General features: G+C 40.9%; 1 protein-coding gene and 1 long non-coding RNA gene across 3 annotated transcripts; both read left to right on the plus strand.

Moving 5' to 3' along the window:
* The first annotated feature begins 12,812 nt into the window (after positions 1-12,812).
* On the plus strand, positions 12,813-53,345 carry QSER1 (glutamine and serine rich 1). Of its 2 annotated transcripts, none has more exons than XM_040980059.1 (12): positions 12,813-13,744; positions 14,111-14,269; positions 16,480-20,148; positions 29,731-30,053; positions 30,784-30,900; positions 31,436-31,569; positions 32,568-32,785; positions 39,988-40,125; positions 41,881-41,978; positions 47,259-47,411; positions 48,831-48,926; positions 49,805-53,345. In XM_040980059.1, exons 1-12 carry the CDS (start codon positions 13,624-13,626, stop codon positions 49,943-49,945), a joined length of 5,367 nt encoding a protein of 1,788 aa, XP_040835993.1. In that variant the 5' UTR covers positions 12,813-13,623; the 3' UTR covers positions 49,946-53,345. The 2 variants fall into 2 exon arrangements, with proteins under 2 accessions (XP_040835993.1, XP_040835994.1); XM_040980060.1 differs by having other exon boundaries at positions 13,630-13,744; positions 16,480-20,167; positions 29,756-30,053.
* Positions 43,594-47,143, plus strand: LOC121156404. Its single transcript, XR_005883861.1, has 3 exons — positions 43,594-43,605; positions 45,334-45,339; positions 46,819-47,143. It is a non-coding gene; the product is annotated as an uncharacterized LOC121156404 (long non-coding RNA).
* Positions 53,346-64,973: the final 11,628 nt, after the last annotated feature.

The raw sequence follows: 64,973 nt of genomic DNA on the forward strand, positions 1-64,973 counted from the left end.
TTTAGAACACAGAATTACAGAAAGAAGGAGAGAGAGGGAATGAAGGAGAAGGAGAGACAGTGAGAGAATTTCCGTCTGCTGACTCATTCCCCAAATGGCTGCAACAGTTAGAGCTGGGACATTCTGGCATCAGAAGCTTGCTTTGTATTTCCCATGTGGGTACAGGGTCCCAAGCACTTGGACCATCTTCCACTGTTTTTCCAGATACATTATCAGGGATTTGAATTCAAAATAAAGCAGTCAAGACTCCAGTTGGCATCCATATGGGCCGCTGGAACTGCAGGCAGTGGTTTTGTTCACTGTACCACAGTACTCCACCACATTAAATTTATTTTAACTTATAGTTTGAGTTTGACCAGAGCCTCAGAGGGATTGGTGGAATCATGCTAAAATAAAAATATGAAGCAGGGCATGTGTTACGTAGCCTATTTTACAGGGCCTCGGGTCAAGTCCCCCTTTCACCTCTGCTTCCAATCCTCTTTTCTCCTAGTGTACCAGGTATGCAACAGATCATGACCTATGGAACGTTGTCATTACAGCAGTTCTGTTGATTCCTGGGCCGTATAATGCTCCCAGCATGAAGACCTTGGCTGCCTGCTATCTCACATCTCTCAGTTCTTGTTGCTTGAACCACGGGCCTAATCCTGCAACTCCAAGTGCTGCCATCTCATTAAGCAGTAGAGGCAGGCCTTGGGACCCTGCACCCATGTGGGAGACCCAGAAGAAACTCCTGGCTTTGGATCTGCTCTACTTTTGGGGAGTGAACCAGCAGATGGAAGATCTTTGTCTTTTCTTCTCTGAATAAATCTGCCTTTTCAGTAAAAATAAGTAAACCTTAAATTTCTTTGAAAAACACTGCATGAATTGCATACTCTATGTACTGTGAAGATGTAGAATTCAAAAAAGTAGTGGCACCCAAATTATCTTTAATTGCATTTCCTGGAGACATTTGTAATGTTCTTCAAACATAGAGGAAGCAAAAATAAAACATTTGATTGCATTAGTATGTTGTGTTATGAGGAGTAATCAGCTGTGTAGTTTTAGAAAGTTTGGTTGTCTTCATATTTTGGAAAGGTAGAGCAGCACAGTGATCCACTGGTTTATTCCCCAAATGCCCACAACATTCAGGGTTAGGCCCAACTGAAGCCTGGGGTTGGGAAACTCCCGTTTTTGTCTTCAGGTGTGGGGGTAGAGGCCTACACTTGGGCCATCTTCTGCCGCCTTTGCAGATGCGCTGGGAGGGAGTTTGATTGGATTGGGCCAGCTGGAATTCAAATGAGCAATCCAGAAGGGGATGCCGATGTTGTAAGTGGTGGCTTAATTTAAATAACAATTTAAAATCTTTTTAAAAAGCATGTCTGGATATTACAGGTGATTAATAATATGCAGCAGTTTGAACCACCAAACAGTTTGCTTTGCCAGATGTGTTTTCTTTTAAAAGAAAAGCATTGCAGAAGATTAAGTTGGGAAAAGTAGGACCTGGAAATTTTCTTTGTTTGGAGGGAAGATTAATAATTCAAGTGGTGACAGAAAAGGAAGACAATGAGATGGAATTTTGGAATGGTGTTGAATCCAGGCTTGGTGACTCTTGTCCTCAAGAACAGAGCCAAGCATGTGCCACATCACTGTCGCATCTCATTATTTGCTTGAGAAACAATAGACAAACCCTTAGTTGCTTTAGTGTTGGCACTTTTTCTTGGACATCTGTTACAAATGCCAAAATCTGTCTCTGTTGTGAATCCTGTTTAGAGCTGATAGATTGGTTTTTGTATATTATCTACCACTCTCCTAGACAGAAAATTTCATTTCTTTGTAACCAACATAATAAGTAATATCATTTGTATAATATAAAATAGACTTTTGGTAAAGACCAATAACTTATGATATATATAGCAGATAAGTTATTACAAAATCATACTTGATTTAATAGTAACGTTTCAGTTGTACCTCTTTTATACCAGTTACCAACTGGGGGCTCTGTAGGAAACAATTTCACTCAGATGATTGATCTGAGGCCACTTCTTTCAATGTCTGTTTTTGTAGTTGGGCAGGGGTACAAGCACATGGGTATCACACTGAAGTGGCAGCAATTAGGAAGTCACTTCTAGGCCCTTAAGGAGACAATGTGGGAACTCAGCTGCTGTGGTTATTTAGGGATGGAGCATGGGCCAGCACCTTGGGGAAGGGACAGGTGATTCTCATACCACTCTCATGATTGTGTGTAGACCCTGTCTCTAACAGACCAAGAGATGCTTACTAATAGTCAGTAGAAGTTAGCCAAGCTTTGTGAGGCAATCTTAAAAATGAGCATATTGGGGACAAGCTTTGTGGCACAGTGGGATACTTGAGATGGCCACATTCCATATTGGAAAGCCTGGGATGGGAGCAGGTCTTGCCTCCACTTTCCATCCATCTTTCTGCCAGTGAGCCTGTCCAAGTGCTTGCCACTCACCTGGGAGTCCAAGATGGAGTTTTTGGCTCCTGGCTTTGGCCTTTCCCGAGTCCCTGGCTGTTGTAGACATTTGAGAAATAAACCAAAGGAGGGAATCTTCCTTTCTGTGTCCCTCTGCCTTTATGATAAATAAGTAAGTAAATACTTCTTAAAAAAAAACCAGCATATTAAGGCCCTTAGAAACTAAAAAATGCAGTGGATTCAGTGGTATTCAATTCTAGACCTAATTGACTCCTCTGTTACTTTTTAAAAATGAGTATTATTTTTGATTTTCACCTTCATATGATTTTCCCATTTTAAGTGTATGGTGAGAGATTTTTAGTTTATTTACAAATGCATCAGCACAATCTAAGAGTATTTTCATGACCCCTAGAAGATACCTCATGCCCATTTAGTCACTGCATTCGCATTCAGCCTTGTGTAATGATTAATCCATTTTCTGTCTCTAAAATTAGTCTTTCCTGGACACTTCCTGTCAATGGGGGAATGAAATTTTTTTTTAAGATTTATTTGTATTGGAAAGTCAGATTTACAAACAGAAGGAGAATCTTATGTCTGCTGGTTCATTCCCCAAGTGGCCACAAAGGTTGGAGCTGAGCCGATCTGAGGCCAGGAGCCAGGGGCCAAGAACCTCTTCCAGGTCTCTCACACAGGCCCTGGAGCAGCATATGAGAGGCTGCGTGGCAGGAAGCAGCTGTAAGGCACTGCACCACAGAGCCAGCTCCTGTTTGGTTCTTGAGTTCTGGTTAATTAGGGTTTGCCTTAATATACCCTCTTCAAGGAGGATTTTGCTGATCACTGTGTCCTCTTTATTCTGTCTCTGAACCCTTTTTTCCTCTACGTTTATTTGGTAGAATTTAATTATTAGTTTATTTCCTTGTATTTGTTACCCACTGAACAACTTACCTGTAACTTTCTCAGCACACTCACCTTGTCTTTCTTACTGTTGTAACCCTAGGTCTTGCTTGTTGCCTGATACTTGCTGAATGTAGGAATGGATTTTATCTAATCTGCCATGTATTTGCTTTATTCTCTTTCACAGGCTAGACACTTGTATATTGTTTAATCTTCAATAGTAAATGGGTCACGATGGCAGAGACTTTGCCATGTGTGTGCTTTACATTAAGCCCGTTACATTTATATACTTAATTACATATGGACTTGAATTAAAGTTCTTCCTTGAAAAAAATATAGTTTTTAAATTGTGAGAGAAGAGATAACATGCACTTCCATATGTGATAATTTACTGTCCAAATGCCTACCATTGCAGGAGCTTGGCCAGGGTTGATCCGTATCATGTGGGTGGTAGAAAAGTAACCATTGAGCTATCATTGCTGCCTCTCAAGGTCTGCATTAGCAGGAAGTGAGAGCCAGGAATCGGACCCTGGCTCTCTAACATGGGACGTGGGCATCTTTTTTTTTTTTTAAGATTTATTTTATTTTTATTGGAAAGGCGGATATACAGAGAGGAGAAACAGAGATCTTCCGTCCGATGATTCACTCCCCAGGTGGCTGCAATGGCTGGAGCTGAGCCAATCCAAAGCCAGGAGCCTCCTCCGGGTCTCCAACGCGGAGTGCAGGGTCCCAAGGCTTTGGGCCATGCTCGACTGCTTTCCCAGGCCACAGGCAGGGAGCTGGATGGGAAGCAGGGCTGCCGGGATTAGAATCAGCACCCATATGGGATCCCGGGCGTGCAAGGCGAGGACCTTAACCACTGTGCCATCGCACCGGGCCCAGACGTGAGCATCTTAATCACTAGGCCAAACACCTGCTTTTTGATAGGAATTTTAAACAGCGTTTGGTGCAATGGTCATGATGCCGCTTGGAGTGTCTGCATGCTATGTTGGAGCATTTGGGTTTAGATTGATTCCAGTTTCCCTGTAAAGCACACCCCCGGGGGCTCTAGGTGGTGCCACAAGAAGTTAAGTGCCTGCCACCCTGTTTTCTGTCAGTCTGGCCCAGCCCTGAGTGCTGCGGGCATTTCAGGAGTGCACTAGTCGATGAAGACTTTTTCTGTCTGTCTTTCAGATAAGTAAATAAAATTTACAATTAAAAAAATTTTAAACAAAAATGGTAGAATCAAAGCCACATAGAGTAAAAATCACTTTGGATATAGACCCTAAGTTATGGTTTACACATAATTTTTTTGTTTCTTATATTTCCCCTACCTCCTTTGTGCCATTTATAATTGCTTTTCTTTGCAGTTACTTTTCTGTTTTGCTTCTGGTTTCTGGTCCACAGACTTCCAGATCTAGAGGGTGAAAGAGGAGATGATGTTAAAATATAATTAATTATGTACAAATTTTGTTATGTCCGTTTAGTCAGTTTCCTTTTGTCCTATCTTACCTCAGTATTTAATGCCTCCCCCCATGGATTTATAGATATTTTATTTTAAAAGGTAGATTTAGAGAGGAAATCTCCATCCACTGGTTTACTCCCAAAATAGCCTCAGTGGCCAGAGCTGGACTCATCTGAAGCTAGGAGCCTCAGGTCTCCCATGTGGATGCAGGGTCCCATGGACTGGGGCCATCCTCTGCTGCTCTTCCAGGACATAAGCAGAGAGCTGGATGGGAAGTAGAGCAGCCAGGACATGAACTGGCACCCACGTGGGATGGTCAGCACTAGTAGGAGGAGGATTAGCTTGCTATGCCATCACCCCAGACCTTATAAAGATTTTGTGGTAAAGAATATGTGATGAATGAAGTAAAAATATTTGTTTTAATTCAGAATATTAGAACTGTAGGGCCCCACGTGGTAGCCTAGCGGCTACAAGTCCTCACCTTACATGCGCTGGGATCCCATATGGGCTCTGGTTCTAATCCTGGCAGCTCCACTTCTCATCCTGCTTGTGGCCTGGGAAAGCAGTGGAGAACGGACCAAAGCCTTGGGACCTTGAACCCGCATGAGAGACCTGGAAGAAGCTCCTGGCTCCTGGCTTAGGATTGGCGTAGCACCGGCCATTGTGGCCACTTGGGGAGTGCATCATGGGATGGAAGGTTTACCTCTCTGTCTCTCCTCTTTATATCTGACTTTCCAGTTTTAGAAAAAAATAAATCTTTTTTAAAAAAAAAAAGAAGTAAAAAGTGCTAAACTTTATAAAGCACTTACTTTGCTCAAAGTCTTGTGCAAAGAAGAATCTGGACTGGAATTTTAGGCTCCCGGTTACAATCCAGGGTTCTTATTCTTACCTCTGAAAAGTTGATGTATGAGAAAGTATTATAAAACCTTAAATAGAATTCTGTTTTTATTCTAGTTTTCAGTGGCTAAAATCTTTAACTCAAAGAAGAGTTACTAAAGGTAAAATTAATTCATTCTATGCTTAACCTGTTTAATACTTATGTACAAGTTCTGGCTTGTTTAACTGGGATTTAACATATTTCATGGAATTTGGCTAATTTAGTTTTAACTTGGAATGTGTTATGTTTTAAGCATTAAAGATACAAATGTAGACTATCCAGTATGCTTATAGATTATTAATATCTGTACATAAGCCATAAGATATTGTATTCTCAGGAATAGATTTAAAAACTTTCAGGATCATATACTATCTTCACTGCTATTTTAGATGATATTTTTTGTCTCATTTGCCTTTATAACTTAATTTTCTTTGCGAGATAAAAGTTTTGGAGAAAGTGTTGACAGTGGTACATGCATAACTAAATTGGCTTTTTTGGTTTGTTTTGCTTTTGAGAAAATAACTTTTTTTTTCTTATTGTGGAATGTAAGTGGCAGTAACTGAAGGAAATGATACTTTTCCCTGAAAAATTTCACTCTGCTTATTTTCAAGACTAAATTCAGTTTTATGCTAGCCTGGGCATATGAAGACTATGGCAAACCCCATTTCTTATTCCTCCTGTGTAGCCAGCGCCTAAGTCATGTTTAGAATATACATGTGGTGAGAGTCCTCTGTGTGCCCGCCTTCCCAGGGCTTGTGATTTGGGAAGGCCTACGTTGACTTACAGTAGGTACGATCTTAAATAAATGCATATTTAATCAAAGGCGATTGAAAGACCACATTTTGAGGCATATTTCTTCTTTATGGGTGATTCAAATGAAATCTAGCTTTTGTTTTTAAAAAATGAACAGCTTTGGGGCTACACACCAGCACCCGCAACACTATGATCCCAAATGAGTGCTTGTTTCTGTCCCCACTGCTCCAGTTCCAATCCTGGTATGTATGTGTGTAAAACAGCATAAATAGGATTCAGCGATATTAGTTGGTTTCATGGTACCTATTGAGGGTTTTGGGACACATAGCCCACGTGTGACTGCACCTGGAGTGAACAATTATATAGAGTAACCTAACGTCTTACGTACATCATTGATGGGAATACAAAATGATGTAGCCACATTGGGAATCGGGTAGTCTATATAATGTTAAACGTATACTACCATATGTAACTCGGGCATCTTACGTATTTACCACAGTAAAATGAAATGGTGACTTTCACTGTATGCAAGCTATAGCAATTTCTTAAAAAATATTTGTATTGGAAAGTCAGATTTATAGGGAGTAGGAGAGACAAAGATCTTTCATTGCTGGTTCATTCTCCAAGTGGCCACAGTGGCCAAAGCTGTGCCAATCCAAGGCCAGAAGCCAGGTCCTTCTTCTGGATCTCTTACACAGGTGCAGGTCCTAAGGCTTTGGGCCATCCTTTCCTGCTTTTCTAGGTCACAGGCAGGAAGCTGTAAGGGAAGTGGAGCAGTCAGGATATAAACCTATGTTTTTGTGGGATCCCAGTGCTTGCATGATGCATGGCAAGGACTTTAGCCATCAGGCAATCGTGCCAGTCCTTATACCTCCTTTTTTTTTTTTAAAGAATGTATAATGTATATGTTTGAAAAGCAGATTTACATAGAGAAGGAAAGATGGGAAAAGAGGTCTTCCATCTGCTCATTTACTCCCCATGTGGCCACCATGGCCAAAACCAAGGTGTTCTGAAGCCAGGAGCTTCTTACGGGTCTTATATGAGGTGCAGAGTCGCAAAGACTTGGATCATCCTCCACATCATATACAGGGAATTGGATCAAAATGGAGCACTCAGGACACAAACTAGCACCCATATGGGATGTTGACACTTGCAGGAGAATGCTTAGCCTGTTGAGCCATGGTGCCAGCCCCAAAAGTAAAACCTTGACCCTTACTTTATATTATACTATACTTTAAAAAAATTTATTTCAGAATAATTAGAGCCAAATTTAAAAGCAAAGCAATGTGTAGTGGCTTTGAGATCGATAAAATTTTTTTTTTAAGATTTTTTTTCTTTCATTTTTAAAATTTTGTTTTTTAAAGGTAAAGTGGCAGAGACGCTAAGAAAAAGAAATTTTAATTTCCTGGTTTGTTCACTAAATGATCCCATGGCTGCAGCCGGACCCTGCCCAAGCCAAGACCCTGACATTCCCAGCAGATCTCTCACAGAGGTGCTGGGAGTCAAGAACCTGCAGCATCTTCCACTACGTTCCCAGGAGCATTAGTAAGACGGGTTGGAACTGGAACTACCACGACCTGAATTGGCATTCCAACATGGGATCTAAGTGTTGCAGGCAGTGGTTTAACCTGCTATAGTGCTAAATGTAGTTTAAACCACAACTAAGTACTGTTGTTTTTTTCCTAGAATGACTAGAATTAAGAACCCTTAAAGATTAAGTTGATACAAAAGGTTATGGTTTAGGTCTGAATGACAAATGAGGGAAGATGAAGAAAGGTCTGTTAGGTTGTATTGGGATTATCAACACAAAAGAGACAAGTTATCTATCTTGGTTTGCCAAAAGGGTATGGAAGCAATGAGAGTAAAGTAATTAAATACTCGGTTTTACCAGAAGGGTTCCTTATATAAATGGTTGATTTCATGTCTGGAACAGGGAAAATACCAAAGTTTGAAAGCCTTATGCTAGAATAATGATTGAAGTACCAGTAAGGACGTGTCGTAAAGTCCCACTTCCCAAGGTATAAACTGAATATCAAGAGTCTACAATGCAAGTATTGCATATGGCTGCTGGTTTTATGCTCAACTGTTCTACTTCTGTTCAAGCTTTCTGCTAATGTGCCTGGAAAGCTGCATAGGATGGCCAAATGCTTGGGTCCCTGCACCCACTTGGGATGCCATGAAGAAGCTCCTGACTCAGTTTCAGTCTGATCCAGCACTGGCCATTTTGGCCATCTTGGTAGTGGACCAACAGATGGATGATCTCTTTGTTTCTCCCTGTCTGTAACTCTGTTTTTCAAATAAATGAAAGTCTACAATGATAAATTATTGAAATATACATATGCTTTTTGGAAAATACACTGGTATGGATTTATTATTAGCATGAGTCAAAGGAAAAATAAGTTCGTTTTTATTTGGCAGAAGAATGTTAACTTATAAATACTGAAATGATGACAAAGTAGAAAAAGTAACTACACGGTTCTGGAAGAGATTACCGTGACTCTGAAGTTTGGTATCACTACTAATGAGGCAAACTGACACTATGTGCTTCTTTCTGTGGTGTAATAAGTAAACAACATCATTTACACATTTCTCTTGAGGTTTGGGATATCCTACAATTTAACTGACCTCAACTTTTAAAACAAACTTCAAAAAAAAGTTGAGATCAGTTCTTTAGCCTAGCTGTTAAGCTGTCCACGTCCTACATTGTAGTGTCCGAGTTTAAGTCCTTGTTCTGACTGTTGAATCCAGCTTCCTGTAGTTAAGATGTTGGGAAGCATTGGTGATGACTGAAGTGATTGGGCTTTAGCAACTGTGCAAGACACCTAGATTGAATCCCTGGTTTCTGGCTGTGGATCTGGCCCTGACTCAGTCCTACCCTTGTGCCCATGGTTCAGTCCTACCTATTGTAGGCATTTGAGGAGTGAACCAGCAGATCGAACCAGTTCCATGTGTCCGTCTCTTCCTCTCAAACTAAAACACATATTTAAATCAGTGTCATAAAACCAAGATGATGGGAATATGGGATTAGAACCGGAGTAGAGTTATGATCCTTTTAATTTAAAAAAATTTTTTTTTCATTTTATTTGAAAGGTATAGCAACTAACCCAGAGAGATCTTCTACTGGTTCACTCCTTAAGTGCCTGTAGCAGCTGGAGCTGAGCAAAGCTGAAGTCAGAAAGAACTTGACCTTGGTCTCCTAGTGGGTTTGTGAGAAGGACCCAAACACTTAAGCCTTTATTTGCCTGGCTGTCAGACTTGAGCAGGACAGCAGGAAACTGGATTGGAAGCAAAGTAGCAGAATGTAAACCAGGCACCTTGATTTGAGTTGCAGGGGCTAAAAGATTCCTGCCTCAGGCACAATTCTTTTTTTTTTTCTTAATGATTTATTTATATTATTGGACAGTCAGATTTACATAGAGAAGGAGAGACAGAAAGATGCTCTGTGTTCTGGTTCACTCCCAAAGTGGCTGCAGTGAGGAGAACTGAGCCTAGCCAAAGTTAGGAGCCAGGAGCTTCTTCTGGGTCACCCATGCTGGTGCAGGGTCCCGAGGCTTTTGGCCATCCTCTACTGCTTTCCCAGGCCCCAAGCAGGGAGCTGGATGGAAGTTCATGAACCTGTGCCCATATGGGGTCCCAGTGCATGGAAGGATTTAGCCACTAGAATATCCTGCTTGGCCCTCAAGCACAATTCTTTTTTGTTTGTTTGTTTTGTTTTGTTTTCACATTCTCTTTCCTTCCTCTGTCTGGGGAAGGGGAGAGATAAGAGGAGAAGCCACATCCAGCTTCCCAACCATCCGAGGGTCTCCAATGTGGGGCATGCACCTAGGGTCCTGCTTAATGGTTTCGATAGTTCAACAGTTCTGTATTGTTGCTGATCTTGCCATTCCAATCATGTCTAAATCTCTCCAGAATCCAGTGACTGACATAGTCCACCTTAGAGACTGCTTGCCCAGGTATTCACTGCCAACACTTGGCTGGGGTAGTTGATTGATTTGCTCTATCCTCCATCCTCCGTTATGATACCAGGTGTCCTGCAAGCTGCAGTGTACTACCATATCCTCCATGTGCTTGTGGATATGCTATCCACTGTTCTGTTTAAGCCACTGAGGAGGCCCAGCTCTGGCACATGCATTCCATGGTCAGACTATGAAACCTGCAATTCTCTCCATGGTTGGAGTTCTGAGTCCCATGGTTCAGTTGGGTGGATTCCAAAGAAACTTCATCTGACATGATCTGTGATCTGATTCTTGTGTGTGCATGCCAATGCAGGGTCTGGCACAGTCCATCACCCAAATAGGCCTTCGTGCACAGTGTTAGTTGCAATTGCTGGGTCAGTTGTCTCCAGCCCTGTCTCCTACACAAACCAATGGGTGTTGCAGCCCAGTCTGATCCTGCCCACCGCACACTTAGCCCCCACACAAACCAGTGGGCGTAGTAGCCTAGTCTGAGCAACCCACAATAACCCCTACCAGACCCACACCCTGCCCTGGTTCGCATGCTTGCCAGTATGTGCAACCGACTGCTCCAGTCTGTTTCACATCCCATTAAGCTCTCATATATGTGTCAGTGGGTATTAAAGTCTAGTTCAATCCAACCAGCCCCACTATCCAGCCCACACATGTGCTGACAGGTGCTACTCTCTGTCTAGCCATGCCTCTCCCAGTCCTGGGTCTCATGCTCTCCCGTGGGAGTGGCAACCCAAGAAGCAGGTGCCCACTGTTTCCCTACTGGGCCCACTCCCATTCCCGGATCTTGTAGTCTCCAGGTTGTACTGCAGTTTAGCTCAACAGTTTGCCACCCGTGCATCTGCCAGCTGATGCAGTAGCAAAGCCCAACCATCCTACACCTACTCTGGCTTATGCATGTACCAGTAGGTACAATATACCTAGCCTGGTTTGTCCCCAATACAGCTTACATGCAGGCCAACGGGTGTTGTAGCTCTGCCCACTCTGGTCTCATGCTCACCAGTGGGAATAGTCACCCAGCAGGGGAACTCCCCGCAGCCCCTCTACCGGGTTCGCCCACTCTCCCCCTGGTTTCATGTGTGCTGGTTGGGCACTGTGACCCAGTCTGGCACAGCCCACCATACCTCAGCAATTCAACAGTGGGTGCTGTAGCCTGGCCCAGCCCAGCTCAGCCCACCCCCAGTTCCAGTTCACGCTGGTCAGGACTACAGTGTAGGTCCCCCCAGCCATCCCTGGGTTCTAGCCCTAATGTGAAATGGCTGGTATTGCAACCTGACCTGGCATGACCCACACACCATTCTGGCTCTCAGATTTGCCAGTGGATGCTATGAACTCGGCCCAGCCTGTCTTGTTCCCGACCTGAGCCAAAGGTAAGCCTGTGGGTCCTGTAACCTGGCCTTGTCTGGGTTGTTTCCTTTTTTGGTTCTTGCACTCACCTGCAGGGACTATGTCCTGACAGAGGAGTTTCCCAAGCTCCTCTATTAGAACCCCTCCCAGTGCCAGATCTTGCACACACTGGTGGGTCCATGGGCCAGCCCTACTTAATCCACCTCCTGTCCTAGCAGGAATAGTAGCCTTTCCTGACTGGCCCACACACATTTCTGTTCTTACTCTTAGGTGCTACAGCCCAGCCAAACCTAGTCCACATCCAGACATAGCTCACGCATGGCTCAGCAGGAGCAGAGCCCTATCCCAGCCCATCCTACACCCATCCTGGTTCTTAGGATCACCAGTTGGTGCTGGAGTCTGGTACACCCCAGACCCAATCCATACTTGCAAGCACAGTTCTTAAGTTAAAGGGAATAACCAAATTAATTCTTGAGTTTTTATTAGATTCTAGTTAGAAAAGCTTATGACTCCAGATATTTTAGCGACAATTGAAGAAGTTGGGATATGTTTTCTATGTTACATAATTATTAAGTGTTAAATTTCACTAAATTCAGTAATGATACTTAGTTAAATAAGAGAAGGTGAGGTTTTTGGAGAATCTCCTTATTTTTGGGAAATATAGCTTAAGTATTTAGAATTACAGTGTCATGTTTACAGTTTATTCAAGTGGGTTAGGAAAAACAAAAATCATATGTTGGTGTATAGAAAAAGAAATTAACACAATATTAAGATTGAGACTGAGTGTATGAGTATTCTTTGTACTGTTTATGGCTTTGAAAGAGTGAAAATAAAAAGAAAAATTGTTCTGAGTTATTGTTATGTCACAATGCTTGGGCTCAATTTTCTAAGCATGTTGTTATGAAATAGTATTAATAATTTATTCGCATTAATTTTCCTAAAATGTTAGAATCAAAGTATCCCTGGAGATTTTTGTCTTGGCTTTTTTTCATGCTGATATGTAGAAATTAATTAAGTCATTTTAAAAAATGCTTTTCAGTTGATTGAGAGGCAAAAAAAAAAAAAAACCTACACACACATTAAGTTCCCATCTACTGGTTCACTCTGCAAGTGTGTGTCATAGCCAAGGCTGGGCCTGGACCAGAACCACGAGAAGTGGCCAGGAATGCAATCCAGGTCTCTTGTGTGGGTAGTAGGAACTCATTGCAGAGGTCTGTATTGGCAGGAAGTTGGAGTCAAGAACTGGAGCCAGGGATTGATTGAACCTGGGTATTGCAGTGTGGAACAGTGGTATTTATCTACTAGGCTAACACAGTCACTTAATTAAATCACATTGTTGGGTGGATTTTGGCTCAGTTTTTCAGAAGTTGCTTGGAAAACCAGCATTCCTTACTGCCAAGCATTCCTTACTGCAGTGCCTGGGTTCAAGTCTCAGCCATGCTTCTGATTTCAGCTTCCTGGTAATGTGCATCCTGAGAGGTAGTAAATACAGTTCTAGCCATCAGATTCTTGATGGACAGCCCGTGCCCAACTGTAGGCTGGCCCAGCCCTTGCTCTTACAGACATTTGGTGGGTGAACCAGTGTGGATGGATGGTCTTTCTCTGCTTTTCAAAAAATATATATAAGCAAATCATATTATAAACCAGTAATAGAGCTTGGCCAATGAATTCAGCTCTCGTATTTCCTAGGATATTGCTCTGTCCATTACTGCATGCTACATCTTTCAGTAAGATGACTATTTGAGGTAAAGAATTCAGGAAAATACTACTTATCATTTTTCTTCCTAGCACAGAAGCATCGTTATATTTTCCCTGTTGTGACAGCACTTTCAGACTGTGTATGACCTATTAATCTGTAGATATTTGGCTAAGCACTTTTGATATGTCTTGATCATGTGGTTCTGACTATACTGTTCATGACTGATTTTTAATGTCCTCCAGTGTAAGCTATGAAGAAGGACCTCCCTCGCGCTCTGAGACAGATCTTCCGAGACAGACATTCACAGCATCTCAGCAACTCCCTGGATACAGCCCCACGCCTCAGGCAGCCGGTAACAGCTCTCCTGTGAGATGTGCAGTGCATCAGGGTATGGTCAACCAATTGCAAGGAAAAGTCAGTTCTCAAAACTGGGCATCACCGTACCATGGGAAACATTGAAGTGAAAAAGTTTAAGAGCTTTGGCTTCTACTGATAAAAAATGTAATCAATAAATTGAGAAAGCTTTTCATGCATCTTTGGAGATTTTAAATTGTAAATATGGTTGGCCAAATTAAAATTTGCATGCTATTTCAAAATAAAAGTTTAGGGTTATAGAACTTTTTGCCCTATGTTTTCGGACATTAAAAAAATAGTATCAGGTCTATAATTTTATATAAGTATGTAGCTTTACTTTGTGATATTTTATCATCCAATGTAGGTCTTTCTGGAGTATTTGACACTAGTGTGAACAGTGCCAGCGCTAACACTAAGGAATCTTCAGTGATGAATTTTCTCTCTGCTGTGGAATCCCGAACTGCTCAGGCTGCTACATCAGGAACCATTTTACCCCAGTTCAGGGCTCCATCCTGGCAGACAGGTGAATCTTTCTTTTCAGAGTTGTGAAGTCTTGTAAAAATACTGTTCAAAAAACACACTTGATGTCCTTGTCATTGTGGTAGTGTGGTTAATTATTGATGCTTCACTGAACTTTAAAACCTGGAATTTTCCACAATTTTAAGGTGGATAAAAAATAAGAGTTTGTTACTGGCAGAAAAGTTGTTACTGATGAAAACAAGTGAAGGTTAGGTAATTATTAAAAATAAGCACTGATTTAAAGTTTATATTTGGCAGTTTAAGTATTTGTCTACTTGAGAGACGTAAAGTTGTAAATTTCATTTATCTTAGTGAATTTAAACTAAGATGCTATAGTAATATGTAGCTAGAATATTTTGCTGATTTATTAACTATCTTTTTTATGCTGCTTTATTAATTTCTGATTAATCTTTCTTGATAAATGTGTGCTGTTGTTATTTGGGATGTTATTTGAGATACTAGGTTTTGATGGGTCAGTATTGTGGCATAGTGTGTAAAGCTACTGCCTGAAATGATGCCTGCATCCCCTATGGGTGCATGCTTGAATTCTAGCTGCTCTTCTTTCAGTTGAGCTCCCTGGTAATGACCTGGGAAAGCAGTGAAAATGGCCAAGTGCTTAGGCTCACTTACCCATGTGGGAGACTTGGAAGAAGCTCCTGGCTCTGGGCTCCTGACTTTGTTCTGGGTGGAGCACTAGCTGTTGTGTCCATTTGAGAAGTGAAACTGGGGATAAAAGATTTTCTTTCGCACTCTGTAACTCTGTCTTTCAAATAAGTAAGTCTTCTTAAAAAAAATCAGAAAATGGAAACAAGTGCAATGACATACTGGCATCCCATATGGGTGCTGGTTCATGGCCAGGCTACTCCACTTCCCATCCAGTTCCCTGTTTATGGCTTGGGAAGGCAAAAGAATGGGTCCAGAAACATTGGGACTCTGTACCCATGTGGAAAACCCAGTAGAGGCTCCTGTCTCATAGCTTTGGATCAGCTCAGCTCTGGCCATTGTGACCCTTTGGGGAGTGACCAGCAGATGGAAGATCTCTCTGTGTTTCCTACTCTGTAAATCTGCTTTTCCAATAAAAAAGAAATGTTAAAAAGATTTTTGAAGTGAATATATTTGATAAAAGAAACTTTGCAGTATTCATTGTTTAGATGTATTTATCTTGCTAGAGACGGGCAATTCATTGTTGATATTTCATTGTCATTTTATGTAATCACTGATACTTTTGTCAGTTTCTGTTTTGTTTTGTTATGCTAGAGGGCTAGCAGTTGTGTTGTATTAATTTGCAAAAGATACCTACAGAATTACTTGGACTGGCTTTTTTTTTTTAATGTATGTATATATAATGCTTAGTTGACCATGATGGGAAGCATCAAGAATCAGGGAAAAGTGGATGAGACCATTTTTCTCAAATTTTCTTTTTCTTTTATTTGGAGTAACAGAGGAGCTAATGGGAGAAGCCCCACTGCCTGGGAATGGGCAGCATCTACCTGATATCAACCCAGGGTCCCCTGTGGGGGCAGGGAGCATGTTCCAAGGGTTTTACTAAAGTAGGTTCAATAGTCCTGAAGTGCCGTCAGTCTCACCAACTCAAGGATGGGGAAATCCTTCCAAGGTCCATTGACTGACATAGTTGATCTTAGAGTCTCCTTTTTCCAATGTATTTTCTTGTTATCATTTGGTTGGGGTAGTTTTCCAATTTGTTCTGTCCTCCTTCCTCTGCTGTTGTACCAGGCATCCTCTGGGCTGTCACATCCTCTGTGTGCATCTGGGCCTGCCCTCCACTGCTCTGTCTTCCTGTGAGGAAACCCAGTTTTGACACTTGTATTCTATGTTCAGACCGCCAGGTCTGGATGTGAGCCCTCATATCCCTGTATGCCCCCACCTGTGCCATTCCCCAGATCCTGTGCAGCCCCTACAATTATGCCGCCAGATGGACAGTGAGGTTTGACTAGTCTGGCCCACTGGTATGGTTTACACAGATTTGACATTAACCAGGCTCTTGATTCCCGCCAGCTGTTGGCTGCTTTTCTCGCAGCAGTATAATTCTTGCCTGGGTATAATGCAACCTAGCCTATTGCCCACAGTTAGGGGCTGGCTTACCATCTTATAGACATTTTGTGTAGGAATAACTAGTGCAGGTCACTACTATGAAAACATCTGTCTATGTATTTGTGCTGTAATTGTGTAACGATCTCTTTGCCTTCTCTTCAGGCATGCATTCCTCAGCTGCATCTGAGCTATTTGTTACTGGAACCTTGCCAACTACTGGAACGCTTCCATCACCTGCCCTCTCTGTTTATCAGCATCCCACCACCTTCAGCAATAGAAACTTTGCTACCACCTCGCCTTTGGTGCTTCAGGATTCGACCTTTAACACTACATCAAATGGAATTTTAAATCCTCATGACCCTTTGCTGCAAATCAAGACTTCCCAGGGGACTGTTCCAACTGCCTTGGCATTTGAGCGCCTGGGTAGTACTGCATTAAGTAACAGCGTACCACCTCAGTCTTCAACATATCGCTCAGCTCAAGAGTCGGCACCCCATCTTTTACAACCTCAGTTTAGTTTGTTGCCTTCAGCACTTGCAGGAGCCCAGCAAACTCCTCAAGTCTACAGTTCAGCCCTCTTTACTAGTTCTACTGCTTCCATTGAAAGAGCTCTTCTTCGAGAATGTAGTGTTATTAAACACCATCAGCGGCCTTCAGGAACCCAGTCTCTTCAGGCACAACTGACTGGTGCCCAGCATTCCTTACCTAGTTACCTGTCCAATGCAGGTGTAGGTAATTTTCAGGAAACAGCCAGGCAGTCATCCTTGTCCTGTAGTCCAATAGGAAATTCTCCTCAGGTGAGCAATGGAGGACCACAACAGAAGGCCCCCCAGGTCTCAGTGGAACTTGTTCAGTCATACTCATCTGCAGTTCCATCATCAGGGTATCCTTCTACTACAAAAGTAAACAACTGTTCCACAAAACCACTAGCATCAACCAAGACCCCAAAACCTCAAAATATAATTCCTCCTTTACAAACACTAAGCTATTCCAAACATTTACATAACCAGAGTTCTGTTATATCGGGCCAAGCACAAATTTATTCCACAGCGCAGCTACCAAGCCTCTTATCGGTTAGTCAGTCCCAAAATTATGGCTTAGTACAGCCACATAATGTGCCATCTATTGTTCATTCACAGGTTTACAGGTCCAACAAGGTTGAGAAATTGCCATCCTTGTATAAAAGTTTTTCTGGGTCATCTCAGACTGTACCCACTGAAAATCAAACACTCAATTATTCATCTAACCAGCAGGAGGTATTATCTTCAGTTACAAATGAGAATTACCCTGCTCAAACAAGAGATCTATCTTTAGTCAGTCAGTCTCAAAGTTACACATCTGGTCATTCTCAGGGTTTATCACCAGTTAGCCAGGCACAGGTTAGTTACTCATCTCAATCACAAGTCTTGTCAGCGGTTAGTCCTTCAGAAAGCTATGCCTCTGGGCAATCTTTGACATTAACAGCCCCTTCTCTTTCTTACTCTTCTGCTTCTCGGCCTCAAAATTTACCAGATACTAGCCCAACGCAGAATTACATTTCTATGCATTCTTCCCAAAATGCTCAGAGTCAAGAGTCATCTTCGCCGCAGTCCCAAAAATTTTTGCCTGCTGTCCAGTCACCATCCTTTGCATCCTCTACTCATTGTCAGGCATTACAGAATAACATACCTTCCCCTGATACAAAGTCTTACGCTGAAAGAAAACTTGACTCAAATGTGTACACATCCTCAAAGCAAGAAGATGATTTTCCAGTGCAAGAGTTACAGGTGTTGCAGTCACAGACAACTCTTGAGTCATCTACACAAAGACTATCTGAAAGGAAAATCAGCGCTCAAGAAACAGCTTACAAGGTCACCAAGGCGGATGACAGGTACTCTCAGAGTGTAATTAGAAGTAATTCATGTCTTGAAGATCAAGTTGTTGGGCTCACTCTACAAGGTTCAAAAAAGGAAGAAAGCATGGTTGGTTCAGTGCCACAGCTTAACCAGCAAGTGGGCCAAGTCAATAATGCTGCAACCCTTGATCTTAAGAAGGCAACTGACTTAATGCAGACTTCACAAATAAGGCTACATACTAAAAACGTAAGCCAGCAGTCTTCTCTTATACAAAAAGCACATGAAGTTAAGGCCCCGGAGCAGCATGATCAAATAGTTAATGTCTCATCTCAGATTCGAGTTCCAGATCATGCTTTAGGGCATGGGCATCAGGCACCTCTTCCCACTACCCAGGTCCTTTTAGATCCTGCCTGTGATTTACAGATTCTTCAGCAGTCAATCCTCCAAGGGGGCTTAGGACAAGTGAAGGCATCTTTACAAGCCCAGCGTGTTCAAAGTCCTCAACAAATAGTACAATCCTTCCTTCAAATGGATGGTCATATTATTCCAAGTAATGGTGAGCATTCTCAGCAGCAACTCCATCCTCAGAATTCTGATATTATGAAGCTGGACCTCCCTGAATCTTCAAAACCGTTACAGCAGCATCTGACCACAAAGGCCCATTTCAGTGAAACAAATCAGCATGAGTCAAAAAATCAGTTTGTTTCTCTTGGATCAATATGTTTCCCTGAGGCGATGCTTCTCAGCGATGAAAGAAACATTTTATCAAATGTAGATGACATCTTAGCAGCTACAGCAGCAGCTTGTGGGGTTACACCTGATTTTTCTAAATCTGCTTCAAATGAAAGTATGCAGGCTGTTGAGGGTGGTGATTCTAAGTCGCAGTTTCAACAACCCTTAGATGTTAGGCATGTGACTTCAGACTTCAACCCTGTAGCAGCTACAGTAGGAAAGCCACAGAACATTAGTGATATTTCCTTAAATGGGAATCAGGTTAGTGTAAACCTTTCACCAGTACCTACCCTTCAGTCAAAAATGACTCTTGAACAACAGTGCATTGAGACACCTGGTCAAAATATATCAACCACAGCAAATTCAACAGTGGTTGGAACAAGTCATGAAATTCAAGAGCAGAGTTCTGGCACATTTAAGAAACAGTCTGCTACGAATCCTGAATCTGAAGAAGATGGTGAGGTTGCTGTTGAAGGCATGTTAAACACTAATAGAAACCCAGAGTTTGTTTCTAGTGGCAGAAGTTTAAGTGGAGAGAGTGCTACATCAGAGAGTGAGTTTGCCCTAGCAGGTGATGACAGTGGTGTATCTGTGAACTCAACTAGGAGTGCACCTGCACTCTTGGCCATGGCCCAACCTGCGGATGCAATTGGTGTCAAGACTGAAGAAGAAAACCAAGATTTACTACATTTTTCTCTCCAAAAGAAAAAGACTAAAGGGAAAGGACAAAATAAAGAGGAAGAGACTAGTAATCAGAAACAACTAAAAAGGCCTTCCCATAGCAAACGCCAGAATCCAAGAGGAACAGACCCATATTCCCCATATATTCCTCCCTCAGAGAGCTGCCATGATGGTTATCAGCATCAAGAGAAAATGAGACAAAAGATCAAAGAGGTAGAGGAAAAACAGCCAGAGGTCAAAACAGGATTCATTGCTTCTTTCTTAGATTTTCTGAAATCTGGCCCAAAGCAGCAGTTTTCCACTCTCACTGTACGCATGCCTAATAGGACTAAACGACCAGGCACCCAGACTGTTCGTGCATTCTGCCCACCACCACTTGCAAAGATGACGTCATTTGCAGCACCCTTGCCTTTAGTATCTGAAACTGGAGGTAACAGCCCTTCAGAAAAAGTTGATAACGAACTTAAAAACTTGGAACACTTATCTTCATTTTCTTCTGATGAAGAAGATCCTGGAGTGTGCAGTAATGATATTTATAAAAATATCTCTGCTCCCTTAACTGCTTCTGATAAAAAGAAGAAAGGTAAAGTTTTACAATTTAAATTCACAACTAAGGTTTTCTGTTTTACTAGCTGTAGTCTGTATTTTAGAATTTTTATCTCAAAACATTTGCAAATTTCAGGATAAAATGCAAAAGTAGACTATCTTTTAATATTTTTCTTCATAGGAAAGTTCTCGACTTTACGTTCAATGATTCTGGCTTTTCTTGGCTTTTTGTCACAGGCAATGTAATTTACACAATAGGCTATCCGGGCACCTCTGTCTGACACATTTTGATGTACCTAGGGATAACGAAGCATCCTATTCTGGGCCTAGTTATAAACTGACATGTTTTTTGTGATGCCAATTTTATCTACCTATTTACATTAAATTTATAAATGTAGTTACAGTATGTGCAAAATTTGCATTAATAGAATCAAGATAAAGTTTTTAGGTTTTGTACTGGGTTCAATCTTCCAACCAAATATTTTTATGTATATGTTTCACTTTATTCCTAGATTTACAGAGGAAATGTTTAATAAACATTCTTTTATGTAAATAATAAATAGGTTAGTATAAGTTACTATTTTAAGGAACATGGCCAGGAAAATCTTATTTACAGCAATAATACAGCTACCACCTGTGTTACTGGAAATAGCAGTATTATGAGATATGCATTGACTCCAATACTCAGTTAATGTAACTAAGAAGAAATGAATCGTGCTAGCCCTTGAGAGAAGCAGAGCTGGAACCCAGAATCTCTGGTTCAAGAGCCTATATTCCTGCTGGACTCCTTTCTATAAATAGGTGGTGCTTTGTAAGTTAAACTTTGTTTTGTAGTATACTTCTCAGTCACTTTCTGGGCCCACTGCCTTTAACTACTAACGTGATACAAAGCAACTGATATCCCAAATAGTCTGCAGGCATAAGTATGCAATAATGCATTTCTACAGAATTTGTTACTGTAAAAATTGACCTAATAGAAAATAATAGATTGTAAAACCTCTAAGGTGCAGATTCATAGTGCTTGCCAGTTATTGTGTTCCCGCAAGTGTACCCAGAACAAACATTTTTAAAGCTCTCTTCTAAAGCATGAATCTAAAACTAGTTTCTTCTTGATAATTATTAACTTTTTCATGAAAATCCTCTGCGTTACCCCAGTTCTTACCATTAAGTCTCTGCAGTTCTGCCTTGAGTCTGTTTCCTCACCTGCAATAAGTCATTACTAAGTCTGTCATAATAAACTTCTCAGTAGATTCTTTATCTTCAGTGCCCTCCACCTTGTCAGCAGAAAATGCTGATTGTTAGTTCTGCTTTAGGACACTTGCTTGTATGCCATGGGGAATAGACCATGTGAAAACATTTTATTCTTTCTATTTTTATTCTCGTTTATTTTTTCCACTTCCTTTTGTGACAACTGGGTTTACTGAACACCAGTTTCTTTTATAATTGTCTTTGAACTTTCTTTGCTCTGTTCGTATTTTCCTTAGAGCTTTATTAATTTAAATATAAGGCAGAATTACAGAAAAAGGAAGCTATCTTCTCTGCTGGTTCATTCCCCAAATGGTCACAACAGCTAGGGCTGAGCCAGGCAGAAGGCTGCATTCAAGAGCTTTATCCAGTTCCCACAGATGAGTGCAGGGTCTCGGGTACTTGTGCCAACTTCCACTGCTTTCCCAGGCAAATTGTGAAAAGTGGGTTGGAAGTGTAGCAGCCATCAGTGGTACTAGAGCCCAAGGGTGTTAGCCTGGTAGGCGGTAGTTTAACCACATATACCACAGCATCCGCCTGTCTTTTTTTTTAATCCAGTAAATCAAAGACTACTTTCAACATCATTTTGGAGATTGAATGTCTACAAAAGCATTCAGTTTTGTGTTATAATTGTACTGTTTTGTATATGTGTGTGAGTGTGTGTGTGAGTGTGTGTGAGTGAGTGAGTTCCTTTAGGCCAGTAGTGAAGGGTCATGGTTAAAACTTTGGGTTGTGTAAGCAAGTGTTGGCACAGCACTTGAAATGCTATGTAGGGATGAGTTAAGTCACCACTAGCAACACCTGCCTCACATGTGAGTACTGGTTCAAATTTCAGCTACTTCCTTTGATCAAATCCCTGCTCATGTGGCTAGGAAGGCAGAAGATTCTTCCTATGTAAAAGACTCAGATGAAACTCCTGGTTTCTGGCTTTATTCTGACTCAACCCCAACCACTGTAACCATTTGGGGAGTGAACAGGCAGAAGGAAGATCTAGTCTCCGTTTCTCTCTCCCTTCCCTCCCTCCCTCTCTCCATTTATATCTTACTTGTAATTTTACCTTTAAAATAAATAATTGTTTTTTAGAAGATGCTATGTGAGATGCTTGTAGCCCATATTGGAGTACTTAAGGTTCAAGTCCAGGTCTTCATTTCTCTTTGCTGCTTCCAATCCCAGTTTCCTGCTAAATGGTCTAAGTAGTTGAATCTCTGCCACCTGTGGAGAGCTGGATTGAGTTTCAGGCTCCTGGGCTCACTGTGGCCCAGCCCTTGGTACAGAAACAGGCATGTTCATTTTTGTCATTACACTTTATTTGAAAGGCTGGAAACACAGTAAATATTTAGTAAATATTAAGTCAGTTGTGGCTATGTAAAAGAAACTTGGAATATTGAGGTCACCATGAGCTAAAGTTAAGTTGCTGGATTTTATTTTCTGAATTTTGTGACTAGAATTCTGACATGTTACACAATGTCAGAGCCTGGGAGCGGGTGCTGACCTAGCCATTACAATGCTATTTAGACACCTGTATCCCATATTGAAGTGCTTGATTTTGGGTTCAGTGTCCAGTTCTGACTTGTAAGTCCAGCTTCGTGCTAATGCCGTCCCTAGGAGGCAGTAATGAGGCCTCAGCTGGTTGTGTTCCTGCCATCTAAATAGGAGACTTGGATTGAATGCCTCCTGGCTGTGGCCTTGGCACAGACCAGACCTGGCTGTGGTGGCATTTGGGAAAGTGTACTGGTGAATGAAGAAGAAAGCTTACTTGTTCCCTTGCTCATGCTCTTTCTCCCTCGCCCTTCTCAAACAAAACAACAAAATACACACAGGGTCATCTTCCACTAGTAACGGGCCTTTAAATACTTATTAACTAATGACTGCTAGATATTCTTAGCAGATGAAAACATCTTTATTGTCAGCCGCTTCCTCTGTTCATTACCTTTAAAGCATTTAAATGACTAAAGAACATATTTCTTGCTTTAAAATAATAATACTTTTTAGTAAAAACTGTGTGTGAAATAAAAATTACTTTCCATTATAGGAATTGGATTAATGAAAATGCACTGGGACTTTATTTAAGATCAGCAGCAACTAAGCACTAGGATGATTTTTTGACATGGTGGTACAGTTGTTTAACAGCCTGATTTCTGTATTAAAATGACTAGTGGCTTAGAGAGAGGGAAAAACCTGCTGATTCTCCAAATTAGAAATGGTTACTATTATCATTTCAGATGTCTTTCTGTTGAATTCCAAGTGTAGTATAAAATTGTTCTCACAACTACAAAAATGTTTTTGAATCACTGTGAATAGCAATTAACATTGGAGTTATGCTAGCAAACTAGTTACGGAGCCAGTGTAATGGAGTGGCAGACTAACCAACTAGCATGTCCTATTGTTGTGTTGGTATGAGTCCTCACTGCCTGCTTTTTGAGCTTACTTTCTGCTGATGCATCATGGCAATGCAACATGACAGCTTAAGTACTTGAACCCCTGTTCCTGGCTTGGCCTGGCCCAGCCTTTGCCTTTCAGATAAATAAATAACCAAATAAATAAGTCTTAGAAACAGTTGAGTTAGTGGTCAGTTTCTCCAAAATGGAAGTTATGCTTAAAGTAGAGCACTCAGCTTCTGCTTAAGGCAGCCATAAGTATGCAGGGAAAATTCTTGAGGATGCATAGCTAAAATTCAGATCTCAAGAATATAATGAGACAGTGACAACAGAACTTCCTTCCTTTCCATTTGTTTGATCTTTGTGGATGAAATACACCTGAAGTTAAATGTATTGAAAACTTAAAGAATGTGGACCTCAAATGTAGGAGTCCTATAGTCTGTAGTTTCTGAAGATTTCTTTAGAAATTTAAGATCTTGCTTTTGGTTTAATCTTGTAGCTTCTTGGAGTGGTCCTATTGCTGCAGTTAATCTGCTGCTTCAGATGCCCACATCCCTTTTCAGAATGCCAAGGTTCAAGTCCTGTTTCCTGTCCACTTTCCTGCTAACACTTCCTGGAGGTAGCAGATTTATGTGCTCAAGTGTTGGACCTCTGCTACCCGCGTGCTATCATGAAGTTCTCATCATGGAACCTCTGAGCGCCTAACCCATGCCTGGCCACTCCAGGCATCTGGGGAATAGACCAGCAGGCAGAGAAATTCTCTCTCTCTTCCTCTCCCTCTCTCCCCCTTTCCGTCTCTCTGTCACTTTGCCTTTCAAGTAGACAAAAATAAGAAATATGAGCATGTTTTGAAAGTTGTAGCTCCTTGCCTCTGAAATGTATTTGGTGTTATGAAATGTTGAAGGGATTTAGCATCTTCTCCTAATGGGAATGTTTGCTTATTTAAATACATTTTATTGTTCAGTTCATTTTTCCATATTTATATGAAATATTACTTTTGGTAACTGAATTCTCGTGTTCATTGGTGTGTTTGTTTATGGGTGCTCCCCCCGCCTTATTTGTCTAGTAATCTATATGGCAGTTGGCTTCTGTAAATGTTACTTTTTAAATGGCTCTTTTCGTTATTGTTCTTGGAGTTCTCTCCAGATGAAATCAGCATGTCAAATTTTATTAAATCTCTTTGGACGATTATTACAACATTAAGGATTTAATAAATGGATACTAATGATATGTGAACAGGTGTAGTGAAACTACAAGCATTAATCTAAACCTGGTTAACAGCTGAGAGAAGAGAGCATTTTCTCCCATCCACTGGTTCAATGGCAAGTGTTCTGTAGCAACCAGTGTTGGGCTAAGCTGAAGCCAGGATCCCAGAATTCAGTCTGCCAGGTACGTAGCAGGGAGCCAAGCCATCTCATGCTTTCTCCCATGGGAAGCAGTAGCAATAAGGTAGAATCGAAAACAGAGCCAGGTGTTGAGCCCTAGTACACTGATACAGAATGGAACCTTCACAAGCTGAGACGTGAAATACCCACCCCTTATTTCTCTTTTACTCTTAGTTCTTTCCTCCATCTTTTTTTGGTATAATTTAATATTTCCTTTCTGGCCTCTTAAGTTTTTTTTTTTTTCTCTAACATATCATTTAAACATTTTCTAAACCACACTGTGGCATATCTCACTGCTTTCAGTCCTCTTGACTTGATGTTTTAAATTAGTTTTTTTTTTTAAAAAAAAAAAGATTATTTATATTGGAAAGTCAGATTTACACAGAGAAGGGAGTCAGAGAGATAGATTTTTCATCCACTGGCTCACTCCCCAAGTGGTCACAATGGCTGAAAATAAGTCGATCTGAAGCCAATAACCAGGATCCCCTTCTGGGTCTCCCATGTGGGTGCAGAGGCCTAAGGCCCTGGACTGTCCTTGACTGTTCTCCCAACCACAAGCAGGGAGCAGAAGGGAAGTGGAGCAGCTGAGACTTGAACTGACACCCAAATCGTATCCCAGGGCAAGCAAGGCAAGAAGTTAGCCACTAGACTACTGTGCTGGGCCCTTAAATTGGTTTCCATTTATTTTTGTCTCCTTTTAAACTTAAGAGGACAGCTAGATGAGATCATCTGCTATTGGTTTACTAACCAAAGTGCCTCAGTGGCCAGGGGAGGGCCTGGTTGGAGTCAGGAGCCAGGAACATTGTCCCCCAGCTCTCCCACAGAGGTGGAGGATCCAGACATCTGGGCCATCTTCCACAGCATTTCCAGGTAGCATTAGCAGAGAGCTGGAGCAGAAACAGAGCTGTTAACTCTTCATTGGCACACCTATACTGGGTGTTATTATTGCAAGCCACGGTTTAATAAACTGCTCCACAATGCTGACCCCAGTGTCAGGTTTTATAAGTATTCCATGGTGGCATAATTCCTAATAAATTTTACCTGTTAATATACAGACCTTTGTATCCAGTTTGTAGCATAAGATTTCACACTGAATTATATTAAAAATATTTATGTGCACTGTGGAGGTACATACTATCTGATTTACTTTACAGTTCTTCAGCAAATATAAAAGCATAGACGAAACAAGTATACCATAATGTATGAGGTTATCAGTGCTGGTAATGGAATGTGAAGATTTGCTATTCTTTACTTTTGTGTATGCTTAAATTTTTTAGACTAATTAAAAGTTTTTAAAATCCTCATTATGGGCCTGCCATGGTAGCCTAGTAAGTCCTTGCTTTACATGCGCCAGGACACATAATCCCGGCAGCCCTTTTCCCTTCTAGCTCCCTGCTTGTGGCCTGAGAAAGCAGCTGAGGATGGTGCCAAAGCCTTGGGACCCTCCACCTGTGTGGGAGACCCAAAAGAGGCTCCTGGCTTCAGATTGGTGTAGCTCTGACCGTTGCAGCTGCTTGGGGAGTGAATCAATGCATGAAAGATCTTCCTCTGGGCCCGGCGCAGTGGCGCAAGTGGTTGGGGTCCTCGCCTTGCACGCCCGGGATCCCATATGGGCGCCGGTTCTAATCCCGGCAGCCCCGCTTCCCTTCCAGCTCCCTGCTTGTGGCCCGGGAAGGCAGTCGAGGACGCCCCAAAGCTTTGGGACCCTGCGCCCGCGTGGGAGACCCCTGGAAGAGGCTCCTAGCTTCGGATCGGCATAGCATCGGGCCATTGCGCTCACTTGGGGAGTGAATCATCGGACGGAAGATCTTCCTCTCTGTCTCTCATCTCTGTATATCTGCCTTTCCAATAGAAAAATAATAAAAATAAATCTTTAAAAAAAAAAAGATCTTCCTCTTTGTATATCTGACTTTCCAATAAAGATAAAATAAGTCTTTAAAAAATCCTCTCTATTCCCTATTTACTTTTTTTTTTAAAAGAATTGTTTATTTTTATTGCAACGTCAGATATACAGAGGAGGAGAGACAGAGAGGAAGATCTTCCGTCCGATGGTTCACTCCCCAAGTGACCACAATGACTAGTGCTATGCCAATCTTAAGCCAGGAGCCCAGGGCCTTTTCTGGCTCTCCCATCAGGGTGCAGGGTCCCAAGGCTTTGGGCCGTTCTTGACTGCTTTCCCAGGCCACAAGCAGGGAGCTTGCTGGGAAGCAGTGTAGTAGGGGCACGAACCATTGCCCATATGGGATCCCTGTGGTTGAAAGGCAAGGATTTGGGCCCTGCACGGTGGCCTAGTGGCTAAAGCCTTCTCCTTGAACACGCTGGGATCCCACATTGGCACCGGTTTTAATCCCAGCAGCTCCACTTCCCATCCAGCTCCTTGCTTGTGACCTGAGAAAGCACTGAAGGATGGCTCAAAGCTTTGGGACCCTGCCCCCACGTGGGAGACCTGGAGGATGTTTCTGGCTCCCTTCTTCTGATCAGGGCAATACAGGCCATTGCGCTCACTTGGGGAGTGAATCATCAGATGCAAGATCTTCCTCTCTCCAATAAAAATAAATAAATCTTTTTTAGAAAGAAATAAGGAAAACATTAAAAAAAAAAAAAGGCAAAGATTTAGCTACTAGGTTATCACACTGGGACCTGAAAGGCAGATTTACAGAGAGAAACAGACAGGAAGAGGGCCTCTTTCCTCCTGAGCCTCTGATAATACTCATTCATATATATTGGGAATATATATATATAGAGAGAGAGAGACAGTGAGTTTGGTTTTCATTTGAAAGGCAGATAATATAGAGAGGAGGAACGGAGAGATAGGACTTCATCCTCTGGTTTATCCCCAGATGGCCACAAAGCCTGGAGCTGAGTCAGTCTGATGCCAGGAGCCCATTTTGGGTTTCCCACAAAGTTGCAGGAGCCCAAGGACTTCAGGCAGCCTCCGATGCTTTCCCAGACTGTAAGCAGGTAACTGGATGGGAAGTTGAGAGCCTGGTTGTAGAGCCAGTGCACTTATGCAATCTTGGGCTACAGGTTGCAGAATTACACTGTTGAGACTATGCACCCTGTTGAAAGTATTTGTGTTTATATCAAATAATTTTTGATGTGTCATTTTCTCTCGGGTTCTGGTTTTGATGCTGGATTAATACTGGCCTTATGATATGTGTTGGGAAGCATTTTGGGAGTTTATGAAGTTTTAGGCTTTCTTTGAATGTGATAGAATGTACTACTAGTTTTCTTTTATAAAATCTATTTTAATGAGTTTATTCTCTTCACTAAATAAAGGTCTTTTCAGATTGTTCATTGTCCTTGCTTGTACTCTTTCTAGCTAGTTTTTCATTCGGCTTACTTAACCTGTTGGTCTACAGTTTTCACAGTATTACTTTTTATTCCTCCCTATTTTGAAAGCTTCTGTTACCGTTTCAAACTCTGGAGAGTGCTCTCTTCTCCCATTCTTCATACCACCAATATGCTAACCCTTCTAATATCTTTTATGTTTCTGGTTTTAAAAAATACATTAAAGACAGGGACAGAGAGGAGAGAGGAAGAAAGATCTTCCATCTACTGATTCACTCCCTAAAACGCAACGAAAGCTAGCAGTGGGTTACTGAAGTCAGGAGGCAGAAGGCTTCTTTGAGGTCTCCCATGTGGGTGCAGGGGCCCAGGTACTTGGGCCACCTTCTGCTGCTTTGCCAGGTGCATTACATGGAGCCGGGTTGGAAGTTGAGCTGCCAGGAGTCCAGTCCATGTGATTAAGGGGTGCTAGTATTGGAGGTGGCCACTTACTATGGTATATACCACAATTCCAGCCGCTTGTCTTCCTTTTTCAAAACGTATTTTTGGGGCTCAGCGTGGTAGCCTAGCAGCTAAAGTCCTTGCCTTGAACACTGCAGGATCCCATACGGGTGCAGGTTCTAATCCCGGCAGTCCCACTTCCCATCCAGCTCCCTGCTTGTGGCCTGGGAAAGCAGTCGAGGACGGCCCAAAGCCTTGGGACCCTGCACCCACTTGGGAGACCCTGAAGAGGTTCCAGGCTCCTAGCTGTTATGGCTGTCTGGGGAGTGATTCAGGTGACAGAAGATCTTCCTCTTTGTTTCTCCTCCTCCCTGTATATCTGTTTTTTCAATAAAATTAAATAAATCTTTTTTTTTTTTTTTTTTTTTTAAGTATCTGTGTTCTATTTAGGTGGAGCCGTTTGGAAGGTTAGGTAGCAGATGCAGCAGTCTCCTTGTCCTCCATGTTCAATTATAATATTTTTCGGTGTTTGAAATTAGCAGTCATGTTTTAAATTTCTTTTTATTTATTTATTTTTATTATTATTATTTTAAGATTTATTATTTATTGGAAAGTCATATATACAGAGAGGAGGAGAGACAGAGAGGAAGATCTTCTGTCCAATGATTCACTCCCCAAGTGAGCACGAAGGCCGGGATCCCGGCACGTTCAAGGCGAGGACTTTAGCTGCTAGGCCACGCTGCTGGGCCCTAAATTCCTTTGAGTTTTTTCTTTTCAACCAGCTTGATTGTAAAAATAACCAAATATTTTTAAGTAGTTGAAGTTTTACTTGAAACAAGTAATTACTCATTTGTATTAATGGTTTGTATTTGCTTCATTTAGTTGCAGAAGCTGGACAGGTAGGAACTACTACTAGCCCAACTGCCAATACTACTGGTCAGACTCCTAGTTCCTCTGCCACTGTTAAACAAGATTGTCTCCATTCTACTTCATCTGCAATAAATACCCTGGAGAACGCAAACCCTGCAGAACCCTCAAAGTCCATTGAACGTGATGGTCTTCCTTCAGACCAGTTTGCAAAGGGACAAGACGCTGTTGCCATACAAGGTTTTACTGACGACGAAAATGCAGAAAGTGGAGGAGAAGGCCAATACAGAGAGCGTGACGAATTTGTGGTCAAGATAGAAGACATAGATGCATTTAAGGTGATGTGAATATTTACAGGGGTGAAGATGTAGTTCTTACGATAGCCTTCATGTTGACTTCAGTAGCGCATAGCCAGCTGTGTATCAGAAAAGTTAGACTTTACAGTTATCTTACATTATGAGTTTTTCATAAAATCAGACTAATAGATGTCATGTTGAATATTTTGAAAATGAAGTAATGAAAAATAATCTTACCTGTTTTAATTTTATGTATTTCTAACTAATAAGTTGCACTTACATGGTGGTACATGGTAGAAGTTTTAAAATGTGAATTCTATGCAAGGCTGGTAATTCATGTGATTATGAGCAGGTTGCAGAAAATGATTATTTATATAATTTAAAAATACAAAGAACAATAATTAGACTATGGTTATGTAAGGTAGAATTAGACTTACTTTCATAATTTCAGTAGAACCAGAAGACTGCTATAATTTCATACCAAGTTTCAGCTGTTTTTAACTTAATCTAATCTATTTTCAGCATTTTTTTGTTTGTTATTGTCCTTTTCCCCTCAAAAAGGACATTATAACATGCAAATTATCTGGAAGTATTTAATCAGGGACTGTGCCAATTTAACCAGCTGCTAGGGATTGTAAGAAGAATTCAGTTTGAGGTTAAGAGATTAAATTGTGCTGGGTGGATCTTAAAAGATTTCTGTCAGTGCTAAGAGCCAATTAAAATAAAATGTAATGCTAATTTTTATAAGTGTAATTAATTCTCCTTATTACAGGAGGCTTTAAAAACAGGAAAAGAACCTCCAGCTATTTGGAAAGTACAAAAAGCTTTATTGCAGAAATTTGTTCCTGAAATTCGCGATGGCCAGAGAGAGTTTGCTGCCACTAATAGTGTAAGTAAAACGCTTTTTTACATCAGTCTTTGTATATTTTGACAATGATTCTGAGGGAAATACAGAGTGCATTAAGCAAATTACAGAGTAGATAGTTCACTCACAGTCTGATTTTAAAATAATAGCTAAAATACCAGCTATTTGATATTAAACCAATTTATCCTGTTACTCTATGTTACATTTATTTACATGACAAAAAATAGTATTAGACTGTGAAGTGTTGAACTGACTCAGAGACTTGCACACTGATTTTCTGCTGGTGAGGTATAGTGATTTTCCAGGAGAAGTACTTTTTGGTGCTTGCATAGATAGCAGTTCTGGGGTTTTGAGTATCTACTAGCAATGGGTTGCTTCTATTGTTCTGTGAGCTTACAATCAGAAATGCATCTGGAATTGTTTTAATTCAGTGTAAAAGTAAGCTGACCAGAACTTTGTTTTGGGACACTTAAAAGACGGCTGCGCAATAGTGGAGCAACAGAAGAGTATTTATGTACACATTATATAATTATGTAATTCAAAATATCTTTTTACTTAGTATCTTGGATATTTTGGTGATGCAAAGACTAAATACAAAAGGATATATGTGAAGTTCATTGAAAATGCAAACAAGAAGGAATATGTCAGAGTGTGTTCCAAAAAGCCAAGAAATAAGCCTTCACAAATTGTCAGGTATTTGTTTCCATTATGTAATGTTTTTGTGCATATAAATGCTTATCATTTGCAGTGTCATTGTACAAAGGGTGACAGCAGTTGACATGACTGGGTTTGCTTTGTTTAACTTGATGAGAATTTAGTTCCTAATACAGTGATTCCTCTGGAAGGAATGTGCTGGGCACTCTGAAGGACAAATGTCCTTTCCTTCCCAGAGCTGTTTTGTGTCATCCTAATAAATAGTGGAGGGGAAAAAAAAGCTTTTAGAGCTAAAAGTTTGAGTGCAGTTCTTTGTGACATAATTTTTCAAAAGTCCCCTTTTCCCTTTATGAAAAAAATCATGGAATATGGTGTTTAAAATGAGATATTTCTAACAAAAGCAATGTGTGATACGTACATCACTGGGCAAGTATACAAAAGAATAATCATTTATTAATATGATTGGTTTTCTAATGTATGAATCTGCATAATAATTGACCTGATCTTATGATCTGTTTAGGAAAGTGAATATGACCCCTAGGTATTTTTAGTCTAATACCAGACCCATCTGGCTTATTTAAGACCCCCACTTATGGGAAACAGCTCACCTTATTTTTGTGATGAGATTCTACCCACTCCAGTGCCCAGACCCAGTGTAGAGCAAAGAGGTGGCTCAAGGAGAGATGCCTCGTGGCACTACTGAGGGTCAACACTGGTGTGACTGTCTAGGGTTTATCACAGTATTTCCTTAAACCCACAGGTCATGTACAGAGAGTATAGCCTGGGTACTCTTTGGAAAATCAGTTCAGAAAAGAAGAGGAAGATTGAGAGGGGAAATAGTTGAATATTGAATGCCAGTCATTAAAGAATATATTTCCAGAAGATCTCATAAAAATCAGGATTGAGACTTCAACTTTATTTTGCTGGTGCCTGGGAATAGTAGTTAACACTTTCTTCCCCAGTGATTCTAATTTTTCTGAGTTATTTAGTTTGACAAAATTTCAGTGTGTTAATGAAGTTTGTTTATAACATTGCAGAACTGTTCAGGCTAAGCCAAGTAGTAGCAATAAAACTTCTGATCCTCCAACAACAAAAACTACATCTACAAAAGCCCCTTCCACGAAACCCAAAGTTAAACAGGCCAAAGTAAAGGCTGAGCCGCCACCAAAGAAACGGAAGAAATGGAAAGAAGAATTTTCGTCATCCCAGTCTGACTCATCTCCTGAGATTCATTCTAGTAGTAGTGATGATGAGGGTGAGTTCTGCATGAGACGTTTGCCTTGGGAACTTTAGATAACTTCCCGTGAATGCAGAGCAGCAGTGATGCTGACATTGCAAGGGATCTGTCTGCCCAGTGAGTTCTGCTGAGGCTTTTATGAATAGAAATGCCCATGTGGCAGAATCAGCTTAACACAGTTGACCCACACATACAGCCTTCTAAAGTAGAAATGACAGGACACAGCTCTGAGTCTTAGATTTCGTAGTGCTGATTATCTCACCTTTTTGAATCAGAACATGGTAGGTGAGGTTTATACTTCTGTGTTTATGCTAGAGCAAAATGGTAAACAAGCCTCAGCAGCAGCTACTCAAACTGTAATTAATGTAACATAGTAGCATAATAATGTATACTATGTATACATTTCATATGTAATACTGCGGTTATAAAATGAAAAGGTTGGGGCCGACATGGTGGCATATCAGGCTAAGCGTCCATCTGTGGCACCAATACCCCAAAGGGGCACTGGTTCAAGTTCCTGCTGCTTCGCTTCCTATCCAGCTCCCGCCTGTGGCCTGGGAAAGCAGCGGAAGCTGGCCCAAGTCCTTGGGCCCCTGCATTCACGTAGGAGACCTGGAAGAAACTCCTAGCTGCCTGCTTCGCATCAGCTCAACTCTGACCATTGCAGCTTTTTGGGGAGTGAACCAGCGGATGGAAGATGTCTCTCATGTCTCTCCTTCTCCCTCTCTCTAATCTGCCTTTCCAATAAAAATAAATAAATCTTTCCCCCCTCAAAAATGAGAAGGTTGCAATACTTGTCACATTTTTCTGACCTTAAGCTGATCAGTAGTCTAAAAAGCGCTTATATATCTATTGATATTTAGTGTATTAAAAGTTAGAAGGGATATTATTAAATACAAGACTACACCATACTCTATTAGCCATCAAAGCAAAATGTGTGGTACATGCAGTAAGTTTCTGTCAATTCAATAATCAGCTACTTCAGAATTTGACTAACCTGGGGACAAAGTCTGACCCACACTTTGTTTTTGTAAATAAAGTTTTTGAGACATAACCTCATAAATCCAGTTACATCTTTCCATATAGTTTTCCCACTACAGTGAAACATCTGATAATTACTACAGAAATTATGTGACAAGCACATTCTGAAATAATTACCATATTATTTTTTTAGAAGCTTGTTAGCTGAGCTTTATTATTATGGAGCATTAAGTTGAAGATCAAAAAAACAAAAAAGATGGGATCAGAGGGTCTCATGTCTGCCAAGCCTAGGCAAAACAGCTTGTGACCCATGAGCAATAGAGAACCTTTGCAAGAATTTAAATAAAAGGACAACTCTTGACATTTGATCTTGGATTACAAGATACAATACAGGCTTGAGTCATAACAAGGATGGAAGAAGGGAACAAATAGGGTGGCACCTTGGCAGAACATAAATGGTTAAATATTTGGGAAATGAGTGAAGTGAATGTCCAGGATGGTTTTACAGGTTACTTGATTAAAAACATAACAGAAGTAATTCAGTGATAAGACTACTGTGAATGCATGACTTTCAAAAACTGCTTGGGATGGTTGTCTTGAAATGTACATATCAGCGCAGGTGTTTGACACATCAGGCCCACATCCTACATTGTAGTGCCTGGGTTTGAATCCTGCCTCCACTTCCACTTTAACCTGCCATTGCATAGCCAGGAGGCAATAAGTAATGACTCCACTGCTAGGGTGCTTTCCCCTTTCATGGCCAATCCTGATTGAGTTCCTAGCTCCCAGCTTTGTTCACCCTCACTGCTGGTTGTTACTGGCGTTTGGAGAGTAAACCAGTAGTTAGAGGATCTCTCTCAGCCTTTCAAATACATTTTCAAAAGTGTACACGTTTGTCAAATGGTTAAGATTCCAGCAGCTCCTATTGGAGGGCCTGGGTTCAAGTCCTGGCTCTGCTCATGATTCCGGCTTCCTGCTGTGGTGTGCCCTGATGGGCAAGAGGTAATGTTACAGGTAGTTGGGTCTCTGGCATACATGTGAGAAACCTTGATTGAATTGTAAGTTCCCAGCTTGGGTCTGGTCCCACATCAGCCTTTGTGGAATAGACCAGCAGATGGGGGAGTCTCTGTCTCTATCTCGTTTCTTTCAAATAAATAAAAATTTTAAGGTGTACACACCAGATTTTATGTGGCAATTTGTTTCTTTAAGGCATAGATTAAAGGCTGTATATATAATGTTTGCAGTTAATAGTCCTGCATACTGCTTACAGAATAGAGGCATTTTGGTTCTATATATACACTGCTTTCCTCAAAAAAAAATTTTTCCTCCCCTTGGTGACTTGAGTTGCTACTAAGTGTCATTAGTACTTAAAGACATATATTTCATGCTTTTTATAAAGCATTATTGCTGATGAATAAAGATTTATAGGCTCCTAGTGTTCATATTTTGTGTTTCTATTCCTACAACTTCATTCAGATTCCAAATCTTTATATGGGCTAAATTTGATTATTTACTAAACTAACAAGGCAAATTAAAAAAAATACATTTAAAATGAAACTATTAGTTTTTAGATAATTAAATCTTCTAAAACTACAGTATTTGTGAGATAAGTGGCATCTCCTTCTAAATTTGTTTTTGAATGTTATTTTGGCTAAAACATTAAAAACAAGTTTTGTATAGGTATATAGTTGGGGAAGGGAAGAATAAAGAGTATTGCTTCTCAAGTGATTAAAGAATGTTTTGTAAAGATTTATTAATTTTTTTTTTTTAATTTGAGGATCAAAGTTACAGAGAAGATGAGATAGATCTTCCATCCACTGGTTTGCTCTCCAAATGGCCACATTGGCCGGAGCTGAGCCGATCCACAGCCAGGAGCTTCTTGTGGATCCTATGTGGATTCAGGGGTTCAAGGCCTTGGGCTACCTTCTGCTGCCTTCCCAGGCCATCAGCAACTGGACTGAAAGAGCAGTAGGGACAAGCACCCTGTGCACAAAAGGGATACCAGCACTGCAGGTGGTGAATTAACTTACTACACCCCTGCACTTTCTTCATTTCCTTTGATGGATAAAAGTTTTAAGTTATAATTAAGGCCAGTTTTTTCCCCTTAATTTGCTTATGCTTTTATTTTTTGTTTATTTTTGTCACAGAATCCATTACCAAACCCAAGATTATGAACATTTATCTACTTTCTTTGAAGGGTCTTAAGAGTTTATACCTCTTAGCTCAGGTGTTGTATTTCACTATGCAGTGTTAAAGGATGACATTAATGCCACTCTAATCTCATCATTCATCGGCTCTTGGGGATGAGCCGATCCACAGCCAGGAGTTTCTTATGGATCTTATCATTCAATTTTTTCAGGCTCTTGGGGTAGGGAAAGTGTGTAACACTTTCCAGAGTTCTAATTTTTTATTTGAAACCTCAGATTTTATCAGTAATGATAAATATTGCTAGTAGACAGGTTCACTTCAATCGTTTTAAGAAAACATTTGGAAAACACCCAAATCTAAATATAGTGTATTTGTAAGTCATTCTTTAAAATAAAAAAGATATTACTCTGGTATCGGCATAGTAGGCTAAACTACAGCCTGTATCATGGTGCCTCTATCATGGTCCTGGCTGCTCCACTCCCTACTAGTGGCCTGCTAAGTTGAGCAGAGAATGGCTCAAGTCCCAAAGCCTTGGGACCCTGCACCCACATGGGACACCTGGTAGAAGCTCCTGAGTCTTGGCTTTGGTTCGGTGCAGCTACAGCCATTGAGGCGATTTGGGGAGTGAACCAGCAGATGTAAAACTTGTTTCTCCTTTTGTCTGGCTATCTTGCAAATAAAGATAAAATAAATCTCAATAAAAAATTAAAAGGTCCATTTTTCAACTTGTAACTAAGTTTTCTTGGTGATAATTAGCCCGTTTGTACTGCACACAAAAAAAAGATATCCCGAAAGTAGAGATGTAGATTGGGTGTTCAGCTTAGCACTTGACACTTCAATCCCAGGTTAGGGTAGGTGGGTGTAATTCCTGGCTATAACTCTTGGCTCCAGCTTCCTGAGCCAGTGCAGATCTTGGCAGTCAGTTGTGATGGTTCATGTGGTTGGGTTTCTGCAGAGACCCAACTATTTAGAAACTTTTTAAAAGTATATTAATGGGGCCCGGTGGTGTGGCCTAGCAGCTAACGTGCTCGCCTTGAACGCCCCGGGATCCCATATGGGCACCGGTTCTAATCCCAGCAGCTCCACTTCCCATCCAGCTCCCTGCTTGTGGCCTGGAAAAGCAGTCGATGACGGCCCAAACCCCCTTTGGACCCTGCACCCCTGTGGGATACCTGGAAGAAGTTCCTGGCTCCTGGCTTCGGATCGGCATAGCATTGGCCGTTGTGCTCACTTGGGGAGTGAATCCTTGGATGGAAGATCTTCCTCTCTGTCTCTCCTCTCTATATCTGACTTTCCAATTTAAAAAAAAAGTATATTAATGGAAATAATTTTGCTGCCTCATCAAGGTCTATTTTTTCATTTACTTATATATTTATTTGCAAGAGAAACCAAAAGTGTGTTTCCATGCCCTTGATGCCCACAATGACGGGCTGAGCCGGGCTACTGCCAGGAGTCTGAACAATCCAGATCTCCCATGTCAGGAACCTGGAACCTTGCTGTGCCTCGGTGTCTGGTACCTTCCAGGACGTGCGTCAGTAGAAAACAAGTTGAAAGTGGCAACAGGGTTTGAATCTAGGCACTCTGATAGGAGATGCATGTACCCCAAGGTGCATCAGATGCTGCACCTCATGGCTGAACAAAGCATTCTGCAGTGAAAATGGCCTTTTTTACAAATGCATGCCAGTGATATGACAGGCATAGCAGTATGTACCTATAGTTATGCAATTTTGTTTCAGTGGCTTCATACCAACTGAGGCATCAGTAATTTTATCTAATATTCCTTTTACAAATATCCATATAGAAAATGATACATAGCATGTTAACAATATGAATACCCTCCTTTTTAAAAAAAAAAAAGATTTATTTATTGGAAAGTCAGATATACAGAGAGGAGGAGGAGAGGCAGAGAGGAAGATCTGTCCGATGATTCACTCCCCAGGTGAGCGCAACAGCTGATGCTATGCTGATCTGAAGCCAGGATCCAGGAACTAAAGGGTATTCCACACTGGTGCAGGGTCCCAAAGCTTTGGGCCATCCTCAACTGCTTTCCCAGGCCACAAGCAGGGAGCTGGATGGGAAGTGGAGCTGCTGGGATTAGAACCGGTGCCCATATGGGATCCCAGGGCGTTCAAGGCGAGGACTTTAGCCACTAGGCCACACCGCCGACTCCAATATGAATATCTTGACATCAAAGATCATGTCTACAGCCATACCACCCCAGATGCTCCTCATCTTGTGTAATATTGGAAGCTAAGCAGGGTCGGGCCTGGTAGTACTTGGATTGGAGACATCCAAGATCATTCCAAGGATTCTACACTATACAGCTATAACTTAGCAGTGTTACAATAGTTCTGTGAATGCATAAATACTATTACTACTAAGGATGTTCTTTTTTGAGAGGTAGGTGTATAAAGTGGGAGCTCCCATCCAGACTGTTTTGCTCCTCAAATTCCTATACCCCTATACAACACCCAGGGTGAAAGCTATCCAGGTCTCCCATTGGGTGGCAGGAACCAAATGATTTGAACCGTCCATCAGTGCTGCCCTGGGGTCTCCTTGTTTTGTTTTTGTTTTTGTTTTTGTTTTTTTCCTCTGAAGGCATAATTATAATTAAAACAGGAGAGACAGAAATATCTTTCATCTGCTCATTCACTCCCCAAATGGCTATTGTAGCTGGGCTGATCTGAAGCCAGTTCTTACAGGTCTCTCACGTTCATGCAGGTGCTCCAGACAGGGACCTAACCTGCTATGTCATAGCGCTGGGCCCCTACCAGGGTCTACTGTTGGCAGGAAGCTGGACTCAGGAGCCAAAGCTGTATGTTGAGTCTTGCACACTAATAGATGCAGGAGTCTTCCCCATTAGGCTAAATTTTGACTGCTTTTGGATAAACTTCCAATCTTGTAGATTTTTTTTCTTGAGAAATTCTTGTTATTTGAAAGATGGAGGGACAGAGGCCTTTCATCCACTGATTGAGTACACCAAATGTAGCCTCCTCTAATTCTTGAAATTTCCTCTGTTAATGAGATAGTTTTCCATTTGAAAATATGCCATAGATAGGTTCCAGTATGGTAGCCTAGTGGCTAAAGTCTTCTCCTTGAACGTGCTGGGATCCCATGTGGGTGCTGGTTCTAATCCCCGCGGCCCCACTTCCAATCCAACTCCCTGTTGTGGCCTGGGAAAGCAGTTGAGGACAGCCCAAAGCCTTGGGACCCTGCACACACGTGGGAGACCTGGAAGATGCTCCTGACTGGATCGCTGCAGTTCTGGCCCTTGGCGGCTGCTTGGGGAGCGATTCAGCGGAGAGATCTTCCTCTCTGTCTCTCTTGCTCTCTGTACATTGGATGTCTTGTGGTTTCTTTATTGTTTCTGCAGAGAAAAACCATCCAAGCAGTGTATTATGACCTATCCACGATACAGATTAAGGGAAGAGAAGTATGTAGCTGTCTAGCCTGCATCTCCAGTGCTGGGCTGGCTGGGGCTCAGAGTCACCCAAGAAGCCTTTTTAACATTTAACTTTTTTAAAAAAGATTTATTTGCTTATTTGAAAGGCAGAATTTCAGAAGGAAAGTCAAAGAAATTAGTAGAGATAGAGATAGAATTTCCATCAGCTGCTTCACTCCTCGAATGGCCTCAATGGGTGAGAGCTGAGTGAGGTTGAAACCAGGAGACTGGAGTTCCATGCACGTCTCCCTCATGGGTGTACGTCCCAAGTGTTTGGATCATTCCCTGCTGACGTCCAGGGGGCAGCCAGGACTCACCAGTGCTCGTGTGTGACTCCGGCGTCTTAGCTTATACCACAATCCCAGTCTCTATAAGTTTTTATTTTAAGTTTCTTCACGACTGTTGTCCATCTGTCACTATCTGACTCATTGAGTACAGAAATCTAGTACCTCATTGTGGAAAGCTCTTCAGTCATGCTGATGTGCAAAGCGCTATGAGAATCTGTCCTAGGGTTTGTTTTTTAGGGTTTTTGTTCTTGTTCAGATAAAAAGCATGAAATCATTTTTCATCTGTTTGTAGCCTCTTGTAATGAAGTTTTTTTTAAGTTGTCAATAAGGAAAATTTAATTTTCATTTCTTCTCTCTCCCAGAATTTGATCCACCAGCTCCCTTTGTCACTCGGTTTTTGAACACAAGAGCAATGAAGGAAACCTTTAAAAGTTACATGGAATTGCTTGTCAGCATTGCCTTGGATCCTGACACGATGCAAGCCTTAGAGAAGAGCAATGGTACAGTCTGCCTAATAGCACTTCAGCATTTTCTAAGTTTTCTAATCCTTGCCAGTTACACATTTTTGTATAAAATATACCTGTAAACAATCCATTAATTTCCCAACGGTCTGATTCTAGAAAATAGTCATATGTTTTGTCATACATTTTCTAAATATTTGAGCATCTTTGTATTGAATATCTTTTTATGGCTTTCTTCTCTAGAGAAAATTATGTAACTATTTGCCATTTTCTTTCAGTTCTACAATCTATATCATCCTCATAGTATTTTACTAAATATGAATTACATGGAAGGTCTGTATGTCAATATATTCTCTTTTCCAATAATTGCAAAAATGGATGAGATAACAATATTAAGATTATATACTTTTTTTTAGTAAAAAGTAATATTGTGGAGAAATTATTTTATAGTTAATAATGTTAAAATAATACATACATTGAGCCATGCCTATTAATATTACTTTCATAATTTTTCCTTATAGCAAAATAGGGTCAAATTGATATCTGGCAATTCATAGATCTAATTGCCAAGGTTTTCTAATTTCTAATCCAGTGTTTTTCTTACTGTGTAGTCAAAGACAGTTAACTATGTATCATGTGGAACTTACCAGCACTTGGGATATAACGTAGCTAAAACATTTATTTTGTAGACTGAGGTTCACAAACAGATTAGATGTGTTTCTTCCAAGTTATAGAATATGTTACAAATCAAAGATCAATCTAGTTAATGCCCCAGGTCAACACTTTGGTTAGTAGTTGTTTTCCCTGACAATGAAAACTCTTTGTATAAAAATATATACATATTTGTAAGTTATTTCTGAATAGTTTTAGTTTGAAGGATTTTTCTTTGTCATTTCTTATCAGTGTTTTCTGATTTTTTTCCCATTTAATAGAAATGAGACACATTTAGGTGGTTACATTTCAAAATAATTCACAAATGTTTAAAGTTTGTTTTGTAATATGAAAATGTATTATTTGAGTAGACTGTCATGTGTGGCTCAGCAATATTAAAAAGCGTTGCTCCTTTTTATTCAATTAGAATGGGTGTCCTTTCCCAGCTTACTTTGCTTATATTTATGTATTTCAGTTATGTGAACATTTATTATATTCAGCTATGTAGTTTGTATCCTAGATTTTTGAAATTTATATACATGTTTTTATAAAGGTCATTGAAAAGTATTTTAATGTAGAATTCTACATTAGTAAGAAATAGAATAATGACCAAAAAGTTTGAATAGAAATCTTTGTTAAATATTTATTCTCTCTTTCTCTAGAATGACTATTTGACTCATATTTTTGACATTATATTTTCATTAATTTTCTTCCTCTACTTTTTCTTTGCTTCAAGTTACAGTGAATTAAGAATATCCTTTGGTCGTACTCATTCTTTTTTAGAATTTTATAATTTGAGGCCAATTTGAATATTGTGACATTATTGTTCTTGAGGTTGTCCAGAAAGGTAAATCTGACGGCTTGACTGCTAGTCATACAGCTGCCATCTAATGTTCTTGTTTAGTTAAAACACAGTTGTATCGTAGCCAGTACCCATTACTTTTTAGTTTAGCCTAGCGCATGTCCAATCATCCTGCTTAAGCTACCTCATTCTTCCTTACCACTTTTCAGCTTAGTTCGAGAAAGCTTTTGTTCATTTTTTTGCATCCATTATTTTATGTAAGCTAGTCATTCTAATGTCTTGTAATATATGAATGCTATAAATGCTCTTATTTATCTTGTTAAATTATAATATGGTTTCAGATGAACTACTTTTACCTCATATGAAAAAAATAGATGGCATGCTGAACGATAACCGGAAGAGACTTCTTTTGAATCTTCATTTGGATCAGCCCTTCAAGGTATTTCGTTTAGGTGACTTGTTAATAAAACTTATAGTGGCATTTGTAGTCCCAAGTATACTAGGAAATATATAATAGCCATTCTCACAAATGCAGAATTGTTCACCTGACAAAAATCTGGCTCTTTGTTCATCATGAGTCCACTTATTTGTCTTTCGAGTGTTAACCATGTGGTATTCTTGTATAAAATAACTTCCAAGGGTGGGCATTTGGACTAAGTTAAAACATCTGTTAAGATTCCCACATCCTGGGCCAACTTGTGGCATGCTGGGTTACCATGCTGCCTGCAATGCCAGTATCCCATAAGTGCGACTTACTTGAGTCCTGGCTACTCCCCTTCCAGTCCAGTTCCCTGGTAATGTGCCTGGAAAGGGAATGGAAGATGCCCTAAGTATTTGGGTGACTATCAACAATATGGGAGACCTGGATGGAGTTCCAGGCTCTTGGCTTCTAACTGGCCCAGCCCTATTCTTTGTAGCAATTTGCCAAGTGAATCAGTAGATGGAAGATCCTTTCTGTCTCACACACAGACACATACACAATCCTACCACTCAGATACACACACACACACACACACACACATATGTATTTTTATAGAGTCATTTATCTGTTTGAATGTCTAAGTTATAAAGAGAGATCGATCTTCCATCCATTGGTTTAATTTACAGATAGCTGCAATGACCAGAGCTGGGCCAGACCAAAGCCAGGAACCAGGAAACTTAATGAGTCTCCCATGTGGAGGGCAGTGGCCCAAACACATGCGTCATCCTTTACTGCTTTCCCAGGTCATTAGGGGAGCTGATTTGAAAGTGAAGCGGCCAGTGTATATACAGGCACCCACATGGAATGCCAGCCCCACAGGTGGTAGTTCTATACTACAGTATTGGCAATAACCTTAAAAGACAGTAGCCCATCAGAGTGCCAGCCTCTGCTCCTGGTTGAGCTCCCTGCTAATATGCCTCCTGAGGGTAGTAGGTGATGGTTTAGTCCGAGCCATTATGTAGGGGAACTGGATTGAGTTCTAGTCTCTTAACTTTGACCTGGCCTAGTCCCAGCTATTTCAGGCTTGGGAGTACTCTCTGCCTTTTCAAATTAATAATTTGAAAATAAACAAATAAGTAAATTCCAGTTGTTCTTTGCAGATACTTCCCTTAAATTATACTCAAATATTATCTCTTAAACTTTAAATAAATAAATTTAATTTTAAAAATAATTAGCCTGTTCTTAGTTATGAAATTCTCTGTACTTACCTGATTTATCAGTACCTGAGGGAAAAAAACTGATTTTCATATAATGATAGGCTATCTACACGTTATGTCATCTTGGAAATGGAAATAAGATTTTGTGTCATCCAAAATCCAAAATAAAATAGTCTAAACTCAAAAAAATTGTGAAAGCAGTTTTTCAGAGTTTTTCATCACAATATTTAGAATCCATTTGATTATCATATCTACTTTAGAAGCATTTCCTGTTGATGGTAACAATATTTATATACGTTTTCACATCCTATTTTGTAAATTCCACATAAAAATGAATGCTTTCCCTATAAGGAAGTAAAAATTTAAGTTTTGATATTGAATTCAAACTTGAATGACTCTTAAGCTGCTATAGCATTAATGTATGAGAAGTCTTTTTTTTTTTTTTTAGAGATTTATTTATTTATTGGAAAGTCAGATATACAGAGAGGAGTAGGAGTGACAGAGGAAGATCTCCCGTCCAATGATTCACTCGCCAAGTAACCGCAACTGCCGATGCTATGCTATCTGAAGCCAGGATCCAGGAACTACTTCCGGGTATCCCACACAGGGGTGCAGGGTCCCAAAGCATCGGGCTGTCCTGGACTGCTTTCCCAGGCCACAAGCAGGGAGCTGGATGGGAAGTGGAGCTGCTGGGATTAGAACCGGTGCCCATATGGGATCCCGGGGCATTCAAGACGAGGACTTTAGCTGCTAGGCCACGCCGCTGGGCCTGAGAAGTTTTCATAAAGTTCGTTAACAAGGCACATTCTTTCTTTAAAAGATTGATTTGTTTGGGCCAGTCGGCGTGGCCTATCGGCTATAGTCCTTGCCTTGTACGCGCTGGGATTCCATATGGGCGCTGGTTCTAATCCCGGCAGCTCTACTTTCCATCCAGCTCCCTGCTTGTAGCCTGGGAAAGCAGTCCAGGACCACCCTATGCTTTGGGACCCTGCACCTTGGGAGACCTGGAGGAAGCTCCTGGCTCCTGGCTCCAGATTGGCACAGCACTGGCCATTGCGCTCCCTTGGGGAGTGAATCATCGGACGGAAGATCTTCCTCTCTATCTCTCCTCCTCTCTATACATCTGACTTTGTAATAAAAATAAATAAAGCTTTTTAAATTTTTTTTAAAAGATTTGCTTTATTTTTATTGAAAAGGCGGATATACAGAGAGGAAAGACAAAGAGGAAAATCTTCCATCCGATGATTCACTCCCCAAGTGAGCGCAACGGCCGATGCTATGCCGATCCGAAGCCAGGATCCAGGAGCTTATTCCGGGTCTCCCACGCGGGTGCAGGGTCCCAAGACTTTGGGCTGTCCTCGACTGATTTCCTAGGCCACAAGCAGGGAGCTGGATGGGAAGTAGAGTTGCTGGGATTAGAACCGGTGCCCATATGGGATCCCGGGGCATTCAAGACGAGGACTTTAGCCGCTAGGCCACGCCGCCAGGCCCGAGAAGTCTTCATAAAGTTCGTTAACAAGGCACATTCTTTCTTTAAAAGATTGATTTGTTTGGGCCAGTCGGCGTGGCCTATCAGCTATAGTCCTTGCCTTGTATGTGCTGGGATTCCATATGCGCTCCGGTTCTAATCCCACCAACTCCACTTCTCGTCCAGCTTCTACTTGTAGCCTGGGAAAGCAGTCCAGAACAGCCTGATGCTTTGGGACCCTGCACCCATGTGGGAGACCTGGAAAGAAGATCCTGTCTCCTGGCTTCAGATCAGTACAGCACCAGCTGTTGTGCTCACTTGGGGAGTAAATCATTGGACGGAAGATCTTCCCCTCTATCTCTCCTCCTCTCTATACATCTGACTTTGTAATAAAAATAAATAAATCTTTTTTTTAAAAAAAAAGATTTTTTTGTTTATCTGAAAACATTACAGAGAAGGAGAGACAGAGATTTTCCATCCTCTGTTTCACTTCCCAGCGGGCTGTGACAGCCAGGCCTGAGATAGGATGAAACCAGGAACCAGGAGATTCACCAAGTCTCTTAACGTTAGCAGGGACCCATGTACTCTGGCCACATTCCCCTGCTTTCCCTGGCCATTAGCAGGGAGCTGAAATGGGAATTGAGCAGTAGGACTTTAAATAGCATCCATTGGGATGCCAAGACCATAGGCAATGGTCTCACTTGCTCCATCATAAATTCAACCTCAAAAATAGAATTCTTAAAAATTACATTCTTTTGTGAACTTTCTCAAGTATTCTTAATTTTCTTCACTGCCCTGCATTTGCAGGGAAGGGAGGTCAGAAGCTGGTGAGAAGCTTCAGGTTGAGATTATTCATAGGCCAATATGTTCTCACTCAACTCTTGCCTTCAAATACAGTATTCTAAAAGATTTACTACATATTAGAAATGACCAATTTGGGCTAGTTATTTTATCGGTGTGAAACCTGTTTCTAGCAACTTGTGATGGGGATCTTCCAAAATGTTCAAGGACATACACTATAGTGGGACCCCGGGTAGACATGGAGGCCATTCCTCATCCCTGGGTACTAGGACATTTGGGAGGCTGGATGTGGCTTCCGCCTTAATCTCTCCCCTTCCCCCAGAGACAAGAAGAAATGGAGAATTAGGAAAGAATGATCTCACCCATTTTGCCCTGATCCTTAATCCTTCCCACCCTGGTCAACCTGATAATCACCATCAAATAAATAAAATAAAAATGTTTTAAAAGTTCAAGGAAAATGCACATTATGAAGAAACTATGCATGAAAAATCAATTTTGCACAAGAATGAACTCTTCATTCTTTTATGTGCACTTTTCAAAGTGCTTTCATAATAAAATCAGTTGGAATATAATCAGTTCCATAAATGTTTATAACTTATGCAGTGGTGTGTAATGAGCAGCTAAAAAGTTAATTTTTATACTATTTTCATAGGAGAAAAGCAAGACTTGTTAGTTTGTAATTAAATTATTAATATCATAACTTTTATGTAAAGCCACTTCAAACCAAAATCAAATTCAATGCCAAATATTATTAGAGGTAGATTAAGATTTTGAATTCCTTAGAAATAATTAAAACTACTTTCCATTATGATATTAGTAATTTGAAGAGTGAATTCTAAAGCCATGTTTTGGTTTCTTTTTTGTGGTTGTTTTTCTTAAAATGTATTTATTTATTTATTTATTTGGAAGGCAGAGTGACAGAACTTCCATCTTCTAGTTTACTGTATAAATGTCTGCAGAGGCTGCGATGTCGCTAAGCTGAAGCTAAGCCAAGTACTCCATCTGGGTCTCCTCTACATGTGGCAGGGACCCGAGGACTCAGAGCATCACCCACCGTGTCCCTAGGTACATTAACAGGAAGCTGCAGCACAGTACTTCCAGTACGGGATGCAGGTGTCCTAGGCAGATGCTCAGTCCGCTGCACTAGAGCACCCATCCCTCCTGAAGCCTTGATGATGATTATGATGCTCTTTAATGTGTTGTGCTCATTTGGAAAAATCCCAATTTCTCCTTTATCCCCACTGCAATTGGTTTTGCCATGGTTTTGCCACATGGCCACTGTATAATCAATCAATGGTCATCAGAACCTGTCATCATGGTCTGAAAAGTCATCAAACTGTTTTAGGGTCTTGCATGCTTCCACTGTAGTCAGAAAATGTAAGAGAAACACTACAACGCCCCTTGTTTTCCTGTGGACCTCTTTAGAACAGATCTCAGTAGTACTGAAGCTACTTACAGGGCTCTCTTTCCCCTACCTTGGAACCAGAGGGCATTACTAGAAAGAACTCTTCCTTGCTCAGGGGACTCAGTAGAGTGCTTTGTTACTCAAACAAGCAGGTCACAAGGTTCGCCTAGATTGCAGGTGTGAAGAAATGAATTTCACATCTGATGGGGTAACTGCAAAGTTGAACCAACCCCCTTCCATCACGTTAGCCACACACACAGACACTATATATATACATGGATATATTTACCACATTCTGTCAGTTTTGCCACAGACAGGTGTATGCGTACATATAAATTATAAATAGCTGGAAATAGTTCAGGTTAGTTTTCTTCTGATGTCAATTATTTTGTTTCACTGTTTTAAAGAATGCTTTGGAAAGTTTTCCTGAACTAACAATAATTACTCGAGACTCTAAAGCAAAAAGTGGAGGATCTGCTATTTCTAAAATCAAAATGAATGGCAAAGCTTATAATAAGAAAACTTTAAGGACCTCTAAAACATCCAGTAAATCTGCCCAAGTAAGTATAAATTGCTTAATGTAAGTATATCTTTACCAGTTATTAATACACTTCCTACCATAAGCATTAACATCTGCAAATTTTGACTGCTGTTAAATAAGTCACACCTACTAAGTGTGGAGTCTTTGGACAGGAGGCCTAGGGACTCACTGTTACTGCAGTAACACTCAGATTTTTAAGGATAGGCTTATCAGGGAAAAAAAATCACCCCACATTTGTTTATAATTGAGACATAAAATTTATGTGTGTTTTATCTTGTACAACATGTTGTTTTGAAGTTGCAATATAATATGGAGTGGCTAAATATCTCTATGTAGTTTTGTCATTGGGTACACATACATGCATACAAATGGGTACACAATTTTGTGTAAGAATAGTCAATATTGGTGGCCCAGCCCAATAGCCTAGTAGCTAAATCCTCACCTTGCATGCCCAGGATCCCATATGAGAGCCAGTTCATATCCTTGCTGCTCTACTTCCCATCTATCTGCCTGGGAAAGCAGTCTAGGACGGCCCAAAGCCTTGGGACTTTGTACCCTCATGGAAGACCCAAAGGAAGTCCCTGGTAGCTGGCTTCAGATCGGCTCAGCTCTGGCCATTCGATCACTTGGACAATAAATCAGCAGATGGAAGATCTTCTCTCTCCTTCTCTATATCTGCTTTTCCAATAAAAATAAATAAATATTTTTTAAAATAGTCAATATTGGTTAAGTCAATACAGTTGGTATTTTATTAATCAATATTCAAAGATGAAATTGTTACACTTTTTCAGAAAAGTACAAAGTGTCATAGTAACTATATTCTGTAGAAACATTCCTGGGTGCATGAGAGCGTATGCCTCTACTTCACAGTTGTTAAGTACTAGGGTCACAGTGAGGAGCACAGACAATTGTGGCCCTCGTATCATTTATTCAAAATATATAAAACAGCATGGAGTGGTAGGCAAACTGTAGGTAAGTTTTTAAAAAAAAAAAAAAAAGCTGAAGAAGAAAAATTGCAGGGTAATATGTAAAGTGTGGTTTCTTTTCCCTCAAAAAACATTCTGTTAGTAATGCATATGTTATATCTTGGGAGAAAACATGAATGAATAGAATACGTGCTGCTGGCGTCATTTGTCTCTGAAATGAGAGACTGTAAGAAGCTTTTTCTTCATAAGTCATCTTACATGCTTGCTATTTAAATTTTCTACAATATTTGAGTTTTTTTCAAATAGTGAATATATCCAGGAGACATAATGATCTTACAATGAAATTTAAATTATTTTAAGTAAGCCTCTACCCATATTATTATAAACTATTGCTTAGCCATATTAGTCATTTTCAAGGTTGCCATTGAGACTTTCTATGTGCTATTTGCCTATTAGTATTCTTATCTCAGATGCTCTAAGAAACGTATCTATAAACTCCTTTGTTTTTGTAGGAGTTTGCTGTTGATCCAGAGAAAATACAGTTGTATTCTTTGTATCATTCACTCCATCATTATAAATACCACGTTTACCTGATATGTAAAGATGAGGTAATTTCTTCTCATTTATTTTTAAAAGAAATACGGTTTTCTGAACTTTAAGGAGACTTTGTAGTCTTTGTGAATGATTTCAAGAGAATTGGTGTAAATTCTGTGTGTTTGTATTTTGCTATATTCTCCTGTTAAGTAGTGACTGGAAGATTGTTTCTGCTGTGTTTTGAGCTGAGGTTAACTGAAGTCTTCCCATCTTGAGCTATAATTGGTAATCTTTTTAAGCTGTTAGTGCTTGCTTTAGTTACATTGACATACTGCATGATGCTTTATCGCATTTTGTTTTCATAACGTGTAACAATACTGCTTTAATTCACAGTGTTCACTGCTGTGAGATCTTAATGTCTTATTTATCACTAGAATGGCTGTATCCCACTTAATTGTAGAGAAATGGGCTTTTTGTACCTTGGCATAACAAGATGAAAGTTTAATTTTCAATATTTTTAAGTTGTTGAGAAATTACACTAACTTGTGGACAGAATATAAGGGTTAATTTCCTCAGATAGGTTAAATAACTGTAGATAGTACTAGCTTATTTAGTAGCACTATCACCTTTTTATTAAAATAGATTGATCACTTTTCAAATACTCTGAAGTTCAGAATTTACCACATTATTTGTCATTTGGCCCTTAACCCAATTAGAAGGAATTGAGAAAATCTGAAGCACTTTCTCAGGCCTTCCCACCTACCCCAGTGGAGCCAAAGGTAATGGGATCAGCTACAGCCAAAGGTGTCTTTCTCCATGCATAGAATTAGGGCAAGAAGGTCCAGTAATTGTAGATGAATGAATAAATCCTCAGTTTGATTTTGACAAACAATATGTAAGCCCCTGTGAAAAGCTTCAGTATAAGCTAATGTGGCAATTTTCTTTATTTTAGATTTCTTCTGTGCAGAAAAAAAATGAAGATTTAGGACAGGAAGAAATTGTTCAACTTTGTATGAAAAATGTAAAATGGGTGGAGGACCTATTTGAAAAATTTGGAGAACTTCTAAATCATGTACAGCAGAAATGTTCCTAACGTTTCTACAAAAATCTCGTGTTTTTTATAGCACTAATGAAATGGCAGAGGGGGTGGTCAAAGATAATCAGATGTCAAGCGGTGATCTCCCGCAGGCTTGCCCACCTCGGCATGGAGCTCTCATCGTGACCTCTGCAGTGGGACAGTGGTGCTGCGAAGGAAATCAGTCCTTTGGAAACGGACTTAATCCCACCACACTTTTATCCTAATGATTTTTTCTATTTTGTGAACAATTGGGTAACAGGTTTATATTTGAAAAAAAATTTTTGACAAATGATGAAGCATGCACTAAATATATTTTTTTTAATTGTTAGAGAAATAACACTTAAGTAATTTGATTTTTTTTTCCTGGCACTGGCTAAATACCGGAATGAAAAGAGACGTGACAGAAAGCATATGTTTTCATGTCTGGCCACAAACTGAAGGTATTGTACATTATGTAAACAGCTCTGGTGTGATGTAACATCCCCTAGGAAAATATTATCAACTTAAAATATAAAATTCAGAAACCACACTCTACTTCATGGACTCCTTTACTCTTTACATGTTCAGGAAACTGGATGTGGAATTGGTGCAATTCTGTGACTGTTCTTTGTGTCAAATTATATTATGAAGAAAAATCCATGACATACTATTTTCCCTATCTTGAAGAAAAGTATTTTTGTTTATACTGTGTTTTTTTTCCTTTGGGAAAAAAAAATTCAATTGTACATTTTATTTTACTAATAGTTGTATTTTCACAAGGAAAATGTTGTGGTTATAAGTATGTTCTCTGTATCTGCACTACGCTTCATTACTTTAAGTAAATTTTATTTAGCTTTATGTTACATTTCTATTGTGGATTTTGATTTTATCTTGAGGTAATTTCATCTGTTTATACAGTTTCTTCAGTATTACCCAGAATATGCATTCAGTACTATAGTTAGTTCAGCTTTATAAATGGGGTTGTATTAGACACTGCAGCAATTTCCTAATTCATGAAATAAATTTCTTGCTAAACTGTGCTTAACTGATTGTCAAAAATCTAACTACGTGATGCATTTTGAAAACTAAAATTGATATTTAGACTATGCAGTGCTAAACATGGTTTTTTTCCTAACTCTCAGAACTGGAAGTGACAGAGTCCTCCGTTTGGTGCCTTTTCAACCTTTATACACACTAGGGTAGTTTTCCTAAGTTTGATAACTAGCAACATTTCAAGTAGTTTAGCTGAGACAGTGAATGTATTAGGTTCAACATGACCTTGTGTTTTATTTGCGTTTGCCAACAGGATGCCTTATTTGTTTGTGAAAAAGATATACCAGTGTCATTCTAAACTTTCTTTTTTTTTAGGATTCTAAAGAAGTTATTAAACATCATACCTTTGTTTATTTTAACCACCATTTAGTGCCTTAAGTCCTATTAAGAAAGCAGTGTTACTGCTCAGTGCCCAAATATGATGTGCTTATATGGATATTAGTATTGTCTTGATTTTAACAGGCCTGTTACACTTAAAAGCTCAGTAAACTGACGAAGAATTGAAGATAACATGGGACTTAATTTAAGAATAAAACATTTTCATTATACTGTTGAGTGAATAATGAGTATCTAAGTTAAATTTACATACTTATTTATAACGGTTTTCTTATTAAAAGCAATAATCTTTAATACTTGTACTTGCCATTAAACAAAAAGGTACTCATTAATGAAGTTTCTCTCAAGGGTAAAATGTTTTATATAACCTATTTTGGACAGCCTATTTTGAAAACAAAAGTAATTATTGGATTCATGTAGCCCAACTCTGTAAGAGGAGCAAAGAAAACGAACAGCAGGAGCAATTCATGAAGTGAGTTTTTTGGTGGAGACGTGTACAAAGCAGCCATAATTCTTTTTGATGGTATTGACTCTGGACAGAATTGGTTTCTTTCATTTCCACAGTGCAGTGTAAGGGATTGATTTCTGAATGTTTTTTGTAACCACATTTTTGCATTGCTCCCCAGCTTCCTTTCCTGAATCACAGATGATGTAGCCACACTTCATGTCAGTCCCATGGAAAACAAAGATGTTAATCTTGTATCCTGCAACAAAAAACTATTTCCTTTTCAAGTGCAGTTACCCTTAAAACTGTTTACAATTGTGTTTCTTTTGGTTGCTAAAAGAAGTGTTTTCATAATATGGGAGGCCAAATCCTATGCTATTGCCTTGGAGAGACCTTGCTGTATATATGCATAATCATCTCTCAATTGGTCCATACAACATAGGCAAAAAATATCAACCTCAGGCCTTAGATAAATATGGGACTACTATAACAACCATGCATGGGTCCTTTCTTGTATGAAGTTAAATAAATACCTACCTGTTTAGCATTTACATTCCTTCCCAGGAAGCTTGAAATTTATAATGTAGAAATAAGTTTAGGTTGTAGATAGAGATAAATAACTAAAGCACATGTTACCACTACCAAGAAATATTTTTAAGACAGATTGGATTTTCTTACCTATAGAGAATTGAAGTCATCTAATGTAAAAAATCATTTTTGTGATGTTATTTATCACTAGTTCAGATGAGAGGTTAAAGAAGTGGCCCCTTTGTCATTTTCATTATAACCTATTTCCCACTTATTTGATCCTTTCATTGAGTGGGAAATTTGTAATAATTTATGAATTATCACATTAAGCCAACACTATAACATACCCATTTCCTGTTTCCCTGTAAAATAGCAAATAATGGTAAGATGGGAAAAATATAGCTTATTTTAAAATGGGTTATGAATTGTAAAATTCTAAATTTATTTAACTTTGTAGAACATAAAAAATAAATATAGAGATGATTCATTCATTGGACTGTTTTCAGATCTTCCTTCACGTTTCTTAAAGGGTAGTTTTCCTCCTATAATTCCTATTTATTTTCTTGGAAGCAGCTATTTCCAACCTGTGACTTTGAAGACAGACTCAAAAAGCCAATACAGCAGTAGGGGTGTGAAGCAGCTTTCCCAAAAGTTGCTTGAGATGTGTATGTAAGTTGTGAGTTTTATTGGATTTGTTGAATACAAGTTTTGTTTTTAAATTGTATTTACAATTGTTTCACAAAAATGTTTTTTAGATAGAGTAAAATATCCCAGGATAATTTCTGTGTCAGTTGTACTTGACACATTAACTGCACAAATGAACAACGTACACTATTGGTTGTGCATTAACTTATGTGTACAACTTTTGGCATCTGTGTTCACAAATGCATGTTTTTTATAGATCACTTTTATTTATAAGTGACGTAATTGAAGTTAAGGATACAAAGAAACCTGCATTTGTAGTCCAGAGTATTTAATTGGTCTATAATACAATGTATGGAAATGTGAAAGACAATTTTGTATATTTGTTTGCTACTAACTCAGATCATTAAAATGAAAACAATTTTTAAACAACAAAATCGGAATGTTTGAGGTTTGTTTTCCTTTGTTAAAATTTGAAAAGTGAGTTCTTATATGCCAAAAGCACATCATGTTATCTCACTCAACACATGACATTTATGGATGACTAAACAGAGTTATCCGGCACAAATGATACAAGACCTACCTACTATTTGCTATCGTGTAATTTGTTTTGGTTCTAAAACGTAGAGTTTGAATTTCTTTAATGCATACAGTGAGGAAATCTTGTGCAATGAATGGTGACCGTCAGATGATGATTACTCTGTTGGCTGCTGGAATTGATCACTTCAGCATTTTCCAGGTTTCAGAAACTCATGCTTCACATCTTCTGTATTGCAAACCTCAGTGATAGCATATTGCTTTGTTCCTGTTTTGTCACTGCTGCCTCTTTCTGTTAGTATCTTTTTTTTTTTCTTTTAAATATTTATTGCAAAGCCAGGTTTACAGCAAGGATAATCTTCCATTTGTTGGTTCACTCCCCAAGTGGCCGCAACAGCTGGAGTTGAGCCAATCTGAAGCCAGGAGCCAGAAGATTTTGGATCTCCCATGTGGGTGCAGGGTCCCAAGGCTTTGGGCTGTCCTCTACTCTTTTCCCAGGCCACAGGCAGTGAGCTGGAAAAGAAGTGGAGCAGCTGGAATATGGAATATGAACCAGTGCCCGTATGGGATCCCAGAACATGCAAGGTGAAGACTTTAGCCACTAGGCTACTGTGCTGGACTCCTGTTAGTACTTTTAAGGTGCACTTAGTATCTCAGTGAGGTTCTATGAGCTGTTATTTAAGTTTTTTTAAAGATTTATTTATTTATTGGAAAGTCAGATATACAGAGAGAAGTAGGAGAGACAGAGAGGAAGATCTTCCGTCAAATGACTCACTCCCCAAGTGAGTGCAATGGCCAATGCTATGCTGATCTGAAGCCAGGATCCAGGAACTTCTCCTGGGTATCCCACACTGGTGCAGGGTCCCAAAGCTTTGGGCCGTCCTCAACTGCTTTCCCAGGCCACAATCAGGGAGCTGGATGGGAAGTGGAGCTGCCGGCATTAGAACCAGTGCCCATATGGGATCCCGGGGCTTTCAAGGCGAGCACTTTAGCCACTAGGCCACGCTGCCGGGCCCAGCTGTTATTTAATTTAACCCATCTGCAGGAAGATGTGTAACAGGATACTTCTCTTGTTTTCAATATGGAAACAATTTGCTGTGAGAAAAGTAACAAAACTACTCTTGTTTGTTGTTGGTAGGGGGAGTCAAAACTTTCTTTAAAAGTTAGAAATCACTCTTTGTTTCTTGAAGTTGGCCGCAAAGCATGCTTTTCAACTCCTGGTATAGGGTAATTCACAAAATGTGATATGAACAATACCTTCTTGTTTAGAATTCCTAAGTTTCAGAGACACTCATATTTCAAAGGAAACACTCCAAAGTGAAATAAATAAGACTTGGGATATATATATTTCAGCTAGGATGAATAATTTAGAGCTGCCTGGTTTCAGGTTAAATGAAGATATGATTACCTGTCTGTGTTAATGTTATCTATTGTGTGATGTTAATCAAAAATCTAGAAGTTGCTTTGCAAATATTTCGTGTTTTTAATATATAATTTAACCATGATGGTTGACGAGTTTATTGGTTACAGTCAAATTAATTCTAGGTTTTCTTTAAGTTTTATTAGAATAATAAAGATGATTCAAAACATAGAATAAAAAAGGACATGACAGAAATGTTTCTCTAAAACTGTATTCAGCATTCTCTTTCTTTTCTCCTCATCTTCCCAGCCTTTCTGTGACTTTTCATTGTTTTTAACCCAGTTCTCTATCACAACTTAAAAGGTCCTTTATGAAATGGTCACGCCTTACCCATCTTGCATTCTTTCCCTGCTGTGTCCCACTCCAAGGAGACCATGTTTAAGCTCCTAGGTACATGGGGGTTTTTTGCCTCCAGCCTTTCATGTCACCTCGGTTGGACTTTCTTCACTTCTTTATTCAGATTTCACTTTGACATCACTTTACTGAATGACAGCAAGGGTGTGTGTGTGTGTGTGTGTGTGTGTTTCTTTTTTAAGAGTTTATTTTGGGCCCAACAAATAGCATAGTGGTTAAACTCCTCGCCTTGCACGCAGTGGGATCCCATATGGTTCCCGTTTCTAATCTCGGCAGCTCTGCTTCCCATCCAACTCCCTACTTGTGGCCGGGGAAAGCAGTCAAGGATGGTCCAAAGCCTTGGGTTCCTGGCTTTGGATCGGTTCAGCTCCAGCCGATGCGCTCACTTTTTTTTTCCTGGAAAGTCAGATCTACAGAGAGGAGAGACAGAGAGGAAGATGTTTCATCCGCTGGTTCACTCCCCAAGTGACCAGAGTTGAGCTGATCCAAAGCCAGGAGCCTCTTCCTTGTCTCCCGTGCGGATGCAGGGTCCCAAGGCTTTGGGCCGTCCTCGACTGCTTTCCCAGGCCACAAGTAGGGAGCTGGATGGGAAGTCCAACAGCCAGGATATAAACCAACACCCATATGGGATCCCAGCACATGCAAGGCAAGGACCTTAGCCACTAGGCTTGCACCAGGCCCCACATCAGATTTTAATTCTCCCCAAATTAGTTGCACTTCATTCCAGTATAGCTTTCAGCACACTTTAGTTCATTGATTAATTACAGATCTCTTGCTGAATCCTGTCATGTGGTGAAAGGGCCCAGTGCACTTCTGACATCTAATGCAGTATCTGGATTGTAGCATGTTCAGAGAAGAGTTACAGGAATATTAAAAAGATAAAGATGGCAAGGAAGAAATTTTGCAGTAAAGCCATAAATAACATTAATGAGAAGTAGCAATTCCATCATTTAAAGGAAATTAATATACTGATAGTTTGTGTAGTATCACAAATTGTTGACATTTTATGAAAAAGTGAAGTACAATAGCCATCATTTTCAGATTTGCCCTCAAAAAACAGAGTAGTCCAGAAATCAACATTTCTGTGTCTGGGCCTTGAGATTATCCTGACAGAAATGCTGACCTGAAGAAATTCATGGTAAACACTTCTGGTTTTTTTTAAGATTTATTTATTTTTACTGGAAAGTCAGATACACAGAGGGGAGGAAAGACAGGAAGATCCTCCGATGGTTCACTCCCCAAGTGACCACAGTGGCCAGAGCTGAGCCAATCCAAGCCAGGAACTCTTCCGGGTCTGCCAAGGCTTTCCGGGTCCTAAGGCTTTGGGCCGTTCTCAACTGCTTTCCCAGGCCACAAGTAGGGAGCTGGACGGGAAGCAGGGCCGCCAGGATTAGAACTGGCGACCATACAGGATCCTGGCGTGTGCAAGGCCTCAACTACTATGCTGGTAAACACTTCTAAATTTCTGTGTTACATGTATTCATCTTGAGCAAAATAATGCGGTAGAAGGGCTTTATCCATGGGGAAGGAGTGCTTTGAGGAAGCTGGGCCTGCTGGGGGATGCTGGCAAAGTTCAGAACAGCAAGTGCTTCAGTGCTGCCACGAAGCCAGCTCTGGCTTCAGGCATGACATTTGAAATCTAGCATCCTGAAAGTGAATTAAGAGCCAAAGTCTTTTTAAGCTGTTTGGTTTTTTTGATTCCAGATAGACTGGAATGCTGGAGAAACACAGAATGGTTTGGTTTCCTGCACAAACAAGCACATTAGAACAATGAAATGAGAAGTTCTTAGTATATTTACTACTACATTGCAACACTTAATTTTTTTTTAATTTGTCATTATATTACCTAAGTTCATGCTGTTCTTTTGATTTATTCACTTAACCGAAAGGCAGAATTACAGAAAGACAAGACTAAGATCTTCCATACGCTGGTTCATTCCCCCAAATGGACATAGTGGCTAGAGCTAAGCCTGGATGAAGCCAGGAGCCAGGAACTTCATCCAGGTCTCTTACGTGGATTCAGTGGCCCAAGGACTTGGGCCAACTTCCACTGCGTTCATAGGTGCATTAGCTATTAGCTGAACAGGAAATGGAGCAGCTGGGACACAAACCAGCGCCCATACAGGGTCTCAGGGCTTGAAAGGAGAGGATTAGCCAATCAAGCCATTATGCTAGGCCTTGCCTTTCTGTCTTTATAATCTCTTTTACAAAACCAGCCCTTTTGATGCCACTCTTAGTTTTCTTCATTGTGTTTACTTTTCAACAGACCATTGTAAGAGACCGTTGTAATTTTTACATTTAATTTCCATCCAATGCATGGATGTGAATGGGCCAGCAGGTGTCTGGGCAGTGATACAAGGGAATTCAAAACACTAGCAGCCGTGTCCACTCACTGTGTATTAATAATTGAGCAGTTGGGCCCAGCGCGGTGGCGCAAGTGGTTAAAGGTCCTCGCCTTGCACGCCCGGGCTCCCATATGGGTGCCGGTTCTATCCCGGCAGCCCCACTTCCCTTCCAGCTCCCTGCCTGTGGCCTGGGAAAGCAGTCGAGGACAGCCCAAAGCTTTGGGAACCTGCACCCGCGTGGGAGACCCGGAAGAGGCTCCTGGCTTCGGATCGGCATAGTATCGGCCCGTTGCGCTCACTTGGGGAGTGAATCATCGGACGGAAGATCTTCCTCTCTGTCTCTCCTCTCTGTATATCTGCCTTTCCAATGAAAAAATAATAAAAATAAATCTTTAAAAAAATAATAATAATTGAGCAGTTGACTCTATGCTTCCTGAAAAAAATGAGTATTCTAGTTAGCTAGTCTATATCAGGAAAGGCTGTAGTATTGAATATTGAAAAAGTTTAAAGTTTCTGGGGCTAGTGCTGTGGTATAGCAGGCTAGGTGGCATTGCTCCTGCTGCCAGTTCAAGTCCTGCTGCTTTACTTCTGATCCAGATTCTTACTCATATGCCTGGGAGAGCAGAAGAGGATGACCCAAGAGTTTGGATCCCTGCACCCACGTGGCAGAGCCCGAAGAACCTCCTGGCTTTGGGCCAGCTCAGATGTAGGAGCTCTCAGATCCTCAGATGTCTCAGATCCTCAGATGTAGGATCTCTCTCTGCCGCTGTTGCTCTTTAGTTCTTTCAAATAAATAATTTTTTATTTAAAAATGAACTTATGATCTATAACTGATTTGTTATTCACAAACTAAAATAGAATTATTTATGTAATTTTATTGGAAAAAGCAGATTTTACAGAGAGGAGAGACAAATCACCCATCCACTGGTTCACTACCCAAATGACCTCAGTGGCTGGTGCTGGTGCTGAGCTGATCAGGAGCCAGGAGCCTTCTCTGGGACTCCCACAAGGGTGCAGGGTCCCAAAGTTTTAGGCCATCCTTTGCTGCTTTTCTAGGCCACAAGTAGGGAGCTGGATGGGAATTGGTGCAGCTGGGACAAAACTGGCACCTGTATATTATCCTGGTGCTTGCAAAGTAAGGACTTAGCCAATTGAGGTGTTGTAGCAGATCCCAGGCCTTTCTTAAAAACAAGCAATTAGCGGCCAATGCAGTGGCATACCAGGCTAGTCCTCAGCCTGCAGTGTCGACAATCTATACAGGCAATGGTTTGCTCTCCAGTTACTCTACTTCCAGACTGTCTCCCTGCTAGCTACTAGCCTAGGAAAACATGAGAGTATGGTTCAAGCCCTTGAGATCCTGCACCCATGTGAGAGACCCAGAAGCTCCAGGCTCCTAGCTTCAGGTCTAGCTACTGTGGCTTTCTGGAGAGTGAACCAGCAGAGGGAAGATTTTTCTCTTGGTCTCCTCTCTCTAAGTCAAATCTGTCTTTCAAGTAAAAAATAAATCTATGCATTGGGAAAAGAAAACAGCAGTGTAGCAGGAAGGACTTGCCTATTCAATGAATTTTTTTAAATTAGCCTTGTTCGCAAGAACTTTTCAATACCTTAAAAGTCTGTTTATGGGTCAGTCAGTAGAAAGTCTTGCCAGGACCATTTGACTATTGGATTTCTTATAAGATAATGCTATCTGACTTTACAAGTCAGGAAGCAAATTTTTTCACAGTCGATGCTAATGTAAATGCATTAACATTATCACATGAGTTTGCAAATAATTCACTCTCTAAAAGATTATAAATTAAGCACTCCAGGTCCAGCGGCTAAGGTCCCCACCTTGCATATACCAGGATCCCATATGAATGCCAGTTCATGTCCCAGGTATTCCGCTTCATTTCCAGCTCCCTGCTTGTGGCCTGGGAAAGTAGTCAAGGAGGACCAAAGCCTTGGGACCCTGTACCCATGTGGAAGACCTGGAAGAAGCTCCTGGCTCCTGGGTTCGGATCGGCTAAGCTCTGGCCTTCGAGGCCACTTGGGGAGTGAATCAGTGGACAGAAGATCTTCCTGTCTGTCTCTTCTTCCTCTCTGTATGTCTGACTTTTCAATAAAAGTAAATAAATCTTTTTTAAAAAGAAAGTAAGATCTTTGCATATACATCTATCTTGAAATATTCCAGGATTATCCAAGTCAGTCTAATTGCTGACTATTGTCCTTCTAGAAGATGCAAGAGAGGCAGAGACACAGCATGTAGCCACAAGCCAACAGCCACCTGGAACCAGACCAGGAAGTGAAGGAGATAAGGAAAGGTCCTACCACAAAGCCTTGGAAGCAGTGCAGCTCCGCACCTTGCCTGAGTAATTCTGCCCTCCAGAATGTGAGAGAAGTAGTTTTCTATTGTTGAAGCCAAAAGGTTTATAGTAATTCGTCATTGTAACAACCCTAGGAAACCAATACACAATGCAAATACTACCCAAAAGGAAATTGAATGTTACTTTATTGGCTAAAATTTTCTAGAATTATTTTAGGTTCTGCTTGATTGCAGGTAACTAAAATTCAGAGAGCAAAACTGGGAAAGGAGTTACTACTGCCCTAGCAAAGTAAATGGAAAAAACAGAGCAAAGACTACTTATCACCCAGACCGAGGAGGTTGGATTCTTCGTGACCAGTAGCAATGATTTTATGCTTAATAACAGCTCCGAAATGCATGAAACCAAAGCTAATAGAACTGAATGGAGAACTCAGTAGCTCACCATGATAGATGTGTAATAAAGAAATGTAGAAAATATGTTCAAGGGAATAAGCATTTAGCCTAGCAGTTAAAATGTCTGCACACCACACTGGCCGCCCTGGGTTTAAGTCCTGGCACTGGCCTCTGACTCCGGCTTACTGCTGATACACATGTTGAAAGGTAGCAGTGGACCCGGCGCTATGGCCTAGCAGCTAAAGTCCTCACCTTGGATGTGCCAGAATCCCATATGAACACCAGCTTTAATCCCGGCAGCCCCGCTTCCCATCCAGCTCCCTGCTTGTGGCCTGGGAAAGCAGTCGAGGACAGCCCAAAGCCTTGGGACTCTGCACCCGTGTGGGAGACCTGAGGGAAGTTCCTGGCTCCTGGCTCCAGATTGCTACAGCACTGGCCATTGCAGTCACTTGGGGAGTGAATCATCAGACAGAAGATCTTCCTCTCTGTCTCTCCTCCTCTTTGTATATCTGGCTCTGTAATAAAAATAAATAAATCTTTGAAAAAAAAAAACAGCAAAGGTAGCAGTGATGGTTCAAGCAACTGTCACAGGACAGGCCTGGTCCCGTGCTCTGGCTCTGGTTCCAGCCCAGCCCCAGCCTTTGAGGGCATTTGGGGAATGAACCAGGAGATGGAATAAATAAATAGTAAATAATACCTTTTCAACTGAATTAAAATAAAAGCTAACAAAATTGGGCAAATGTAGCAAAGCAAGGCTCACAGGAAAATTACAGCATTTTACAACACTACACGAAATAGGTTTCTTCCAAAGTGATGACCTAAAGTGAAGCCCGTGCTGTGAATAACAGGTCAAGCCACCTCCTGCAGTGCCAGCATCCCCTACAGGCACAACTTTGAGTCTTGGCTGCCTCTTGGATCCAGCTCATGATAACGACCTGGGAGAGCAGAAGGGTTAGGCGGCTAGCACCACAGCATACTAGGCTGAGCGTCTGCCTGTGATACCGTCATCCATACAGGTGTACCAGGTTCAGATCCCAGCTGCTACACTTCCAATCCTGTGGCAAGCAAATGGAGAATCTCCTTCTCTGTGCATCCTCCTTTCAAATAAATTACCAACAACCCCACCCCAAAACATGTGTGAGAGCAGTGGGAGACGCCCGGGTCATTGAGCCCCTGCACCTCAGCCTGGCCCAGCTCCAGTCACTAGACATCTGGGGAGCGAACCAACAGGCGGAAGATTCTCTCTCTCTGACATACACACATACTTGCAAATGAAATCTTTTAGAAGAAAAAAAAAAAAACAAAAATAATCCCAAAATAAACAGAAGAAAGAATAATCATGATGCGAGCAGAAATCAATGAAATAGAAAACTAAGATGAGCCAATGCTAAGTCAAATTGAGATAAATATAATTCATTAATTTCTTGCTGGAAAATCTAGATAATTCACCAATATCAAGAATAAGAGAAAAAGCATAGCTATAGATTATATTAACATTAAAAAGAGAATTATAGGCAATTTATGCCAATACACTTAACAGATAAAACAGAAGCTTGTGAACAGAGACTATCAAAGCTGTATGAGAAAAATACCTGGCATTTGTTTTTGTGTGTTCTTGTACCCTCTAACTACCCTGAACTGTCTCATTGGCTCTGAAAAGTTTTTAATGGGCTCTCTCGTAGTGTCTATATATTAGATCACATTTTTTTTAAGATTTATTTATTTTTATTACCAAGTCAAATATACAGAGAGGAGGAGAGACAGAGAGGAAGCTCTTCCGTCTGATGACTCACTCCCCAACTGACTGCAATGGCCGATGCTGTGGCTTTCCGGAGCCAGGAGCCAGAGCTTGCTCCAGGTCTCCCACATGGGTACAGGGTCCCAAAGCTTTGGGCCATCCTCGACTGCTTTCCCAGGCCACAAGCAGGGAGCTGGATGGGAAGTGGAGCTGCCAGGATTAGAGCCAGTGTCCTAATGGGATCCCAGCGCGTTCAAGGCGAGGACTTTAACTGCTAGGCCACAGCGCCGGGCCCTATTAGATCACATCTTACACAGAGATGCCTGCAGTGCTCCCCTTTCCAATCTTGATGTCGTGTATTTCATATTCTTGCCAAATCATACTGCCTAGAGCATTTAGGAAAATGTTGGGCAGAAATGGAAAGACTTGTCATCCCTGTCTGGTCTCGGTCTTTCACCATTAAATCTCCTGATGCCTGCAGGGCTCTCTTGTGGACATCCTGTATCAGCTCCAGGCTGTTCCTCCCTTTTTCTACTTGTTCAGTGTGTCTGTGACAGCAGAGTGCTGGATTTTGTCAAGTGCTTTTTCTACATTTAGTGTGACAGTGTGATTGTTTTTATAAGTTGGATTTTTCCAAATGACTTTAAAGTTATGAAATGTGTGGGATGCAGTATGGTAATCAGATACACATATATAATGTGTAATGATCAGATTAGGTCAGTATTCTGTTTAAATTTCTTTCATTATTTTTTACCTTTTTTTTTTTGTCATGATTGCCTTGCAGTTTACCATAGACATCTGAGTAGAAGGAGCTTCAGATTTATATGAGCTTCACTCAGGTAAAATAGAAATTACCTTTACATTTCTCAATTCACTTTCCCCACTGTGACACAAACTTCATCTCTTTATGGAACAAAGCCAAAGACACATGTTCTGATTACTACGTTATAATGTGTGCTTATTATCTGAGCATAACACAGTGTTGCTTCTGATAACTCCCCATGGTGTTCATGAGAATAAATGTGACATGTATTACTGTATGTTGCACGTCCAAGAATACATTACATACATATTATCTTATACAAATGTTTTTAAAACCATTGCCAGAATCAGGATGTAGGAATGCACATCGCAGTGGAACATGGTCAGATTCTTAGCATGACTGCAAAGTGCAATCAAAAGATTTACAGTCAGGAATGCCTCCACAACTTATGGCCTAAGCTGCTGGAGTTGAACTTTACCCTTAACTGGGCAAGTTCAGAGTACCAAGATCTTGTGCAGGTTCAGTGCCTCCAGCACATCTGAGCAGAAATGCAGAGTTGGCAGCTGGGTGTTGAGGCAGAAGTTTCAAGTCAGGAGATATAATTGAGGGAGTCCTCAAGTAGTTTCTAAAACCATGAACTGAACTGGTCACCGAGCTAGCAAATAGGAAAAAGGACTACCCCAACTGTAGCCAACTGCCTAGGATGCATTGCAGCCAATAGCTCAGAGTATCCTGGACCTGGTTAATGCAAATTTTATGTTAACAATACCAATATGCCAGCACAGTTGCTTATTTTTTTCTTTTTTCTTTTTTTTTAATTGTGTTATGGACAACTGGGGAAGGTGAGGAACTCCCAGCCAAGACCCGCCGCCTGGCCCCCAGGTAGGGGTGCTGTAGACTGCCAAGGGAGGAATTCCGGGGATGTACTAAAATGGGAGCAGCTGAAGTCATGTTTGATAGGGCAGGAAGGATTTCTGGGGTCTTCTATGGACTGGACCACTGCACTTGCAGGTAGGCATGGGAGCTGAGACAGTGGTTTGGAGCAGGGAAACTGGAGGGCATGTCTGGATCAGGTTGAGGCACCTGCCCATGTGGGAGATGGGTAGAGCTAAATAATATCACCTGCTGCCTGTTGGTGCTCACAGAGCAAGGGCTGTGGGGGCCTGCCGAGCTAGGCTACGTTGCAATACCTGCCCATGTGTGTCACAGCGGGGGTGTACCATGTCAGGCTGGGCTGCAGCACCCATCAGAACATGGATCTGGGGTCATATTCTGCAGGGGACTTGCTTCAGTGGGGCTGCAACACCTGCTGGTTTATGCAGAGAGCTGGGACGGTGATGGTCTGAATCAGGCTGGACCACAGAGTGACAGGAGCCTACATGACACTTTCAGGGGCTGGGGCTAGGAGAAATCTAGGTGGGAACAAGCTTCAGCACTCACTGGCACATGCAAGCTCCGGGACAGAGGCCTGAGCCACTGCTGGCACATGTGAGATCCAGGACTAGGAGCAGGCCTAGTAAGGGAGCTTGAGGAACCTGAGGAACCTACTAGCCTGCAACTCCCTCTTGGGAGCATGGGAGCCAGGGCTGGGGGTGGGCCAGGTCTTGTGCAGCCACTGGCATGCACAAGAGCCAGGACAAGGTGTGGGCTGTACCCAGCTGGGCTGAGCTGCAACACTTGCTTGTGAGAGCTGAGAAGTTAAGTGGGCCATGCCAGGCTGGGTTGAAGCAAATGCCAGCATACAAAAGACTGAAAATTGGCCTGGTAGGGGAATTCTAGGGACTCCCCTGCTGGGCTGCAGTTCCTCCTGGTGAGTGCAAAGAGTTGGCACTGTGTGCAGACCAAGCTGGACAAGGCTGCAGCACCTGTCAGCATGCATATGGGGTTGGTCTGGGGACAAGCTAAACTTGGCTGGGCTCCAGCACACACTGGTGCTTGTGAGAGCCAGAATGATGTGAGAAAGCTTCTTAGGCACCCACCGTGTCACATGAGAGCCAGGTTTGCAGGTGGGCCAGACTGAGTTAGGCTGTAGCTCCCATCGGTGAGAGCCGGAATGGGTGTGGGCCAGTCAGGCTTGGCCACAGGTGAGTCCCAGAACTGGAGGCCAATCAAGTCAGTCTAGGCAGCAGTATCTAGTGACACATACAAGATCCACTGCTGGGAGCAGGCCTGGGAGTGGAAATTTCGGTAATGTCCCTGCTAGGCTAT

Source organism: Ochotona curzoniae, unplaced genomic scaffold, assembly GCF_017591425.1.
Source record: "Ochotona curzoniae isolate NIBS_2020 unplaced genomic scaffold, NIBS_Ocur_1.0 contig_3432, whole genome shotgun sequence".
Lineage (NCBI taxonomy): Eukaryota > Metazoa > Chordata > Mammalia > Lagomorpha > Ochotonidae > Ochotona > Ochotona curzoniae.

Bases quoted from the DNA above. Each gene is read 5' to 3' on its own strand.
- QSER1 (XM_040980059.1), top strand. From the start codon at position 13,624: ATGTCCTCCAGTGTAAGCTATGAAGAAGGACCTCCCTCGCGCTCTGAG. The intron at 30,054-30,783 runs GTGATGTGAATA...TCCTTATTACAG, and splicing joins AAGACATAGATGCATTTAAG to GAGGCTTTAAAAACAGGAAA. The intron at 30,901-31,435 runs GTAAGTAAAACG...CTTTTTACTTAG, and splicing joins AGTTTGCTGCCACTAATAGT to TATCTTGGATATTTTGGTGA.